At 38.8% G+C, this 72,089-nt stretch overlaps 2 protein-coding genes across 2 annotated transcripts; both read left to right on the top strand.

Annotated features, from left to right (window-relative positions):
- The first annotated feature begins 11,620 nt into the window (after window positions 1–11,620).
- On the top strand, window positions 11,621–33,061 carry UFL1 (UFM1 specific ligase 1). The gene is made up of 19 exons (XM_064707265.1): window positions 11,621–11,711; window positions 12,385–12,530; window positions 13,391–13,419; window positions 14,057–14,154; window positions 14,987–15,101; window positions 15,345–15,475; window positions 16,140–16,198; window positions 19,497–19,643; window positions 20,740–20,915; window positions 21,577–21,756; window positions 22,070–22,187; window positions 24,414–24,536; window positions 26,225–26,345; window positions 27,230–27,393; window positions 28,484–28,614; window positions 28,737–28,817; window positions 29,571–29,656; window positions 30,087–30,267; window positions 30,963–33,061. The coding sequence occupies exons 1-19, from the start codon at window positions 11,635–11,637 to the stop codon at window positions 31,173–31,175; spliced, it is 2,376 nt and encodes a 791-aa protein (XP_064563335.1). The 5' UTR covers window positions 11,621–11,634; the 3' UTR covers window positions 31,176–33,061.
- Window positions 33,062–36,271: 3,210 nt separating this feature from the next.
- Window positions 36,272–63,015, top strand: FHL5 (four and a half LIM domains 5). Its single transcript, XM_064710088.1, has 6 exons — window positions 36,272–36,452; window positions 49,009–49,190; window positions 54,770–54,944; window positions 57,198–57,367; window positions 59,466–59,652; window positions 60,832–63,015. Exons 2-6 carry the CDS (start codon window positions 49,032–49,034, stop codon window positions 60,981–60,983), a joined length of 843 nt encoding a protein of 280 aa, XP_064566158.1. The 5' UTR covers window positions 36,272–36,452; window positions 49,009–49,031; the 3' UTR covers window positions 60,984–63,015.
- The last annotated feature ends 9,074 nt before the right edge of the window (window positions 63,016–72,089 follow it).

Here is a 72,089-nt window from a genome sequence, read left to right as displayed (position 1 = left end):
TAAAAGATCTGTTCTCTGGGGATGTGAATCTTTCCATTGTATTCATGTATCATTTTGCTCAGCATCTGTGGTCTCCGATTTCCCTTTCTATTACTCTTATACAGTGTCAGTCCATTTGATTTGGCATTTATTCTACTCACCTCTGGAGTCATCCTAAGGCAGCTGGTTAGCCATGGAGAACGTAATAAAATTAAAAACAGCAAACAAAATCCCAGAAGGCAAGAGGTTCACTACCTCAGGGATATTTCATTTTATATAAATAAGCTATGCAATTTAGATTCACGGAATGTGAGAACCCAAGCTTTGACTCCAATTTGCAGATATTACTTCATGCAGAAAAGAAACATGCTTAAGCGGGTAATTATTTTGATGTCAGAATTAACTTATAAATGTATAAGTTATTTGTCAATTTTCCTCTATTTTCAATCAGTCTTCACTACTGTGAATTTATTTTTTATAAGACAGATCTCAGAGTTTCTGAAATGTTTGGGAATGAAAAGCTGTACTATAAGTGTTAAGCTCCGCCACTCAAATTCATTGGCATTTATTTTACACATTTCTTCTGTGCAAAATCCAAGAGTAAAATAGTTTAACTTATTTGTAAATCATTCTAGATGTTATCGGTTCAATGGCTATAAACACTACTTTGATTTCTGTGTACTCTGCTTTCCAGTCTTTTAAAAGTTATTGCCTCAGATATCTGCAAGCTGCATTTTTGTCATGAATTCTACACACCTCATAACCCATTGCAGAATAATCAGAGGTTTGTAAAAGCATATTTAATCCATTGGCACACATATTTTCTTTCATTAGGTATTTCACAGTTCATTCCATGAGGTTTTTTAACTATATGCAACTAGAATGACTGCCCCAGATTCCTGATTTCATTAGATGGATTTGTTCTTTGCTAGGAGAGGATGAAAGGTTGCTGATTTCTGAGACTGGAAATATATTTGTGTTCATTATACAGCACTTGGATTAAAATGTCAGATTCTGACTACACAGTTAAGATTCTGTGAGATCCACTTCACTTTTTTCTCCATTTTTTAAAACTCCGTTCCCACAAGATGATTTTTCCTTCATATTATGGTGGATTGACCCTGGCTGGATGCTGTGTGCCCACTGAGCCACTCTGTCACCCCACTCTGCAGCTGGATGGGAAAATTTAACAAAAAGCTCATAGGTCAAGAGAAGGACAGGGAGAGATCACTCAGAAGTTAACAGTATTGGCAGGAGTGACTTGACTTGAGGAGTAGAATAATAAGAAATAAAGACAAATCTTGAAACACCTTCCACCTATGCACCCCTTTTTCCTGGGCTTAACTAAATCCCAGATTCTCTTTCTCCTGCCCCCTAGCAGCTAAGCAGGACAGGAGATGGGGCTGTGGTCAGTTCACCACAGGTTCTTTGCTGCCCCTTCCTCCTCCACGGGGAATTTCTCATACTCCTTCCCTGCTCTACTGTGGGGTCTATCCCATGGGAAACATTCCTTTGTGAACTTCCATGAAAACTGGCATATTACTCAGACTTTGATTCCATTACTTTAAATTTCTATTTTTGATAGAATATCGACCTCCATAGCTTCAACCTTCATAGCTTCTGAGAACACATAAGGAGTGAACCAAAAAAGCTGCAAAACAAGAAGGCAAGTAAAGAACTCAAAAAATTGTTCCTTTAATAAAAATAAATTTCAAAATATAGACAGAAATGTAAAACTCATAATTTTGGATTTAAGTTCAGGTTCTGCTGAACATTAGGGACAATTGTTGCTCACCCATTTGACAGGGAAGTTAAGTGCCAGGTTTCTGTTTGTGGTTCCTGCCTGCCCCACTCCTGGTCACCACTCTCCTGAAATGCCAGTTAAAAAGCAAACAGGAGCCAGGTGCAGACATCTCCCACTCTTGGGGAAGATGCCTTTCTTCCTTCCTTCTTATTCTTTCTTGCAAAACTAAACATGCCCCCCACGAACTTCATGGGCACAGCTCACATGGCTGTGTGTGTAACACCATTACTGCCACATGCTCATTCTGCCCATGCCAACCTCACAGTAAACTCAAGTAAAACCATAACTAAATATTAGTTACCAATTAAATAGACATTTTTAAATTTTACCTGAGGCAACAGTCTCAGTGAATGGGGAATAATTAAATGCATCACATATTTTCACTGTCCAAAAATGCATTTAAGCTGTTCTAAGCAGTTTTGTTATGGATTCTCATGGCTGAGTAATGGACAAACTTGAACAATTTATTCAATTTGTTGTTTTGGAGGCAACACCAAAAGACCACTAGACATCTACTGCTAAAAAATGCTAAATCTGAGTGTTCCATGTCAGTGCAGATTTGATGAAAATCTCAAGAGTTTGTTAGCATATATACAGCATTCCACATTCCAATTAGAAAAGGGAAGATTAATATAATCAACTTCAGTCAACTCAAAGTTGACTACTTCAAAATGAGTAACCTTAAGCCCTGTATGTCTGAAGAGAATGAATGAGGCACCTCCAGTGGGTAATTCATCTCACCCTAAATCTGGTGTTCCAGACAAGATGAATCACTCCATGCAGACAATTCATTTCACTGACTCAAAACTCAGTGTTTAAACTTATACAACTTCCAAGATTATAAATCAGATAGGATAAAGGTTGCATAAAACACCTTTTGTCTGAACTCTCTTATCAGATATCTACACAGGTATTTTCACTGGGATTATATGTCCAGAAACACCTAGAAAAATAGGTTTCATAATGACAGGCAGATTCTGAGTGCAAATATTTCTGAACTTAAAAACACAGTCATTATATAGCATGCAGTTACTAATACCCATAGACATGACAAGCACTACAGTATATATATGAGCCTTCAGTAAAAAGATCCATGACTTCAGAATTCTGCTAATAGACTTTTCAAATATCCTGTCTAAAATGAAAAAAATGAAATTTCCAAGGAGAGGACCCGTAGCAAGGCTACAGTAGTTAGAAAAACTAAACAAAACAGAAACTTGGCATTTAAAGGCCCAAATAATCTGTGGTTTTACTATTTAAAATGTATTACTCATTTTAGCATCATCATGCTTGGAATTCTGCATACACAATATTAGACACAGTAATTGTGCAGTTCTCTTATTCAGCAAAGGCCAAAAGTACTGATACTGCAAGTATGTGTCATGAGAAAGGGAATAAGCATGTCACAAAACAAAAGAGCACAGAGGTGCTACAGAAACCGTGAAACAGTTGGCTGATGAATACCCCAGACTGAAGTTGTTCACTTCTCATGGTCAATTAACTGGTGCTAGCCTTTCTGATAGAAGGCTGATCACCACCCCTGTCCCCACAGTCTTTTTGGCTCTGCAGGAATTGGAAGTTCCACTTCTGATCACAGCATTTTGGGGCTATCCTAAGAACTATTCTTCTTCTGTGTATAAGCTGAAGATAATGGCTGGGATTCCACACGAGGTTGAGTAAGCTGGAGAGTAAGTACAGACATTCAATGCTTATAAAATGCTTTCAGCTATTTAAAACACCTACATAGGGTGGGTAAACATGACACAATCCTTGACACATATTTCTACAGGGGCTGTGAGAGAGCAGAAGAAATATCCCACAGAACCTAAATGACACTAGGGATCTACATACATGCAGCTGAATCTTTCCCAAAGGTAGGTGCCTACAATCATGCTGCTTAATTAGGGTCTCACTACAACTAACAAAGATCTAATCAGCATAATCCAAGGAGCCTAGAAAGCATCACCTTACTGAGTAGATATTGACAGCTTGATTTCTTTGCCCACCAGTAGACAGCAAGCATTATTTCTGATGTCATAAGCTATTCAAAACTCATGACTCCCAAATATGACACAGGTCTTGGGGAAGACCAGTGTGACCAGTCTCATAGCTGGTCACCTGAAGCTTCCTCTGGGCTCCACTGACAAAATTGACTAGATTCTCATTTTAGTTGACTAAGCATAAGAACCTAATACCATTTGAGATGTGTAAAAGTCTTCCATGAGACTTTCAGAACAGCTAAGGACTCCTTCAGGCCTTTTGTTATACTTATCAAATCCACACAGTTGACAAATGTTAACCTCAGACTCAAGCAAAATTTCTTATCTAATATTTAAAGTGAACTAACTAGGAGTTTGCTAGAAGAGATCAAAAACAAAAAAAAAGCATAAAATGCTCAGGGACTTTCAGTTGAGGGCATTAATCAATAAGACTATTTTGTTACTAGTAAGACTAGAATTTGTACTTGTGTTATGGAGCCAATGTCATGCCCACAGTTTCAAAAGCATATCAATGTAACTGCTGGCTCTTCCTTAGACAACAATCTAACAACTAAAATCTCTACAACCCATCCTAAAAACTGAGGCACATTGTTTTGTGACTTTGTACTGTTGCAGCTGTTTAGGTACTCTTCCCAAATGGAGCCTCCATTTTATTAAGTGAGATATATATATATATATATATATATTTAGCCAACAAAAGGGGAAATTTCTGCCCTAGGAACCGGCAGTCTAATAACAAGACCAGACACAGCAGATGGAGACCAGTGAAACCATGACACATCTTTATTTGTCAAGTGCTCTCTGCACACTGGCAAATCTGTTAACTTCTGCAAGAAAACAAAATTTCTATTAAAAGTTCATAGGTGGCAAACTGATATAAGAGCTTTTTTGCTATTTGAAATGAAATTTTAAAATCTGATCTCAGAAACAGAGGTAAGCAGATTGTTTTTTTAAATTGTAGATTGTATCTCAATTGTATAATATACTAATCTTGACATCACCTGCCAATCCACAGTGAAGCTGTAAAATGAATTCATGACTCTATGGTTTTTTTCCCCCACTTTTTCTTTTTGGCTTTTAATTCTCCTATTACTCAGCAGCAGTTTCTCTGTGCCCTTTAATTAGACTGACATTAAAAGATGGTGACTTTTATAGGGAAGAGTGAATTACTTATCCAAAACAGTGAGACAATGTGCCATGTGGAGAAAACAGAAGAGGAAAATCTCTACAAACTAATTTTCTGAGCTTTAACATTTACATTGGTCCCGAAAAAAGCAATGCAATAATAAATACTTTGTGCAGAATGCCAAAATCTAAGGCATATTTTTTACCCTAAATATCTTACTCCTTAGGTTCAGTAGTTATCATTGGAGCACTCAGGAAGATTATTCTACTCAATTTCTGCAGGTGCACAGGAAGACTTTTTTTCCTCAAACCTAATATCTGCAGATGTATATTTTGCATAAGGTTTTAATTTAATTTTCATTTGTTTTTTTTAAGCTGCATTGTTTCTTGTAGAAGGATGAATTTGCTTCTCAGTGTGCATTGGCATTTCATAAATACCCATCTAAAAGAGCTATTTGCAGTGTGCACAACACAAATGCACCCTCAAATAAAACAACATAGAACTGAATAAATTAATATGTTGAACTAAAATAGAGTTGTTCCGCTTGAGCATGCCTATAATTTCAGAGGTTTGGTGCTGCACTAAATTGAAACAAACAGGAAAAAAATCTGTCTTTAAAGGTTTTTTTCTGAAAACCTTCTAGTTTGAGTTAAGTTTTTCAAGTAATTGTATTGTTCAGTTCACAAAATAAAAAGACAAATCGTAGGATTGTTTATTTCACTTCCAAACATAAACAAATTTTGGTAAGAGCAGTCAGGAAATGGATTAGCAAATAGTATGCAAGAACACAATCAGAAGCATTTGGGCTACTGCATCCTGGCAGGTTACCACAGAGGACAGATCTACCCTGGACATCTTAGGCAACTGAGTCTCATCTCCCCCTTAGAAAATTCCAGCTAAAACCAGTTTAGTGGTTTGCCTCTTAACTCACATCCTGAAGTAGTTACAGAACCTTATTGTTCTGTTGAATCAAATTTGTCTCTATCTTAATTATAGCTTTTCCATATAGATCAGTTTTTTACCTTCTGATTAAAGGTTCAATCAGGCTTTTTTTTCAGGTATTTCAAGCTTTTAAAAACAAAGACAAATCATTTTTGTAAAACAGACCCTCCATTCCTTTGTCATAAACGGTACCGACACATCTCACAGGTTTTTTTCTTTTTAACTTGGACAGTTAGAACTGTACATGATTCTGATAAGCATTGTCTTTCACCACGGCATTAACACTCCCATCTTTACCAGAAATATCTGACCCCAAGCCTCCTTGCATCATAGTAATCCTTCTCACAATATTATACATTTTTAGGCCACGCTGATTCCATGGACTAATTCAACTAAAGGGCTACAGTGACACAAACACTAATGCTCATTAAGTCAGTCTGGAAATTAGATTAAATCATCCAAGATAGACTGAGTCCAAAACAGTTTTCCAGGTGGAAGAGAGCATGAGGGAAGAAGACAGTTACTACTCATACTTTGAAATGAGGAACATGTGGTCTCCTGTGAAGTGATATGAGTGAAGGCAAAGCAATGATCTGAAGTTTCTATTCTCATTCAGGGCTGAAAACATCCCAAGGAGGACAGGAGAGCAAGAGAAACTGCAGTCAAAAGCCTTCTCTCCTGTAAAGTGATGGAAACCACATGGTTCAAAGGGGCAATTTCAGAGGTCATGGCATGACAGAGAGGCAGGTAGGCTTGAAACCTGGCTCCTTCCTTTCCATTAAAATTCCCCCTCCTGTGTGAAATACAGAATTCTACGCTTTTATGAAGTTCTCTCCCATTTCATGGCAATGGATTTCCAGCACCTTCAGTACCTGAACCCACGCTGTGCTCTGAGCTGGCACCTCTGCTGATCTTTTGATACCTGTCAAGGACATGCAAAACCTCAGTTCTCTGCTTTAGGAAGAGATTAGTGACAGCTCAACGACAACATAATCCTTGTACAAACGAAGCATCACATAAAAGGCATTTGGAAATATACTACTGGGAAAAAAGCACTCCAGGGATAAAAGATTTTGGTTTTCTTTTTATTTTTGCATTTGTCCACATTGCATTTTTAAATTATATAAACAATAAATCTGTACTTCCCTCCTGTCTTTGAGGGCTTTTATTTTAATTCTCTGGTTTTAAGTGCTGCTTAAGTATTTGCTTGCCATTGGATTTTGAGACCTTCGGTCAACAAACTCCTTAAAATTTTCTCTGTTCCCTTTGATAGCAAAAATGCTTGTTTATGTATGCAGCAATATATATTTTGTATTGTTGCAATACTTCACAAGGCCTTCTAGCACACTATGAATAAAAATTTTATATACTACTTCAGTGGTTTGTTCCATTATAGTCCAGTATATCAGAGGAAGATATATTTAATGTTTGCAGTTTCTCACTATGACATGCTATGCTATTACTGACAAATTGATCCTCTATTTAGCATTAATCAAAATATTCAGCTGAATGACAAAATGTGAGTATTTACAGCAGCTTTTGTTTTTTTCAATTTTTTTCTACAAATATTTAATTTTTAACTGGGCATATGGCTGAAAACTGCAGGAATACATGTCTCTTCCCTTGAATCATAGTCAAAGATCAGGTCAAACAAATGGTTACTCTAAATTCTGCATATTATGTTTAACAATTCCTCAGAAAAGATCAAAGGCAGTTTTGTCAAACACAATGCGGGAATTTGCTCATTTGAACACTTCAGTAGATTTAGTCTTCTAATCCAAACAGAGAGAACTACCTTTCCAAACAAGGATATAAACTGAAGTCAGTACTTCAAAGCTTAAAAAAACTCATTAGTTTTATACATATATTAACAGAAAGAGCTACTTAAAATAGTACAAAAACCATGGTACTTATATGAATATGATTTTATGAGCATATCTCTGAACCACATTAATAAAGTGTATGAATGAGGCAGGTGCTGATGCATTTAGTACACTCACTTGTGAGATTTTCCACATACATGTGCTGTTTAATACCCTGCATGTCTAGAAATGTGTTGCTCAGGGTAAGTTTTATTATTGATATGAATATTCACTGCAAAGAAAGAACCAAATGAGTACCAAATTTCCTCTATCTACTGTTAGGCAGGTAATCACACTAATTAATTGAAAGTGTGTTGTTTCCTAACTGAACCAATTATGCAGAAAAGGCTGCCTGAGGCTGAGCTAAGCACCCTCCTATTAGCACAGCTACAGCACAAATGACAGGAAAAGAGAGAAGAGTGCACCAAAAAGCAAATGTTATGCTATTTATAACTGTGCATTAAGAAGGGACTGTGAAAATTAAAAAAGCCAAAGCTACACACAGCACAAACAGACAGGGTGAAAACCTTTCTTCTAATGAAAGTCCAATAGCCAGTTACCATTTAAAAAGAGCTTGTGCTCTTTCCTGCCAGCTCTCTCTGATAAAGAAAGGGGTCATTCAGCACCTGTTCCTTCATCAAATAAACCTTATGAGTCACCACATCAAAATTGTAACTAATATTTTGTATACAAGAAAAACAAAAAACAAATGAGATGAGAAATAACCTTTCTGATCATTAAAATCAAAGTAAATACATTAATGAGCAGAACATGACAGCTAAACCATCCAAATTCACAAACTCACCTGTTTGGTAGGAAAAGATGTCCAGCAAGTTATGAAGATAATATCATAACAGGTGCAGAAGGAAAGAACCATTTAAAAATAATTCTAATTTACACTCCATTTCATTCAGCTTACAAACCATTTTCAGACATCCTATTACACAATTATTTATTCATTTCCACCTGCATAATTTCTAATTTTTCATCAAAAGTGCTTACATTGCTATTTACTTTCTTTGTCTTAAATTCTCTGTATCAAAAACACAGACTGCACACAATCCAATTCCTCTGCAAATATCAGGTAAGGTTCCATTATGAGGTGTGACACTGCTCTTTCTGAGGAAAAGGAAAATATACTGTGCATATCAGAATTCCTCCAACTTATTTTTTATACCAAGCAAAAAGTTTTGTGATAAAACACACCTCTTAGAAACTTTGTTCTTCTCTATTTTGCATTACTCATTTTTTCTGTGCATTTTCTACATACTCCTAAAAATATCTGCTATATTACTATTATATTATTACATGAATACTAGAATAACAACCTTCATAATGTACTGTATGTCATACAGTCAGCATTGATTCATTTTGACAGGAGTAAGAACCTTATCATTTGCTTTTATTGTCCCCAGTTAAGACAGGGTAATTGATATTCCTAGAGTGAATCAATGCAATACTGTTCTTGGCTTTCATAAGAAATTATTTACTTTGTGCCAATGGAATATAGCTATCAATCCATATTATAATAACTATGTAAAAGTCTATTTAAGCTTTTGCCCTCATTTTAGCTACAAAATTCTTCACACTTATTTTATATACCCGCAACAATGAAACAAAAACATTTGTGCTACTATGATAGCTCTGGAATCAGCGAACTCAGAAGACTTGCAGAAAAATAAGTGGTATCAACTTCATTTTTCAGCATCATAGCCATGCATAAAATAGATGTTAATAACATTAGAGCTCAGTTAAATGCAAGAGGTTTGTGCTAGTAAAATGAATCAGTTACTCTATTTTTAAAACAAGATTTAACTTAACTTATAAGCTGTCTAAAGAAAATGGATTTCTACAGAAAAAACAAATCTGAACTGCTACTTGAATAGCAATTAGGTATGCATCTGTTGTGCATGAGTACATACATCTTGAAAGAAAAGGGTCCTTATAAAATTTCTTTGATTGTGGACTCAGAACCTGAAATTTGGAAATATCAAATGCTTGTAAGAGTTGTGTATTTATGATTCATCTGCTCCTTCTCTGCATGCTGGTGGAACATAACTCTAAGCTTAATTTTTAAAAGAAACAAACACAAAAAAAAGCCCCAAAAAAACCCACCAAAAAAAACCCCAAAACCCACAATAATCCGGCTCTGTTTACAGATGACTATTTCCAAAAATCTGGGAACTGTGGCCTGAACTCAAGCCATACACACACAAGTGAAGGTCCAGCCATTATACATCACTTTGGAATCTTAACTACAACACTCAGTTTGGCCAGTCCAGTGATTCAGATTTTAGCTGAAAAGGATTCTCTATTGCCTGGTAGAGTACACATAAAATTAAAGTACTTCAAATCCATTTAAGATTCGGTAGGAGGAACACAGTTCTAAGTCCCTAGTTCTTTTTCCTGTTGTCCCCTATGGTATTCTATTTCTATATAATTTTCATAAATATTGCCCCCAAAATTGCTATCACATTTTTTCCCTGTTCTTCCACTACACTATTCATTCACAGAAATATGCCTAAATCAAGGGCCTGGCTAAGCAATGTCCCTTGCTGTCTCCTTTGCCTGCGGAGGTGCACAGACACCTCCCTGCTGTAATTAGTGAGCTTGGTTTAGAGCTGTGTTTTAGGAAGAGCTGCTCTTTGGGGAGCCTGTCTCGCTGCCGGCACAGGCTCCAAGACCAGACCTCAAGAGCAAACCTCAGCTGTCCAAGCAAAATGAATCCTGCCCCTAACTTTTTATCTCAAAGGGAAAGACCAGAAGCCAAATACTTATCCCACTATAAATGCTGCTACAACTTACTATGCTGGTTACAAAGTCTTTGTTCACGCTATTTAAACCGCACCCAGCACGACACCAACCCTGCCAGAGACATTTTCCCGTGACTTTTGGAAGGCAGAGTCACAGAGTGGCTGTCAGGGTCAGTGAAAACAGCAGCTACGCAGGAAGCAGCAAGAAATCTGAAAGGACAAGGACGGAGCCTCAGCAGCACAAACCCCATTCCCGGTGCTGGGCAGCTGGCAGTGTCCTGCTGCTGTCCCCCCCGGGAGGTGCCGGGCACTGTGTGCTGCTGCTGTCCCCCTCGGGAGGTGCCAGGCACCGTGTCCTGCTGCTGTCCCTGCTGTCCCCGCCGGGAGGTGTCGGGCACTGCGTCCTGTTGCTGTCCCTCGTAGGAGGTGCCAGGCACCGTGTCCTGCAGCTGTCCCACCCGGGAGGTGCCGGGCAACGTGTCCTGCTGCTGTCCCGCCTGACAGATGCCGGGCACTGTGTCCTGCTGCTGTCCCGCCTGACAGATGCCGGGCACTGTGTCCTGCTGCTGTCCCACCCGGGAGGTGCCAGGCCCTGGTGGCTGAGGCTCCCTCGGCTCGCCCCGCGGCGGGAGCCCTCCCTGTGCCGTGCCCTCTGCCATCGCCACAGGCGAGTCAGTTCCAGATAAGCGCCCAAAAGGCCTTTAAGTCTGTGGGGCTCACTTCTGGTGTGACAGCTAAATAAATTCAGCTTGCCCCTCGCCGCGCAACAGCGATCCCGCTAAGCGGCGACACTACTGATCTCACACCCGGTGTAAATTTCATTTCAGGTTTCGCTGGCGGCAGCTCCTAGCGCGCTTCACGCTGAGCTGGGCTCACAGCCCAGGCCCCGCTGCGATAGCCCCAAACGGAGCGGCTGCTCTCGGGCCGCCGCGGGCAGCACAGCAGAGCTGCTGCCGTGCCCGCCCCGCCGGGATCCCGCTGCTGGAGCCAGCCCCGACTGCGGAAATCGCTTTTTGCTCCTTTTCCCGCGGTTGGCTTTTGTTCCGTCTGTTTTCAATGACCCAGCCCACGCAAGGGTGCCTCCGTGCCGCGGGGCGGCGCTGCGGGCGGAGGCCGGCCCCGCTCGCTGCCCGCCGCCGCCCGGCCGCGGCTGACGTGTCGCTGCGCCATGGCGGCGGCCTGGGAGGAGATCCGGCAGCTGGCGGCCGATTTCCAGCGGGCGCAGTTCGCCGAGGTAGCCCACAGGTGAGCAGGGCGGCGCCGGCACCGCCTGCCGCGCCCCTTCCCCGCGCCGGCGCCCCTTCCCCCGCGGCCCCCAGACCGTGCACCCCGCGGGGCCCGGCCCGGCCCCTCGCCCGTTCCCTGTGTCAGTGTTGGAGCCCGCGTCCCTTCGGGGACCCCAGAGCGCGGGCAGGCCCAGGGAACCGACTGAGTGTGTAGTCATTGCTGAGTTGGAGTTGCTCAAAATCATCACGGCTTCAGTGCTCGGTTTCACTCTTCTGTCTGCTTGACTAGTTGAGGCCATTGCCCAGAACTTGTTTTTGTTAAAGAAAAATTAATCTGAAATATGCAAAAATAAAATAAAAACGCAGAGAAGTGTCATAGACAGGAATTCTTTAATTACAGGCGTTCCCAGATTCACCAGCAAGTGCGTTCTCACAGCTGACAGGGCTGAAAGCTGTTCAGGAGTTTTGGTAAAAGTTTTGGAGAGATGGCCAGCTCAAGTGAAACCATATGGATGGTTTGGTGGGTGGTAAGCAGCATACAGATATTAATTTCTTAGTCTGAAAAAGTATGTTGACAAAGAGCTGCAAGCAGTCTTCATTGTACTTCCCATGTTTAGTGTGTTTGAAACTTTAAAGGTAATTTTAGCAAGCACTTGCTTAGAATAACTGCTGACTCCTTCTGCTTCTGATAGATTGTCAGAACGGAACTGTATAGAAATTGTGACAAAGCTGATCGCAGAGAAGCAGCTGGAAGTAGTGCACACCCTTGATGGCAAGGAGTATGTCACTCCAGCACAGATTAGCAAGGAGATCCGCGATGAGCTCCATGTTTCTGGTGGTAAGTGTGGCACTTTCCTTCTTCCCTTGAATGTGGAAGTTAATTTTGAAGGCTACAGAGAGATTTTGAAAGTTTTCAGTACTCTTAATCATTCCGAAAAAGTCAGTTTGCTTCATCTACACATTAATTCACCTACTACTCTTTTATTTTTACTTCAGATCCATGTCAGGCTCTTAGATAAGCATATCAAAATAAGCTATTTGGTTTATTTTCACCCATGTGGAATTTCTGACATAAAAGTTGTATAAAAATCCTGTTGAAGGAAATTTGATGTTCTAATACAGTTAGTACCTGGCCAGGATGTTTGACCCTGTCTTGGAATTTCAAATTCATTCTCCTTTCACGCCATTGGTAATAATAATATTTGTAAATTGTCATTGAGAAGTTCTTTTATTTTACCAATGTGAAGAGCCACTTGCACTGAAAGATATGACTTAGATATATAAGGAAGTTCAGATTACTTTTTGTTGATGGCTTTAATAAGCAGGCAATGTGTTGTACTTTGAGTTATTCCTAAGGGTGAATTTCACTGAGTCATATGTTCAGAAAAATTAACTTCTTATTATGTCCATTCGGGTTAGCCATTTTCTCACTGTTATCACAGGTTTGCCTCAGTTTGTGTTTTGCCATGGTGTATCATACCATTGAGACAGCTTGGACTGAATTAAAATTTGGTGGGTTTTTTGTTAGTAGTATCATGAAAGGTAGAAAGTTTTAACAATCTCTGGGCACTCATGGACTAGTTTAATTGGTCTACAGAAAAAGTAATTAAATCTTTTGTGCACAATGATCTGTACTTTATTCTAAATCTCTTCAAATATGTTTCATGTGCTAAAAGTGTGTTTTATCTTTTCTTGAAGGTCGAGTTAACATTGTTGACTTACAACAGGTAACTTTAGTAATAAAAACTTTATACTTCTTTATTTTCATCACCATGTATGCTGTGAATATGGAGTTCATTAATTGAAACCTCTCTGCTTAGTGATAATCTAGGACTTCTGAAATTACTACTGATAAATACACTTTTTGTTTGTGAACTCTTTCTTTGTAAACTAAGGAGGGCAGACTGAAAAGAAATATGTCACCCATTTAAATTTAAAGCTGCAGGAGGCTGCATTATTAACTTTGCATGCCTCTTTGAATCTGTCCTCTTCCTTCATTATTCTTTGTGTCTCCACTAATCTTTGTCCTGCAGTAGTCTTCCTCTGTGGCTAATTTTTCCTTCAGGCTTGAGCAAAATTACTTGGAAACAGAAAACCTTCCTAAAAGCCAGTTTCCTATTTTGTCTTACTGCTTTCTGGTATTTTTTTATCACATAGTTTTCTTCAACCTTGCAACAGTTGCAAAGAGAGGTTTTTTCTCTAAAGGATTGCTACTTTATTCCAAAACACAGATCAAGTGTATTTGTATGCAATAGTATAAAAAATAAGAGCATCTTTCCTCAAGATATAGGAATGTGTAACTAATGTCTCAATGTTTGAGAATGATTTTCAATTTAAAGTTCTGATAAGAGTTCTTTTTTTTAGGTGATAAATGTGGACCTTCTGCACATTGAAAACAGAGCTAATGACATTGTTAAATCTGAAAAAGGTATTCAGCTTGTACTGGGACAGCTTATAAATGAGTGAGTACCTTCAGGAGCAATATGTATAATTCATACCATGCTTATTTTTTAAACGCAGACTAAAACTTAGTGTCAAACCTTTGTTGCTTCTGAAGTAAAATACATTTTTCTTGGCTGATCTTAGAGCTGCTTGGTGGTGATCAGTGCTACTCTTGGCAGGTGAGACCTATCTCAGCAAAGCATCCAGTGAATCCATGGTGTAAAGGCCCTACTGAACATCTGTGTTCAGTGTCCTGCATTTAAGAGGCTTCATTTCTTACCCAATGTGTCTGTGTACCAGAGCCAGATCTCATTTGTTTCTAGTTTTGCTGTCTGCCTCAGCTATTGACAAACATTCTGTCTCTTGTTTTACCTCACAAGCCTAAGATGTTTGAGCTGGTTATTTCGTGGCTTCCAGCACCCTGACAACCACTGAACTAATACCCTTATGGGGCTGTCCTTTTTATTGATTGAGCTTCAGGAACTGTTTTTGTCAAATATGAAGTACCTGGCTCTCTTGAAATAGTTAAGACCTGTCTTGCTTACTTAAGCTGTTTTCCAATTTTCATTGACATTTTTTTCCTCTTTCTCTTGCTTGAAATTTTCATACAAGTAGATAAATGCCCCATGTTACAACTAGCTACCTGCTTAGCAGGCTTTTTAAAAAAACACACACATTTTCCCTTACACTGTTCTCCTTTATTCCTTTAAAATAACTTTTAGTTTATTTTTGCAAAGATGTAACAGAAAGAGGTATATTAAAAGAGGTCAGTTACTCAGTATGTGATCTTGAGGTTGACTTTGAATGTCACACTTAATGTGTTGTCTTTTCTTTTTCTCATTTTTGCTAAAGGAGTTATCTGGATCAATTAGCAGAAGAAATAAATGATAAACTACAGGAAACTGGCCAGGTGACAATATCGGAACTCTGCAAGGCATATGACCTTCCAGGAGACTTCCTGTTACAGGTGATGGAAGCCACCAACCTGGCAAATGCAGGATTGGTTGTGACAACCTTCTTTCTTTATCTTTGCAATATCCATGGCTTTAAGTCGCTGTTTTATACAAAATTAATACTAAGGTTAAATCTTCGTTTTCATGGTGCATCTGCAAACCGTACTTCTGTTTTCTGCAGAGTTTTCTGTCATGAGATACCCACATATCTGATGGAAGAAGGCATGCTTAGAAAAGCTCAATTTTTCTATTTTCAGGCATTATCCAGGCGTTTGGGTAGAATTATTCATGGCCAACTAGACCAGGAAAACCGTGGGGTGATTTTTACAGAAGCCTTTGTGTCCCGCCATCGAGCGCGCATTCGTGGGCTCTTCACGGCGATTACTCGGTAAATTGCAATGCTGCAACCACATATTAAAACATTTTTGCTATAGGTCTTTATGGTCCAGATTCACTTGTGATTGAAAAAGAAAAAGGACCTATGGGTAGATTCTCCTAAGTGTAGTAAAATTCCTGGCACCAATTCTCAGTTACATTAGACTCACTTGCTAGAAATAGGAGCTCACTTTTGGAAAACAAGGGAAGTATTGTTATATTGTATATAGTTATACTGTATATAACAATATACTGTTATATTGTTATATACACTGTACAACATATATTAGTGTTTTGGCTGAAGAAAGTGTTACTCTGTAGTTCTTTTATTACTTTGTAGAATATCTGTCCTCTTGTCACTCCACTGCTCCTTAGTCGGTTACATATTGATATGGTCACTACATATGATTATAGATAAGTTTTTCTTATTAAATCAAATTTTTGTGTCACTTTGTAGGAAGAGGAAAACTTAACAAAGCAGAAGTTTCCTTATAATTATCATAGCTTTTGTGTTGTTACTTCATGATAATTCAAAGTTAAAGCCTTGTAAGCTATTTTAAACATCAGTGCAGTACCCTGAGGCTGTGTTCATCTATAGTAACGTCTCTTGTTTCTGGATTCTCCACATCAGTTTCATATAATTAATTTATATTTTGTTTTTCTTTTTTTTTCCCAAGGCCTACACCTGTAAGTAGCTTGATCACTCGGTATGGATTTCAAGAACATTTACTTTACTGTGAGTTTCATTCAGAATATTTTGTGTGTTTGTTAGGAAATCCATTCCTCATTATTAAAAGTGTGCTATCAAAGAAGCTTTTTAGCACATAGACTTAATTCTGAAATACAGAACAATGTGTTTCTCTTTAGTGTAGAAAGTATTAAACCCTTTGTGCTATCCATCACTGAAGGGATGTTCTCTGTATCCAGAGCAATGAAAACATTTGTTGACAAGATGCCTCTGGGGACAGAATGATTCAAGAAGTACAGTACTTATTTTTATTCATCTCTTTCATTATTTGCCCTTAGCTACTAGCAGTTTTATCAGTGAAGCACACAAAAGGGGACAGATATTATGTAGCCAAATGGCATTAATTGCTCAGGATTTGATTTACTGACTTTTTTCTGTGATAATGGAGGCTAAGCTTTTGTTGTACTCTTAGTTGAATGACTTTATATGCTGAGAGATAAAACATATCCTTAAACTGTTTGCTTTTATTTTCCTTTTCTAAGTAGAAATGCATAAAAATTACCTATTCAGCTGCTTAAATCTTTAGGCTCTACTTGTTTGTCACTTTGTGTGCTCTCCCCTCTCTCTCAAAAATGCTGCTTCAAGCATCATTAGTCTTCTGTGCTGGCTGACCAAGTGCTGCTGGTCTTTTAAAATCCTTTATTGGTTTTCTGTCTCTTCTCCTGAACCTTAATGCTTCTCTAGATTGGATATTTTTGCCTTCAGGGTATTGTTCACTTTAGCTCAACTGTAATATCTCTCTGCTTATCCTGTTGTTCTCCACCACAGGCTTATTCATTAAAAATTAAAATCCTAGCACTTAAATAAAATCATATAAACAGTCTACTTCCACATGATCAATTTAAAATTTCCACCATTTTTTTTATGTGCCATCCAAGTTTTCATAGATTAAAGGGAAAAATCTGTCAAATTGCATGTCTCAATACCCAGCAAATTTCAGTGTTTGTTACAGTCTATTTCAGATAAGTCCTTCAAGTACATCATCATGTTTTGATGATGTACAGTGTTAATTGGAATTGAAGTTCTGATATTTTCCTGACACCAGTGAGCATCACAATACGTTCTTCTAGTATTTCCATGGGGTTTTTTTAGTGAGTTTTTTTTCATTCTTTTCTTTATTTTTTTTTACTTTCTCTCATTACCTCTGCAGTTTCTAAGTTTCAAAGAGCTTTTTATCTTTTTATTTGCTACCAGATTTTATTGTGTCCCTTTGCTGAGATACCATTTCTATTTCACAAATGTTGCAAACTTGAAAAATACCTTTTAATGATGTTACTTTTTAGCTTTTTATGTCTCACTGTTAACAATGTGTTTAAAAGTGGTCATCAGTTTTCTGTCTCTTCCAGAATAAAAATGTAAGTTCAGTGTAATATTTGTATTATTTACAAACAGCTAATTATTTAATCAATACTTGGGTTTAGACAGGATAAATATTATTCTTTGGTTCTTTCACATAGATGGGCTGCTATTCATCTTAAGCTCTCATAAAGTTACAATAAAAAGTAGTTTTAGAAATGTGAAACTCTTCAGGTTAAGACACTAATTACAAAGCATAATGAAGTAACAGATGTAATTCATTTCTGGGCATTATGTTATTGGGTGTAGGACTGACATGGAGGGACACTTACCATCTTTGTCAGACTTTGATGCAGACCTAATAGGTCACTACAAACTACTTGGTCACCTTTAAAAATAAATGAGAATTCATGGTAGTTCTACAGGGATCCTGTTCTTTTAAAACAAAATACTGTCTAGACATAACTGTAGCAATGAACTGTGAAGTCACTGAGAGCACCTCCTCTGCCCTGGAGGTTTAGAACTGGCACTTGATAAAATACGGAATTTAATTGATGTCTTCATTTGACTTCTTTTCTTCTGACATCTTCTTTCTGTAAAGAATAGATTTTTTTTCTTTTCCTGCATGAATAGATTTTTCAACCAACTTTGTGGAGTTCTAGGAAAGTGTAATTATTTTTCCTAAAATCTTTGAGTAAAAAGAAGTTGAAATTGTAAACAGAGAACCATTCTGTATTATCTAACAGTTGCTTAAGTGGAACAGACACCTTGACTCTATTTTCTAGGGCAACTAAAATATTAGGAAGTATAAAAAACTTATTTTATTTCCAGAATTGGCCTTAAAAGTTCCATTTTATTCAATGTAACTGAACCATAGTAGAACATAATTCCTGGTTTTTGTCTTAAATTACATAAAGCTATATCTTGTTTAAATCAGTTTCTCTTTCTGCTGCATTTTTCAGTGTAAGTATTGTTCAGCTTTGCTAGTGGCAGTTGTGCTCAATAGCTGCTAGCCTATAGAAGCTCATCTACACTATGGGCATATCTGACAAAAACTGTCATGATTTGCTGTGCACTGTTTCTTCTGGAACTGGGCTTTCAGGTAAACTTTCCTGCATAAGTGAGCTGGACCTCTGTGTGCTGTACTAAGCATGTTGAAGTGTTGATTGCTGCTTCTGTTTAATGAGGAAGAAGCCTTGCCATGTGATACCATTTATTCTTTTGTTCCAGAGCAAAACACGTCTTTCAATGAAACAGAAATGAACATAAACTGAGTATTTTAAAAAGCCATTTGGCAAAGCTCTGGAAATTAGCAGAGTTAGCAGTTGATGTCACTGATTTTTTAAAAATCTATCTCTCATATTACAGAAAGGCAGAAGCAGATCATAGGAGGCAAATCAGATATTCCTATGCAATTTAAATGGATTTTAAAAATCTTATTTAGCATTGAGAAGTGCTTAGTACTTTGGTACTGCCAGTTACCAATATGTTTTTTGCTAGCAGTATTCTCAAGAGGTTATTATTGGCAACTGTGTTATGCAGTTTAGGTAATGACTTTTTATATAATTTTCTGCATTCCAGTATTTTTTTTTTCATTTTGGTTAATGTGCAAGCAGTGAATTAAAAAAAAAATTACTAATAAAATGCTATTATATTTTACTCTTCGGGTCAGAAAAAGATTCTTCTATGTCTGCATTTTTTAAATTAAAAACTAGAAGTGCCCAGGTATATATTCAGTAAAAAACATTTTGATCCTGCCATTGTGGCTCACTTTTTAGAAACATTGTCTGATTTCCAGAGCTTTTGTGAAGAAATTCTCATAAGTGTTAAAAATAATTGATAGAGCTTGGCAATATTGCACTAGAACAAGCACAAACAAATTGGTGGAAAGAAAAGAAAAGAAAAACAAACCAGGGAAAATAATTACTATCTTTTGATTAATGGATATACTAACTTAGGAAACATCTCTTCATTTATTTTCCTCTCGTAGCTTTGCTAGAAGAACTTGTTAATGCTGGTCGTCTGAAAGGCACCGTGGTTGGTGGGAGACAGGACAAGGCTGTGTTTGTTCCAGACATCTATTCCAGAACACAGAACAAATGGGTGGATTCCTTTTTCAAGCAGAATGGTTACTTAGGTAATTAATCTATATTCTTACAGATAAAACAGCTTTCTAAAACTAGTGTATGTAATTGATCTTACCTTAATATAGCCAGTGCTTAGGGTGAAGCCTCACAGGGAGAAGTGGAAACCAATGCAGTGGCTGATACTCCTTTGCTCAAAGACCACCTTGCTCATAATGTGTGTTACTTTATCACAATGAACTGTATTTCAGCAGAGGGGACCGTACTGCTAAACAGTAACTATTTCTCACAATTACAAATGCAGGTTTTGTTACTGCTCTGAAGACATTGATTAGCCTGCTCATTGTAGACTTTTCAGATCATCATGGCTGGAGTTTCACGCCAGATGTCCAGATTACAACCAAACTTTGGCTACTAATAGTCCAAGCATGCAGTGCTCAGGAAGAATTTTTTTCCAAACTAACATTTTTAGAACTGGAGTGAGTAGCACTAGTGTCCTGATTAGAATCCAGACAATTATATCTAACTTGAAGCTGAGTGATGCTGGATGATGGTGTTTTGAAACACCACGGGCTGTGGGAAAATGTGGATTTGAATAAAGAGAGGAATGTCCCCTTATGGTCCCAAATGGTCAGGCCCTAAGTAGTAGGTATTCTTGCAGATTGAAAAGGTTCACCCTAACTTAAAATAAATGATAGTATCAAGTGTTTCTGTAACACTGCTTAACTGATGGAGTGTCTGTCGGTCTTTGAATGTTTTCTCCACATCTTAAGTATGAACTGCTAAATAGTTGAAAGCAAAACACTTGGACACTGTATGTATTGTAAATATTGTTCATTATATATTAGAATACTTTGGAAAGATATGACTGCAAATACAAACTTAATGGTATAAGAATATGAAAAAGCCAGTTTTCTAAACTCAGATCAAAGTCACATCCATGATATAATCTGCATACTTCTATTAAAAACATTTAGATGTAGCTTGTACTGAACTAAGTTTTAGGTCAGCATTAGCTTAAGGCTGCATTGACTTGTATAAAAAATATGTTTAACTCTTCATTTCCTGCTTTCAAATTAAAGTCATCTTATAAGATCTTGTATGTATATAAAGGAACTAAATTTTAACAGACATCTAACTGTTTTACAGAATTTGATGCATTGTATAGACTTGGCATCCCTGACCCAGCAGGCTACATTAAAAAAAGATACAAGTCTGCACAACTCTTATTTCTGAGAGCAGCTTGTGTTGGTCAAGAGATTGTGGATCAAGTTGAAGCCTCTGTGGAGGAAGCCATCAGCTCTGGAAACTGGATAGATGTAGCAGTAAGCAATCCTTTCAATTGCTTTTGGATTTTTTTTTTCTTATTTTTATGTCAAATGATACTTTATTGAAACTACATATATGTGTAATGAAATTCTGTGTTGTCAAAGAAGAAAATTCAGGCTAATTAAAATGACAGGTAAAAGGGCATTATTTGCCTTTGATTTGATCTGAACAAAAACACGGGAAGGACCTACTGGCATTCAATTTATAGATATGTAAGACTAACTTTCATTTCAAACTAGTGTATTTCTCTACTAGAGAACAATATATTTCTGTTGGGCTTTTTTTTTTTTTTTTGAGAAAATGTCTAAACTAAATGCTTACAACACTTTTGGTGAGCAGAGAGACCTTAGCCACTTTGTCCTAAGTCCTAATTTTAGGCCTGACAGCACTGCCTTTGTTGCTCTGAAGTGCTGCTGATGTTCTGTGTTTGGTGTTGCTTTGTAGCTGTTGTACCATGCATTTGCCCAGAGGTAACACATATTTCTACAGCAATGTGGATTTGCATGTTAGAAGATTTAAAATAGTGTGTAGTCTTAAATCAGTAGCTTAATTTGAAAAGTGCAATGCTTTCTGAATAGTTAGTAGGTGTCAAAAGGCCTCTGTCTATTCTGTTTATCCACTTACAAGGCTGCTGTATTTTAATTTTCTTTACCCTAGACTCTTCTGCCCAGCTCATTGTCAGTAGAAGATGTTGGGATTTTGCTACAGCAAGTCATGAGATCTTTAAACAAAAGCTCTTCAGGTTTGGTCTTCAATGACACCATTGCAGTCAGTGAGAAATTTCTAAGCAGCTGTGCTGAGCTCTTTTCTGATCTGATGCAACAGAAAGCAGAAAAGGTACAGTAGGTTTTTTGTTGGTCAAGATGCAGTGCACGTTGAGTGTTGGAGTAAAGTTCATGGAACTTTCCAGTCTCTGTTAAAATTTCTGTACAGCTCATCTGAAATACAACTAGAGAAGAAGCAAGACAAATGAACAGCAGGTTTCTATATTTGATGGATCTAATTTATATTCTGATGTACTCAAGAAGTCCAGTCTTGTCCACTTTGATAATTTGATGTTTGATTCGTGTACTTGAAAATGGCCAGCTGGCTTAAATATTTCTTCCATTGCTGTATCTTTTTGCTATGATGTGCATGTTCTTCATTTTAGGAAATTAAAAACAACCCTGTTAATTTAATCACTGAAGAGGATTTAAAACAGGCTTCTTTAGAGAGCTCATATGCTAATAAAAAAGACAAAAAGGATGAAAGAAGAAAGAAAGCAGCAGGTAAGGTATCAATATTCAGCTTAAGCAAAAAAACCCCCAAACTAATTTGTTTTATCTTTGAAATACTCAAATATAAAGTTAGTATATTTTTTACTCCATTAAATGCTTCCAGTCTGTTGCTTAAGATATTTAAGAAATAATCCAGCTGCTTACCATTATACTGTGGATATGCATACATCTCAGCTATGCCCATGAGAACTAATTTCAGACTTAGAAATGCAGAGGAAGTGCTATAAAGGACTCTTGAGTTAGTTCAACACAAGTGAACTGTTTCTAGAAGCAAGGAAGCCTGTGTTCATTTATTTTTTTATACAGTATGATCACACAAGACTGAATAAAGGCAGTATTAGCTCAGGGACCTCTCTACTATGTTTTATTACACAGTATAGATTAAATTTTAGTCTCCATTTTTCAGGGGTCCAGGAAAATTACTATGTTTCTTATTATTAGTCTTTGGATGTTAATTCCAAAATAACTTTTTCTAAAATTAGAATGAGTTTTTGGGATTTTTTTTTGAGGAATACTTGTCATCTTTTCTGAGAAAACCATGCCATGGAATTTTCTGGTTTTGCACATCTAACAGTTACTTGGAGATTTAGATAGCTTACTTTGAGGTATGTTCTGGATTAAATTAATCCCAAACCTTACTTCATTTGTGTGGTGACTGTTTGGAATAGATTTCAGTTGAAGGAAGAATAAATATATGTGGGTTTAACCCTTTGAAATCATCCTGCTTTTTAAACCAGTATTCAGTCTGAAGACTGTGAATCCCAAAAACTTTGTGTGATTCTTTTGCTGTTGCAACAGAGCTGAGCAATCTGTGTTGAACTCACTTGCAGAGTGTTACTATGCTACTGAAAGTAAGAGAATTAGAGCACTGGTGCATCTGGCATGATTGAATATACTCATCTGCAAAATAGAACATTCTACTCTTAAAAAAAAAAAGCATGGGTAGATCTGAGTTGACATTGAAATTAAACTTATGCTTGCCATAAGAGATGGCAGATTTTTCTAGGCCTTAGCTAAGGTAGAGAAGCTTGGATCTTTGAGCTGTCATAATAGAATGACTTCAGTTTCCAGCCCTCTGAGGAGTGAGACTCTACTGAGCCTGTACTACGTGTCTAGACAAATTCATAGCCACAGGTAACATGCTGCACCCTCAGCAAGCACTGCCCTGAAATGTTTTATTATGGACTGTTATGTGCGTTACCTAAAAGCCCCCCAACATAACAGTTTTATGTAATGTAATTACTGTAATGCAGTCACAATTCAAATAAGTTTGTGAAAAGCACTATTTTTTTGGCTGTTCTGCAGAGTGATGCTTAAAAATCCATCTGTGACATGTAACAGATGCAGTTAGCTTTTTATGTAAGAGCACCATGTCTTTGTGTTTCCTTTTCTTAAAAAATAGTAGTTACATAATGTAGTTACTTGAAACCTTGGACCATATTTAAATGGAAAAACACCCACTTTCTCAATGCATATATGTCTAGCACCATGGAGTTTAAATTTCTTCTAAGTGAAAGAATAACAGAAGAGGATGTGAAAAAGGGAAGAAAGAGCAGAACAGCTTGTCTTGTGGAGAGTAGAGATTCTGTCTGAAGTTGCATACATTGATTTCAGAACTTGTGAACAAAGTAATTTGTTATGTGTGTCAGAGCTGGAACATCCCATTACTCTGTAGTCATCTAGGAGAAGTTGAAAAGGATCAAGTGCTCTAGTTAATTGAATGTATACTTCCAGTAATATTTTGGGTAAATGCTTATAGTGTAAGATTCTTTCTCTGAAAATTAACAGTTACATTACCTAACATAATTTTTATAAACTCAAGTTATTTAGCATCACTGAATAAAAATGCTAAATGCTTACTAAGATGCTGTTTTCAGCTGACAGAGATCTCCTATTACATTATGGACCCTGGTATCTCATCTGTTTTTAGCTGAAGCACGATACTGCTTTTTTTTCTTCTTTTTATTATATGTGCATTTGATGTTTGTGTTTATTAATGACAGTAGCTTACACAAAGCTTTGCTTCAGTTGCTTTTTTTTCTTAAGAATGAAACTTATGGCCTTAAGATTCTGAAATATATGTTCTAGGTTGTGTTTAGAATCAGGTTGTGGTTTTCAATCCAGCATTAACAAGTAACATAGATAAATTACTGTGGCATTGTAAACTTTTTAAGTGCTGCAACTTTCCTGTGTACTAAGCAAGTAATTCCCCACCAGAGGGCAGTGGAAGCGTGAGAGGAGGAGGTGGTGGGAATGCCAGAGAGATAAAGATCAAGAAAACCAAGAAGAAAGGGAGAAAGGATGCTGACAGCGATGAAGAGTCACAAGGGCCTGCCACAGGTTTGTCATTTTATTTTAGACACTATCTATTAATAGCTATTCAACATGGTTTTACTACTTTGTTTTTTTCCTACATGTCTGTTCTTCCCCCACCATTTAGATAGGGTCAGCTAAAATGTCAAGAAGATGAGAACACTGTGTACTTAAAATTGTATCTATGGGTCTGGCATTTAAATGAAATGGACATTACATGTTCACTGAACAGTATAACTTAGTCTTTAAAAAGGAAATTTTAAGTCAAGGAAATAATACCATTGTATATTCATTCTTTTATTTTATGTAGGAAATGCCGTAGATTTTGGGGTGAATGTTACACTTGATTTTGTAACACCTGCTGCATAGTGTTTGATAAATGAATGGCCTAAATTAACAAATCATAGCAATCAAACAGTTTTTTTCTTCATAGGAATAAAATACACAGCCAAAACTAATGTTTTGATAGTTTTAATATCACTTCTTATTGTTGGTGCCTGTTTGTCCACTATTAAAAGGAGCATGAATGGCTTGCTAAGTAAAAGCCGACTTTGTTAGATTTAGAGCAAACAGTGGTTGCAAATGAGGCAGCCATGTTCTTTCTTTTGTTTGCTGGAGAACCAGAAATGTGTGTGCTTCCATTTTTTATGTAGGATCGAGGCTTTAAATACTGACTGAAAGATACTTTGAAGCGTGATATTTGACGTGTGAAATACACTGTGGTAATTTTGTTTGATACTGTTCTCACAGTGTACTGTAATCCACATATAAATATAATTATTTTTCAGGACTACTCAGTTACTGAGTAAAACAATGTTCAGTCACTTTTGGGTTTTGGTGTAGGCTTTCTGTTCTGCCCTTATTGCTATATTATAATAAATAGCTTGAACCACAATCTCAAGGTAAACTCAGATGAAACCATTCAAGTATAAATAAGATCCTTTCTAAAACCTGATTTAACTTCCCTTTTCACTTGTTTATAAACCTTGTATGTTCATTACTGCTGTGGCACAGCAAGGAATATCATTGATCTCCATACTTATGTGCACAATAAGCCTGTGTTAAGGTACATCTGGAACATGTCCTTTTCTGGTTCTCTGTCATCATTCTGATCTTATTCCTACATGTAAAAATTCTACAGCACCCGGGAAAAGTTCATGTTTTGTACGAAACTGAAATACAGATGCACTAAATTGTATGCATATAAGTTGCTTTTATTACAGGAACACCTTGTCTGATTTAATTTATCATGTTTCAGATTTTATACTGTAACCTCAAGTTTAGGACACTGTGTTACATGATTGTGTACCTTACTAAATGGAGTTTAAAAAAATAAAAACAATAGCGTTGTGAAATCCTTCAAGTAGGAACACTCAGTTCAGTTTTGGCACTTTATTTGGTCTTGGTGACATGGTTTCTAAAATAATGGGCCAAGCAGAAAAAAAAGTGTCACCAAAAATACATATCCTCATACACTACTTCAGTTGTCTATTACAGAAACTTCTAAGTGATCAAAAGAGAGATTTTGTCAGTTTTTCACATGTGTAAAATTCCCCTGTCATGTATAATCATCCCAGTTTTTCCATTGTTGATAAGCATTTCTTCTATGGTGGTTGGAATTTGAGGCTTTTCAGTGTCTCATGGCACAGAGTAATTGTAGCAATATTAAATGGAATGTTTTCCCATTGAATGAGTGTTATTTATGGCCACTACAGGTAGGAGTAAGAAGCTGGAGTTCTCTTTCATGTCACAAGAGGAAATTGAGGATGTTTTAAAGACCCGCATGCAGGATTGCCCTGAAGAGCTCATTACAGAAATTGCTGAACATCTAAGAAGGTAATTTCAATAATTCGGCTGGAGTTAGAAAAATTGTGATTCACTTCAGATGAATCTACACTTCAGTCTTTTTTCTTGCTTAGAAAAGAGGGTCTTGTTGATAGAGAATATTGTGGTTCATGTCTTTCTGTACAGCTCCATGTTACATGTTTTATGTATTAGAAAGCTGGACTGACACAGGAATGTGCTTCTGCTTAGCAGTACATGGTCCTGCAAGCTCATTTTCAGCTTCATGGGTGTATTTACACCCCCTCACACTGGGGTTTCAGCTGTCTGATGTTCTGGACAGCCTTTGATATATGTTCACATTTCCTGGCATCTGTGTCTCCACTGTTACCCATGAGAGCAGGATAGTAAGTTATGTTAGCAAACTGAGCTATGCAAAGATTAATAACTTCTTTTAAAAGATATTCCATACCAAAGAGAATGTGAATATGTATGTTCAGAGCAAAAGGAACATGAGATAAGACTGTAATAGCCAAGCTTGAATAAATCTGGAGTGCCATAGTAATTGCATCTTTAGAAATTTGTCCAGAGGCCCCTGAAAGCTTGTGAATAGCATTGCTACTAGAAATCCCTTTATCTTTCACCTTTTTCCCATTGAGGATTGTGAAAACCTTGGCATATATTTACATACCGTACATACTATAACATTAGAACATCTGCCATTAAGTATAGTTTAATTAATATCTTAATTTCTTCATGGTTTTTTTTTCTAATTTTCATAATTGGCTTTTTGTTTATCTCACGGTTCTGTAGCATTCATGTCCCCGTCATTTACTACATAATGAGGTCGTTTTCTCTGTTGCTGATATATTTGGGAAAGCCTTGTACAGTTTCACACTTTGCTCAATGTTTGCTCCTTTCTTCTTTCCTGTTCTAAGACCTTTGACAAAAACTTACCAGGAGGTTGTGCGTTCCGTTTTTACATCTTCCACATCTTCCTCTGGAGCCAACAGAAGACAGGCTATGAAGGACTTACAGGAGGAATTCTCAAACCTGTACAACAACATTCGGTTATTTGAAAAGGGAGCAAAGCATTTCACAGGTACAAAACACATACTTTGAAAAATGAATATGCTCCTTCAAGGATGCTAAATTTATTCCAGAATCTACATTAAAGGTCAGACAGGAGCTAGAGTTTAAAAAGAAAAATCTAGAAAGAAAAAGCTAGAGATGTGTTTAGTATGCATAACACTGCCTTTATGCTGAAGTGCGTAGCTTTGCACAGTAATTGAAATTCATTCTCTTTATTTCATATCCATATTCTGTTACCTTATGTCAAGGTAACTGTGTTCTTGTCTTTCCTTCCCAAGTGTCTGCATTCTTTCCAATTTTTCACTGTCCGGATGAAAAAAAAAGGAAAATATTAGTATGCTCATTTTATTCTGTCAGCTGTGCCACTAATGAAAAAATTGAGTACCACCTGATTCTAAGAAGCTGCTGTTTAAACCTCATAGGTTTGATACTGAAAGTAGCTGCTGCTTGAGGATAGTCTGTCAGATTTGTTTTGTAGGGGGTTGCTCTGAAAGGAGTGACAGAAAAGTTAGCATTAGGAAAATACTGTAGACATTTCCAATATTCTCTGCTGTATTCAGCTTTCGCCTAGAAAATTGCCTGTGGAGATCTTCTAGCAGAAGGAAACATCAGCAAAACTACCTGATATTCCTGTATTTTGTAATACATAGAATTATTTCCCATTCGCCTTTGTTCTTGGGCATGAAGCCTCTGTAGCCTCTTTTTTTTTTCCCAAATTCAGTATTTCAGTCTTGAAGTCACATGGGTGTTCTTCTATTTAACTGCTTGTCCTGCAGAATTTTCCTTTGTATGCTCTTGACTTGATCAATAGCAGTGGTTCAGGAGGATTGTACAGGGTTGTTTACTGCTTATACAGGTACATCTTTGAAATACTAGCAATGCATTAAGATGTTCTTACAGACCTGAAAGCTCACATTTTTCACTGAACAACATTCCATAAGAGTGTCACAGCAAATGAGGGATGTTATCTTCATGTATCCAGATAACTTTCTCATACTGCTCATGGTTGATAGAGTCCACAGGTAGGAAGGTGCTGTGATAACATCATAGGAACCAGATGACTATAATAAGTTACTTTAATCACTTATTTGTTTTAACAGATGATACTCAGACTAACCTTGCCAAACACCTATTGAAGACTCTGTGTACAGACATTACAAATCTGGTTTTCAACTTCTTGGCATCTGAGTCAATGATGACTACAGAAAATTACTCTACAATCACAAGTGAGGTACAAAAATAAAAGCTCCTTTGTAACAGTCTCAAGTAGATCAGTGGTATTTTTTCAATAATATGCCAACATCCAAAAAGATGATTAATATTACAGCTTATTTCCATTCTTGTCCCATACAGGGCAGAATCAAGATTTTAGGTAAACTGCCAGAAGATACCAAAGGTCCTTTAACTAAACTGCATACTTCTCTGAATGGCAAGGTAAAAATCAAGTTCAGATTTTCTGTTTTGCTGATAGAATGCTAATAAATAGCTGACACATGTAGTTTAGTACGTAACCACTGCTGCTGTGAAGGTTGAAGGCAAAATAATCTTTTGTATTTGCGTAAGGCAGTGAGAGAAAGTGTGCTTTTGTATCTGTGAATGTTCAGAGATGAAAAGGTGATCTTAGATTTTGATGCTGATAGTCTCCTTTGGCTCCTTGCTGCCATATGAAATCCAGTGTGCCTTTCATAGGCAGGTGAGAAGAGTAAAAACTGAGTGAGAATCTCCAGTATAAAGTGGTTGATGTTTTTGTATTTTGTTCCCAGAGTTCTTGATGTTCTTCCTTGTATTTCTTAACTAGTAAAATTATGGATAATTTAAAGAAACCCCAAACGTTCAGATTATGACAATGTAGGCACAAGGAGAGTTATTTATTAATTCTTTTATGCAAAAGGCCATACTGAGGTGTTTCTTAATAAAAAATATTTCTGTAAATAATTGTAGAACATGTATTCGTTTTTAATTTTATTTCCAAGACTGATGAATTACAGTTTGGGTTAGTATATGAACTGTGAACTGTTGTAAGATGAACAAAGGTAATTTCTACTAAATACCTGTTACTTTCTCGTTTCTTCTGTAGTTTATTTCAAGTGTATTCACAATGATCTTTTGTGTGATTAATTGTGAACAGTAGTTAAACTTTTTTATAATCTGCAAATACAGATTAAATATTTCTATTATTTTTAATAGAGTATAGAAGATTTTCTTTCGTGCCTTGATTCTGCAGTGGATATTTGTGGTGTTATGGTGAAAAAAGGAGACAAAAAGAAGGAAAGGTACATTAATTTTATTTATTCTATGAAATGTGGCTATATTGCTGAACAAACGTGGGATGGTTAGTATGGGAGCAGTCATACTCAGTGGGTAAGAGGCAGTCCTTCTTTCCAAACTGCTCTACTGAAAAATAGCAAGTCAAGCAGTTCTAAATCCATGGGAGAAAGAGGAGAATTTACATTTAGCTAATTTTGTTGGCTCACTAGCTTTCTATAGTATAAATTCCCTAGGGGTCTTTCAAAATCTGAGCTATGCCAGTGATAGTAATTTGGGGATTTTTTTCAATTAACAGTTTGGAATTCTGCATAAACAAATGGTCAGAGGAGAAAATTAAAACTAATTTATGTTTAAAAAGTTTTAGCATATGTGATCAACTACTACATGATAAAATCATAGAATCATATTTTTGTTTCATATATTCTTGTTCCTTAGGCAAGTCCTGTTTCAGCATAGACAAGCTCTGATTGAACAGCTCAAAGTCACAGAAGATCCAGCTCTTGTTCTGCACCTGACATCAGTATTGTTATTTCAGTTTTCAACTCACTGCATGCTTCATGCACCAGGAAGATCAGTACCACAGATCATTAATTTCCTAAGTGGCAAGATCCCAGAGGTATTCTTTTCTAGCTTTTTAAGGGGAAATTACCTTTTTTCTATGACAGAACATGAAAGTTGTGCCTTACACTATTTTTGCTGTATAAACCTGACACCGTTTGATTTCATGCCTAAACATTACTTTATGTGCAGAATATACAATTGCTCTGATCTGTACTCCATTGCAGATCAATCTCTTCAGGGATCTGCCATCAAATTTTTTTTATAAAATTAAAAATGTGTTATTAGTCCTTTGAATTAACCATAGAGACAGCTCTGTCTTGAGGGATATTACAATTCTTACAAGGGCACGTCTTTACGTCTTTCCTCTGAGCTAGAGCACGGTTGCATTTTAAACTTTTCTAATCCAGTTTTAAAGAAAGATATACCTCTTAAAGAGCAAATACATAGAAGTTCTGTATTTTATACTGCTGAAACTGGTGATGTTTACTAACTGCATTGCTTTCATGCTTCACTGGTTATTGTCTTGTTTTCGCAGCACTTGGATGCACTTTCAGTTTTCTACCTCTTTGAATGTCTCTCAAAATTTAGATTGTCAGTGCTTTGTTAGAAATATATTTCTGTATCACTAACTCTCTTTGCCCAAGAATGGGAGAATGCCTTAAAAAAAAAATTATATCTCTAATTATAGGTCTGTCTACCTTTTCTGTAACATTGACATCCCCTGGGTTTCTTCTCACTTTTTGCCCTCAGGATCAGTATTCACTGATAGTCAAATACCAGGGATTAGTGGTGAAACAATTGACCAGCCAGACTAAGAAAACTGAACATGGAGACAGTGACACAAAAGATAACATGGAAGAGGAGGAAGGAGCAGAAAGCATTCGAAAAGAGCTTCAGGAAATCACTACCTCTATCAAAGATCTTGTTCTCAGACCCAGGAAATTTTCTGGAACAGAGGAATGAAACTGCTACTCAGCACATCCACCTCCATGACAGAGTCAGACTTTATTTTCTTCTATGCTGAAAAGAAAGGACAACAGAAAATGCTTGACAGACTTCGAATTTGGCCTCTAGTAGTTTGCAAATTACAGCCAGGGAACACAGTTGCTGGGTGATGGTGGCAAATGGAATTTTGTTACTTCCACAGTGTACTTGTAACACACATTAATGTAGATGTGGGAGATGTGGATGTTTTGGGTACAAAACCAGTGGGTTTTTATTGGCATCCTCATGTGAGACCTCAAGAAATTACTCTTCAAATAACAGTGTATTTTGTTCCATACACACACAGGCTGATAGTTTTGCTTCTCTGATTTGGATTTGTAGTGAGATAAGGATCGCATATAAGCCTGTCTGTCTTAATTTCAAATACTGGTTTTAGAATGTATTCTGATACCTAACAGCACACCAGCAAAGGCCATCTCTACTCTGGTGTCATTAATGGATGATTTCAGCTTCTGTTCACTGGACTGCAACAGTAAGAACACTTTGAGTACGAGTGGATATAGATAAACTTAAGGGAAGTGACCCGCTACTAATACGAGTTTCATGAACATTCAAGTTCATGAACATCAGCACACTGATACTACTGATGTATTCTGCTAATGTCTGAATAGCTGATCATTTAAACCTTGTAATCCAGAAAAGGTGACTCTCTTCTGCATTGGCATTTCGGGAGCAGATAAATTCTGTTAAACTTGCCATATTGTACCTGCCATGTGTTTATTCAGCAGACTTGTTGAGTGCTTGGTCCAGTTCCCATAACAGATAAAATTCCCATTTGCATTCTGTCAGCTCCTGAGAGAACTTGTGGTGTTCTGTTTATCCTGAGTTTCTTGAAAATAATTTAGTTCATGATCTTTCTACATAAACTTCATAGACAGAAGTACTGCTACCCTCAAGCTTTTTTGAGCCTTATATTTACATTAACAGTACTTTATGTCTTCAGGAAAGTACAAAAATGTGAAAAACTGAGTTCTATCATTATTAATGCCATAATTCTTGTATGGCAAATATACTTCTAAATTTATTTTGGAAAGAAGATAATTTTCAAATTTGAAGTACCTATTTGAAGTAACTTTTGTTACTTCAGTAATACCCATTGATTTCATGTATGTAATTTCAGGGGGTTTGCATAACATCAAGGTTGAGTAATAAGAGATGGAAAACGTTCTTTTCACTAAAAATGTCATTCACTTATCCTTGCCAAAATTAATGCTCAAAGAGGGCAAATTCTGTGCAAATTCTGCTCCATTCAAATTTTTCTGTTTTCCAACAATTCACACATTCTTGTGAGTTTAATCATAAACACATCCAATTGCAACAATCGAAGAGGCCAGGTGTGGAGCCCCAGTAACAGAGACAAATGTTAAGGTAATTTTGGTGATGTAAACAATAGAATTTTGCACGTATTTAAAAGGCTGTAGTGTTTAACAATGTTCATGGCAATGCTGATCTTTTATCAGCCATGAGGCAAGAAGCAAAGGCAATTGTTTCTCTTTCCTTGGTGGGAGGTTATAACAGCTGGCAGTAAAAGACAGTGGGGAATAAAAGACAATAAATATTCAGGTTGTTGAACTTTAAGAAATGGTTTGTGTACCAGGAATAGGTTTGATTTCATGCTATTTAGCCAGAATAATTAATAAGTTCCTATAATGAATGTAAACAATTTTATATGACATTGAGCTCTTTTGTAAATAATATGCTATATGAAATTCTGTATGCAAATGAGAAATTATTTTAATAACATTAAATGATGAAGTATTTGAAGAGCATTCTGTTGACATCACCAACCAGTGTTTGATCATTTTGCAACTTGCAGCTTTCAAACAGCAATAGATAATATGCACTGTTAGACTTAACACACCATTCTGAGTGTCCCTGTGTTTTTGTTTGGTATAATAATCAACTTACTGCAGAATTTACTTTATCATGTGTTCAACTTGCTATATTCCAGCTTATGCTATAGAAGGATTTAAAAAATAGATTCTCTAAAGTAAATACAATGGAAACACTACAGTTCAGAGATGTCTTCTGGCTGCCAGCAGAACTCAAGGAGACATGGTTGGAAAACTGTCCCAGGTATTTTTTCTTGATTTGGAAATTCAGTCTTTAGTTTATGATACAGAATTATATCTTCTGAAAGAGAAAGAAAAGTAATTTTGCTAATTCACAGGGTTTTTTTTCCTCTCCCTAGGAGGAATATATGTGGGAGGAAGAGTAATCTTGTCTTACAAATCAGAGGTGCAGTTCACAAAACAAAAATGCCCTTTGGAATATCTAGGAAAATGAAAGGCACTACAAAGTATACAAATTAACACTTTTACTCTGGTTTCAGGTGTTAGTGTTAGCCTCTGACCTTCACTTATGCTGTCTAAACACCACCATTGCATTTTTAAACTCACAAACTGACTTGTATAGATGCATGTATGTGTCTATACACAACTACTTAAAAACATTCTTATAGCCTTGTTTGCTGCTACTCTCAGCTTGCAGTGGATGCATTAGCCATAGGTAGAGTAATGCCTGTCTCAGCAGCAGCCTTGCCTTTCCTTCTTTTTAAGTGGCAAAAGATGACTCTTGTAGTTGGTAACTTCCAGATCTGCTGGAACTGAGCAAATTGTTGCTCTGTTAGAACTTTCAACGCTTCATTGAAACTCTTTCGCAGCTTCTCAAAAAATTCGGCACAGCTTTCTAAATAATATCAGTGGGTTTTGTTGTCAGCATGAATCCATCTGAGAGCTTGTTCAGATAAAACTACAGTGGTTCTGTTCTCTCTAGGTAAGAGTAAGGCTACTCAAGCAGTGGTTCCTCCTTCAATGTTTTTCCTAGTAAGTAACAATAGGCAAAAAAAAAAAAATTGTACAGATAGGAGTAGATTGGGGTTTCTTGTTTAATAGGAAGTTTAGTAGTCTTGCACGTGGCAGAAGAGTGACTGTGGTGGGTCAGACTGAAGGTGAATGAAGCCCAGTATTGTGTCTCCAGCAGAGGCCAGAAATGAGTGCTCAGAGAGCAATATAAGAACAAGACATGTAGTATTTCTCCTTTGGGTGCTTTCTGGGCCTCCAAATCCATGTTGCCCAAACTTTTTGAACAACAATCGTACTTTATTATAAATACTCTCTGCTAGCCCAAAAAACAGAACATGTTCAGTAAATGCCAAAGATATTTTGTCAGGAAAACAAGGTCTTTAGGAATTGTTAAGGAACATGATCTCTGAGGTTTTGTTCTTTAAACAATGAATATTCTAAATTGGAACAAGTAACGTGAGTAGTTTAAGGAGAACCATCATTTGCTTGATGAATTTCTCAAACCTACGTGAAAGGGAAGCTAGGTCAAGACAGATCTTGTTTGGAGACAGATAAAATAAGTTGCTTTGTATTTCAGAAAGTTCAAGAAGTGCTGCAGAAGCTGCAAGGGACATCATCTAATTGATAGTCTGAAGAGATAACAGGATTTTGCTGACCTCCTCATTTGTACATAATTTGTACCTGTTAGGGAAAACCCTGATTCTGTTTTAAAAGTTTCTCTGGGCCTGTCTTCCATTAATACTGTTCTTATCTCTGTCTGCAGCTTAGACAAATTTGAGGGTAGTCTTTGAAGCATAAGAAAAGTGATATGCAATAGGATGTGTCTGAACTTCTCGTCCTTGATGGCAGAACATATTGTGTTAGTATTTCTAAGTGTTATTAGCTCTCTCAACAGATCTGCTTGAGAAATACTTCTGTCTGTATCTGATTTATGAACTTGAAAAGGTACTTGGTTAAGAACTGTACTATTGGGTTTTTTTCTTTCTGGAAGGAAGACAAGAGAAAACTATTTACGATTCTCATTCTAGACTCAAATTCACACCTAACTGGTCCCCTCTCTCCTCAATCTGCTAAAATCACAGGCTTGAAATTAAAGGTCCTTGGTATAAATAAAACTTGTAGAACAAATTAAAACAGGAGGAAAGAGATCAGTCTTGTTTAAGTAACGACTGCATGTCTGGAGAGGTTTAACAAGACTACAAGCAGAGATCATCAGGTCTTGGCAACCGTAGTCAGAGGATCAGTCTTAACTGTGAGACACTATCTAGACACAGATAACCTCCAGAACATGTCCAGATTTGGCAATTTTACCAAAGTACTCAGATAACGTAATACATATTTAAACCATTCAAACATTTCCTTCTTTCTTCTATCTGTGATGCTGAACAGCTCCCACCGACTTGACATTGTAGACCGAGTGATTCAGATCTATTGGCTCTTGGTTGTGGAAAAATCTGCCTGAGGTCAGTTGTGGTTCATACCACAAGCAGCCATCCTTTCTTCACTCTGCCCAGCCTCAGCCTGCTTTTTTAAATGGACACAATATCCTGACTTTCAGCTGCACTTGGTTAAGGGTCTGCATAGAATCATATGCAAAGTACAAGGACCTCTGAATGCTCTGCATGCTGGAGCCTGTCTGTGAGAGCTGGCCCCTCTTGAGCCCAAGCAGAAAGTAAAGGAGGTGGCTGTGACTCAAAAGCCAGAAATACTGGGAAGTACTGAGAGAGAGCCTAGAGGAGTCCATTGCTGCCACACTGATGGTAATCCTTCCCACTTGGTGGAAAGCAGGAAATTGTAATAGCCCAGAAAATGCTTCAGGCATATCAGAGTTTTGAGTTCTACTGTGTCTCTGAACGTCTTTCCTGAAACTGGAGGAGGTTTTTTCCCTGCCCCTCACCCCCCCTCCCCTGGGATGGTTTCCTGTACACAACAATCAGACTTCAGTAATTGCAACTTTTCTTTTTCTTTTCTGATTTACAAGCCCACATGAGGCCTTTTGAATTCATTATGCATGAACTAGTGTGTATCTGGGGATGAATAATGTTCCATCTTACTTTCTTTTTGCCCTTGCACTGAACAGTTTTGTTTTTTAACAGAAATGCCTTTTTCCTTTTGAGAAGTCTCAGAAATATGTTCCTTTAAGAACCTCCTACATGGTATGCATTTGCCATTTGTAAACACAGCATGTCAAAGAATGATTTGATTCAGTGGTGAGGCAGCCACATATTTGCATGTCATGAGGTCTAAGGGAAACAAACTGACCCTCAGCCTTCCCCCATCCAGGCAAATTCTGATGGGACCCTCAAATAGCTCTGGCAAAGTGTTCTGTTTCTTTTGGACTTGATGGATGCTTGTTTCTGTGAAGACGTGTAATTATTTCTTCCTTTATTTTACTGCGCAAGTTACCGAGAGAAGCAGCTGAAAACTAAATGTGAGTATTGAGGCTTTTTTCCATTATTCCTTCATCTGATAAGCTTTAAACTTGTTAGTATAGAAGGTACTTAATTTAATGTTTTGAGCAAGTATGCAGGAAGTTTTTCCTCAGAAAACTGCTGAATAAATTAGATGCAGACTTCCACATATATATTGTGCTTTTAATTTTGTGTACCTAAAGAGATAGAGTTTTGTAAAAAAAAAATTAATTTTTTATTAATTCTTTTCATTGCAGTAATTTACTCACCCACTAATTTGTGGAAAGATTGTCTGGGGCTTCCTTTGTAAAGAGCTGAGGATGAGGTTTTTTTAACCCAAAGAACCATCCAACAAAAAATAAATGTGCTTTTTCCCATTACATTTTTATCTCCTAGCAAGATTTCATTTGCTTTTGCGAGAAAAAATTATGGATAGTGTCTTTTCTGTTAAGTCACTTGTTTCTAGCCTGAGTACTTTTAACACCTAATGTGGATTGTTCTTGATTTTGGAAGTAAAACAGTTTCCGAGCTGGCTTTTATAAGAAGTCAAAAAATTGCTGTAAACAATTATCATCTCCAAATTCTCCTTCCATAAGACACTTTGTGTTATCTTTATTTTAAGGATCATTTTTTTTAATTTACATTTAGAAATTAAGTTTCAGATGCCTTTTTTTTCTTTATGTTAACATTTTTCTTGTCTTTGTGCAACAAGTTGTTATTTGTACATTAACAGAACAAAATATAGTGGATTTGACACATAAACATTGTTACAGATTGCTGATAGTCAACCCATGTCATTTTACTGCAGGAAAGTCACTGAATCAAGGGTGTTTAACTGGTAGAATATTGAGATGACACTAACTTGTAGCCTTAGAGAAAAATGAATTCAAAAGCTGCTTGAAAGAGATTCTGATGTATGCTGTCTCCAAATTATTTGCAGGCAGTCATAATTAATAAAGTGTGTATTTTTTGGTTGACATGGTAAGACACGTGTTCATATTTGCAGGCAGTCATAATTAATAAAGTGTGTATTTTTTGGTTGACATGGTAAGACACGTGTTCCATCAGCTCCGTACCGATAATTCCAGTTTTTTTCATTTCTTTTCCCTACCAGAGTTTTATTTCTTGAAAGAGCAGTTAAAAACTTTTAGTATTACCTAATCATGGACAGAAAAAAAAAATATTTTAATCAGCATGCTTTCAAACATCAAGCCCAAAATCTGAGGGTGAAATTCCAAACCTGTTGGAAGGAGCAGCCCTCCTGCCAACTCAAGCTCTAGGTGTTGTCAAGGCTTTTAGATCGCCTGGAGAGTAAATCCAAGTGGAGTTTTACTCCACACTTCCCTGCCAATTTAGGGTCAATGATGCTCATAAATTAATCATTTCCAGTTCAACTGTTCTGTTAAAATCTCTAGAGCCCTATGTTTGGAAGCTGGTGTAGTGAAATGCTGCTGATGCTCCACTTGGGCTGCTGTAGCTGAATTCATTCTTTTGGGAACGGGGCATGCAGCTCTTATGAGAAAGTAGGCTGTGAGCTCCTTGTTTCATGCATTTGTGTTTTCCTGTAAAATGTAAGAGGGATCAAGTAAGGACATTTTTGTGGAAATATGCAAAGATGACTCCAAGAAAACAAATTAATAATACCCTGTGACAGAAATTCTGTAGCAGAGATAAAAGGCAAGGACAAGACTCACAAAGGGAAGCTACATTGCCTTAGTTCCTTCACAATGATGGCTAAGTTTAATTTCTGCTAGAAGTCACCCTGGAGAGGAATTTATATCTGTCCTTTAGCTAAAAAAGGTGCCTTACTCATTAGCTTCACCAGGTTAAACTAGTTTTTGTGAATATCCCCATTCTCTGTTGCTATGTAGTACGTGTCAGCTATGGTCTCTACTTGCTCCCCTTTCTTAAACTTAAGAGGTTTTTTTGATTCTCCTTCATCCATCCTAGTGTGCTACTTTTCTTCCCAGCTATGGTTGCCTTTGAATTTGTTCAAGGTCCATGTAAGAGGAGTGGTTAATTCTTGCACATCTCAGCATAGTGTGGGTAATGGATCTGAACATGCCGTCCTAGCTGGTCCCTGGCCTCACACTTGAGAGGCTTTATCAGCCAGAAAAATGTTAATCTCCCTGTAATGTTTCTTTGTGCATAAGTAGCAGAATTAATAGCAAGAATGGCCAAGTGCCAGAGGATGGTGTAGTTGTTGACAGAACATTTTGCATAAGAATATTCATCATAACCTCAGAGTCATAAAGGACAACCGCAAAGTGCGCAACTGGAACATTTTTTTGCTTTGGCTAAATTTGGAAGTGTTTTCTACCTTTAGCACTGGGAACTGACCAGTTGGCAACCTTTGCACACTGCTTTTAACTATCCCAGGCCAGTGCCATGGATACAGCCTGATGAGCAGACCCATCTCATGGCAGAGGTGCAGTGAATGGCTTCTTTTGTTCCCACTCACAAAGGTTTGCTCTCTGGCCTTGAGGAATTCAATTACTTTGCTTTGACAAGTATTAATCTTTTCTGAAGAAAAGTAGCTCACAAATGTGTTTTAGGATTACTTTATTACTGTTGTTAGAAGAGCATTCTGAAACCTTTGAAAGGAAAGCTGTAAAATACCTCAGAGGTTCAGGTTTAATTCTATTTATCAGAAGCCCATAACAGTACTGGGCTTGAACTTGCTTATCAAGTTCAGTCTTTCTCAAGTGAGTTCTTCAGGTTTGAAATTCAGCCACATCATGATTCATTTATGTACTAAGACGTGCAAAACTGTGGCATAATTAGAGTTCAAAAATCTAACTTGCATGGGAAAAATGTTTAGAGTAAAAACTATTTCATGCTGGTCTTCCAATTGGCAATCTTTATTTAGTTTAGTGCTTGAAAGTTGAAGAGCATTGAGAAATGTTTCAAATTAAAAGCTCAAACAGTCTGAGTTTGTTGGATTTTTTAAAAATATAGTAGCAGAATTCTTAATTTGTTTGATCACTAGCTTAGACTTTTCAGTGAAAACTTTTAATAAATTTTACATAGATTAGCAGAAAGGCTTTGGACTGCATTTGTTGCTTGGTGCTGTTTCTGCCACTGTGTTCCACTTTCCCCCTCCTCAGATGAGCCCTTTTCACCACAGCTGGTCAGAATTATGGTTTCTGAGCACCATCCTCTACCAAAATCAATTAAATCCGTTCAAGGTTTGCCAAGATGGTTGTTGCTACACTCTTCACATTGTCACCAGAATAAGTTCGCATCAAACAGACTCTGCTGGTATCAGTGGGCTCACTGTTCCACAATATCCTTGAGTTAAATTACATGTTCTTAAAATGTTCCCTAAATTTACGAAGGAATTTCTTCATTCTTACCAAAGTTCCTTCAGCATTCTAAGATTTAGTGGTGAGTTTTATTTGTCTGAAGCAAATGTTGACTGTTGGGTGTTCAGATAAACTTTAGCCTTAATTTTTCTTCAATCAGATAAGGTCAATCCTACACTAGAACCAATTTTTAGATAGTGTGTATTTATAATCATAGAAAGAAATTCACTCTGAAGTCATGGTGCCAGAAACAAAATAACAACAACAACAAAGACTTTTTCACATATATCAGGACATTACAAAAATCCCAGCAGGGCAGTTACTGAAAGGTCAGTAACCTCACATCATAATAAAGAAAAACAGAATATCATGATCTACTAATTTTAACTCATAGCCACTTCTAGACTATTTTAAGTAGAAAATGTTAAATGTGTGATGCAGAGACTTTAAGGCTTGAGGGAAATGTTAGGATACCCAGTCACAATCACATAATTGTTCTGCAGATTTTATCTCCCAAGAAGGCAGAACAGGTAATGTAAGAGTCACAAAGGCTTCAAGCAGGGGGCAAATGTCACTGGTGGGAACCCAGGGCTGAATCTCTGTAAGGACTGGTTGTTGTTGCTGCCACAGGATGTGAGGATTAAGATAAATCTGAGTCAATGCCGTGTTATCCCCTGTCTTGGTTGACAGCACATTATCTACTCAACTGCTTGAGACTCCAGAGGTCTTTAAGTAACATTTTTTGCCTGCTTAATGGATGATGCACAAAGCCACATATTTAAAGAGCAAAAATAGGAAAACCACCAACATTTTTTCCTATATTTGTCCTAGTGACACTGTTATTTTTCCTCCCTGGTAGAGGACAAACAAAAAGCCACTTGATGTGCTTTTTTCTACCAGCCCCACTCCTAAAAGGGTTCTCCTAAAAATGTTCAAAATTCTTTTTGTGAGACCAATTCTGAAAGTGTTTTTACATTGTGAATATACATATATCCTTTGTCTGTGCTAGAATGAAACGTGCTGAATAACTATCAGCAGTGAATGTAGGATATGGTGTAAAAGAAGGTGTATCTCTGAATATTTATTATTTTTTTCCCTAGCCCAAAAGGGAGCAGCCTGTCCCTGATGCACTTATGTAGATAAACTAAGACTTTCCTGTCCACAGTGTGTTTAAGGCACTCAGGGTGGAAATAAAAGCAAAAAGCCACCCTGCTATAATTCCACATCACTGGTGGTTTGCACACACAGCTGAATTGCACTATTTTGTAACAGCAACCATAGTGCAGATGCTGAGACTTCATAACAGAATTGTGCACAGCACTGCCCAATAGATAACTGCACACCAACCCTAAACTGCAGAATTAAACTCTAATCCAGAAAATATTAAATCACCTAATTTGACATCTGTGAATTGAGATAAATTATTCAGTTACATAAATTTGCACATAGATGTCAGTGTTCCAAGTGATCTGTTGTAAGAGAAGACACAGCAGGTGGTCATGTAACACTTAGAGGGAGCAGAAGGAAGGGAAATAAGTCTGTTAAAGAGTACCCAGAGCACATTTTCATGTTGGTTGTTTGTTGTGAGCTCTCCTAGAAACCTTTCTCACCATCTGTCTCAGTTATATCATATAACCAGTTCATTACTGTAAAAATGATAGAATACAAAGAGTGACACTTCTTTCAGATTTTCTTTACAAGCTTATATGCTTCATGGTCTGTCTACCCAGCAGATGCAATATCTGCATATGTACTTTAATATGCTTCTGCTGTTATTATTATATCTCTGTATTCCAAAAACAGTGCAACTGCAGAGCTTCATTACTGCTAAATATCACAACCATGTGTTAATTGTCATCAAAAATCCAGAGTCCATAGGTAGAGATCAGGCTGTTTCTAGCTCTCTTCAATGTTTCTGCTTAGCCCTTCTCCCTTTGCTGCCCAGAGAAGCTGTGGGTGTTCCACCCCTGACAGTGTGGATGGGGCCGGGCAGGATGGGGCTCTGAGCAGCCTGGTCTCCTGGGAGGGGTCCCTGCCCATGGCAGGGAGTTGGAAATAGGTGATCTTCAAGGTCCCTTCCAACCCAAACCATTCCATTATTTCTTGATCCTGCCTCTTGGAATTGCCCACCTTGAAGCCTGTTTTCCCTGGGGAAGGATTGGAGAGTGACACAGCAGTGGTCACCCCAAACACCTCCCATATCATGGGAAGACATTTGCAGTGCTACATTGGCAGTGGCCAGCATTTCTTAGACTGTACAGCGGTGGCTTTACAAACAGTGATTCCTGTTGGTTTAATAAGCAGCCTAGGGCTTCTCTGCAGAGCCACATCACCCCTATTTTCAGAGATTAGCTTGATAAGAAGGTGGCAGCGAAGCCTGAGGGAGCACTGCAAGCAGCAAAACTGGCCTGTGGAATATTTGGCCTGCAAACCAAAATACCTGGGAACAATGATAATTGAAGTAGGGATCTTGCATCCCAACACTACTGACAGTAGCCTTTCCTTTTCCTAAGCTGTAATGCCATCTAACTCATCACCATCTCTTAACAAGGCTGAGACTAGAACATTTTAGATTTGCTTCATTTTGATAAGGTGTCATCCTTTTATTAAAAGAGTGCTGTGTCTTGGTTTATATTTTTCCTCAGGAAATTGGGTCAGGTTGGCATAGCACAGCTGGAGATAAGAGGAGAAACCACTGCAGCAGATGCTTGATTATCATTTGGGGGATTTATGTTTGGGTTTGGGGAAGTAAGCATTTCTTTTTTTAAATTGGGTAATGAAAATCCTTTCCAATTTTAGCTTCTTGCTAACAATGCTGCTGATGGTGATCTTTATATTTTTGTTCATTTTATTTCTTAAAGCAGTTCTAAGTAGGTCACAGGCTTTTAAATAGCCCTTCTAGAAAAAGCTGTGCTGTGTAGACAGTTGTAGTTATTTAAAAAAAAAAATTATTGTAATTCATGTGATGTACCCCTTCTCACACAACAGAGTAATCTTCATCCACCTTGGTATTCCTGAAATAAAACTTAAGGGTAGGAAAACCTGGTCTCTACAGCTAGGATATCTGCAAAGATGAGAAATTACTTTTTTTTTTCATTAAGATCTTAAAGATTACGATCAGAATCAGCATTCCCTATTGAAGTTCTGTTACTTCTTGTTAGTGGCAGGACTGTTTTGATCAGTGACCTCCAGGCACCTCAGTCACCCTTGTACAACAGGTATCCCTTCTTGTAAGTACTGTTTTCCCTGGGAAGATTTCAGTCCCAAAGGCAGGCTTGTGTCACTTCAGGGAGGTGTGTCCCTGCCAGGTGCTGTCAGATTATGGCTGAGGTGCTGCTGTTTCCTTGGGGCCCTTCTGCCCAGCTGTGCAGGCATTTTGTGCAGATGCTGTTCTAGCAGAGGTGGCTCCAAAGTGCTCCTCAGATGCTGCTCCCCACCAGTATCCATAGGGGACCTAGGGGAAACTGGAGAGGGACTCTTCATCAGGAACTGTAGGGATAGGACAAGGGATGATGTCAAACTGAAAGATGGGAAATTTATCATAGACATTAGGAAGAAATTCTTCACTGTGAGGGTGGTGAGGCACTGGAACAGGTTGCACAGAGAAATTATGGATGCCCCACCCTGGAAGTTTTCACAGCCAGATTGGATGGGGCATTGAGCAGCCTGGTCCAGTGGGAGGTGCCCCTGCCCACGGCATTGGAGTAGGAGCCAGGTAATCCTTAAGGTTCCTTCCAACCCTTAAAATTCTGTAAGTCTATGATTTGCATAATAGGTGGTAGTTTCAGATCAGGACTTCAGTACATGCCTTCATTTGAAATTTCCACTTTCGGTTTATTTAAACACTTTTTGAAGTATCATTCATGATTCCCTAATCATGGATTGTAGGTGAGTGTCAAGGCAAGAAAGGGTACTTGGAAAAAACAAGCATTTACAAGAGACCAATTTTGTGGTTATGAGAATGCCCCCACTCCTGTTCCAGTGCCCATAAAAGAATACTGAGGTTTTTGGAGACTTTTACCCTCCCTCTTTTGCCATTCAGCAGTCATAAATTTTCTGTGGTGCATCACAGAATCACCTGGCAACTCCCCCTGCTGAACCTCATGAGTGTCCTGTCACCCCACTCCTCCAGTTTTGGGGATGTCCCTCTGGATAACAGCGCATCCATGTGGTGTATCAGCTTCTCCTCTCCTCCCACTGTGGTGTCATCTGCCAGTTTGCTGTGGGAGCCACTCTATCCCATCTAACTCACCAGTTAATTTGAGTATTCTTTATCAGATGAGCCTTTGTTAGAGATGCAGTCCTCAAACCTGTGTTCTGGTTCAATATGGGAAGTACAACGAAGAATAATGACAGGATTTTACACTGAAAGTTACAACAGCTGAATTATTTCATCACTTCATTTTATTCATACATTTGACAATAGTCAGAAAGGAACGAGCTCCATAATGACACAGGAGAAAACTCTGGCTCTACCAGACTGTGTGAAAACCTGTAAAAATGTGGGTAAGAATTATTTAAAAAAAAATAAAAAAAAAAAAGGAAGAATTTAGATGACTACAACATTTGAGTTTGTACGGTGTAAACAAAGCAGACAGCAATACCAATTAAGGAAAAAATTACAAAATTCCTGAGATGCCTGATTCCCTAGTTAAACCATAGCTCTTGCCCTTTTCGCTTGTAGTCAGGGGTGTGTAAACACAGTACAATTCAGTACAAATTACCAGACCAACCTCTAAAATATCTGCTTTGCCTTGACACCCCACCAAAACAGTGTCACTTGTGGCATCTGTCCTGGCTGCTTAAAGGAGAATTTCAACAGTGAGAGCTCTGCCCTCACTCAGATGCTTCCAGGACCTGGTGCTCTATTACTGTCCTGTGCCACAGAGATAAGATAGTTCAGAGTTAATATCTGTGTCTTCTTTCCTGTAGGTTCCTGGCTTGACTTAGTCTGTAATACATGCCCCCAGTTCCTATTGCTTCTCTAACCATTTTTAGAAAAGCAAATATTACAGAACCTTTAATATATGTAAATGCATGAGACAAAAATAGAAATAGGGAAAATGAAGTCAGAAAATTCATGCAAATCAGGCAAACAGCATTAGAAGATTAAAACATACATTTACCTGGAAATGAACAATGCCTAGGGCAGCTTCCAGGGGTGTCCTCATCATAAGATATCAAATTGTTTTTCTTATCCTTCACTGCTGTTGAAAGGATTTTTTTTCCCATCTGTTTTTTTCCTTTATGCCTCTCTAAGAAGAAGCCTTTTTCCAATAACTGTATGTTCTTAAAGAAAAAGATTATGAAGTTCAATGGCAGGTATATTTAGATTAGAATTTCCACAAAGTGAAAGATAGAACATTTTTATCTATATGTACGTATCTACATCCATATGTATATACTAATTGATTTCTAAGTAGTATAAATGTGGGTTTTTTATTTTTGTTTGTGTGAGGGAGATTAACATATATTTATAGAAAACATCAAGATTAATTTTTGAAACATATATTAACCTTCTGGCTCTGCTTTTTAGCTCCAGTGAGGAAAAAAGCATTCTTTTCCTGATGGTTCCATGTCTATCAGGATTCACAACTTCACAACCATGTTCTTACAGCTTTCTTCACTGGAAATCTTCTAGTGTTCTGCATTTTATGGGAAATAATTTGACTCTCCAGGAAGTCCCTGTCCTAATTTGTTGTAGCTAAATTCTATCTCAATCTGCTTTAACAGCAGGATGACTACCTAGCTCTCTTTTTTGTATTTTCATCTCTTTTATCATTCAGTCCATGAAACTGCTGCATTCTCAAATCTGACCCCAGGGACTCCAGTTACAATATCCTCACGTCCTTGGCAACATCTCTCTGCACCTCCTTGGAATATTCTTAACATTAAAAATTATACCTCATACCCCTGCTGACTAGGTACATAAAAATCAACAGTATTTAGCTTCCAATGTAAGATGTTCCAATTTAAATAATAAAATCATCTTTTCCCAAGGAATGGCAGCATTGCAGTCTTTCCCTGTGCCTAGGAGTCGAGTTAGCAGCTGGAATGCCAGAGTCAGCTTTTCATTCCATGAGAGTGAATAACATCAGATCTCCAGAGATTTCTTAGCTGACCTTCAAAACACAAAGTCTAGCTTCCAGCAAACTTAAAGTAAACATATTTCTCTAGAGATTAGGATCAAAGCACAAGAAAAACATTCTACTTCACTGCGTGGCCCTCGTACCATTACTTATTTATTGGAGCAAGGATAAGCGGTGCTGGGAGAGACAAGATTCACCCTTTTGTTGCATTTTCTAATGGTAAAAGTAGTTCTCAAAGGTTATCCATACTTTTGCCGAAAAGTTTGCAAAAAATCTTCATTCTTTTGCTCACCATTGCTGCTTCATTCCCAAACATAGTCTTTTATGATGATTCATGGTCAAACTCTGAAGACTGTCTGAAGAAAAGTTTGGGACAACTTGAGCATGTTACTAGAGAAGCAGCCCAAGGACACTCTCAGGCTTTGACTCTGTTCTTGGGGGTACTTTATTAAGTCCTCAAGCAACAACTGTCATCTGTAGAACAGGACTAATAGCACTTTGCTCCAATATCCATATAGGGGTTTAGGAGGACAATAGCATTGCAAATTCAGTAGTTCTGAAGTATTACAGTAGTGGGTCTTATTTGTGCACCAGCCTGGGCTTCCTGGGACAGACTGACTTCCTGGGGGAAAAAAGTAATAATAAAGAGAATCACTTTTTAAAGAAAATTACTTGGAATGTAGTTTTTGATAACTTAAAACCTGATTGACATCCATTAGAATGAAAAACAGAGATGTTTCTACAGATATGGGACAGATGTTTCTACAGATATTTGTTGGAGAGCTTTGTGCAACAAAAATGCTCTATAAGTAACAAAATTTTTCATGAATACCCTGTTTGGATTTTGCTGTTGCCACTTTTAGGCTGAGATGAAGCTCTGTCAGGAACCAGGAGTACTGATCCAGCAGGGAGGGCATCAGAACGATGGTTCACTCAGGGTTATCCTCCAAGACAGTTCATTACTTTAATTCCCACTAAACAAATAAATGAAAATCCTCTAAACCCAGTTTCAAGCCTGACCTTGACCATGGAGCACAGTTAACCAGAAGCACTTCTTGATTGTGTCCTTAGACACCAGTTTATACTTCTTCCCCCACAATGAGAAAAATGCACAAAACTTAACCTTGGCTTTGGTCATGACTGTGATTGTGCATTAAATGCACTGAGCTCTGCCTGGTTTTATGTCATGTTCTGTAATGCTGAAGCTGATGGATGTAATTTTCTCACATAAATGGTTTTTTTTGTTACACATTCAAATCTCTGTTTGATCTTAAGGAAATGGAAGTCCTGATTCAAGCCCTGTTATATTATTTTTCCAAGGATATCACATAAAACACATCAGAAATATTTTAAGAAAGCATGTTTCCCACTGATCTGAGTTCCAGATTATTTTATTTCCTTACTACACCCTGTCTTGGCTGACAGAGTGTAGTAATATTAAGGGTAGTAGGAAATAAAATATATCAATTCAACTCTAAAGATTTTCAATTTACAGGAGCAACGAATTTTCCAATCAAGTCATTACTTTTGGTCAGAAATTAGTATGACAGCCTTGCTCCCTACCCCCTGTCCAGTGTTTTACTACTACACGTCCCAGAAAAGATTAACTAAAAAATGCCTGACCTTATGCACTGGTGCCAGTGGAAAACTGCAGTAATTGGTTTTTTCTCACAGCTCAAAAAATCATTTTGGTTTAGAGCTTACTGAAGCAAAAACCCAGAAAAAGATTTTATGCCTTTTTAAAGCTGAACCATGGGTATAAGACAGTCAGTGAGTGCATAAAAACAAAGTATGAGGGTGTAACTCTAAGTGGACTAGATGGAGGCTTTGTCATGGCTAAGAACTCCCTCAAATATTGTCCTCTGTATGTTCTTCCTTACTCTCAAGCTATGCATCTGGTTAAGAGGAACTAATTTGCCCTGTTTCTCAAAGTGCAAAAATTTCAGCTGCCCAAAGTCACTGATATCTGAGAGATATTTTAGGATATTTTAGGAGACCTTCCCCAGTCATTTTAAACTCCTCTAAAATTCATGATTGCTGGTGCTGGCTGCAGCTACACCCTTTGAGTTTAATGAAGAGTGCAACCCAATGAGCCCAGCAGATGTTTTTGGGGTTGCTTCACTGTGAACTTTTTGGTTTCTTCTTCCATCATTTCCAAGAATCAAGATGCAATTTTAGCAAAGTGATGATGATCCAACCAGAAATAAGAAGACTGAAATAGGTCTTCATCTCCACAATCCTTAAAACATTCTTCACAATTGCAGATCTATAAGCAGCCGAAGTTTGGATGCTTGTCCAAGCCTCTTTAGCCTGAAAAACTGAAGGATGGGAAATTCATACAACTGACTCTCAATAGATTTGTGGTATTTCCTGCACTTGTCTGACACAGAAATATAAATTATTTCACGTTATTTTGGTACTGCCAATGTGGAATCCGATATAGAAATAAAGAAATACGTAAGAAAAAACAATCTTTTCCAATAACAACAAGGAAAGCTTTCTTTGAGTTCTGATTTACTTGACTTATTATTTAGTCTATTTTTCTTTATATTTCACTCTATTGCTCTCCAGGGGAATTTGTGCAACCTTACAATGCCACCAAATATTAGCAGCACAGTTGGGATAATGCAAAAAACAGTCATCTATCCTGGAGTCCCTTGTTTTCCTTCCACTGAGTCAGGTAGATGTGGGGGTATTTAGAAAAGAAAGGAACAAGCAGAAGGACAGGAGTATCAAGAGAAAGTCAGGAACACCCTACAAAGTGCCTGCCTCTTCTCTTTGGCCTTTTAACTCCTCAGTTGATTTCATTTCTGAATTATTGCTTCTATCTCCATTACCCAATTTCTGGATGAACCATATCTCGGAATCCAGTACATAATGCTCATAATGCCAGTAGTTTTACGTAGAGAATGTGAAGTTGGCTTCATTCTCAGGTGTCTGACCTGAAACAGTGTTAGAATAAGCTGAAGCAGCCCTCTTGCTCCCCATCATGTAGGTGATACAATTCACAGTATATGTTGTTAAAGGCTACCATTTTATTGTTGAACAAGCCAGCATTAAGAAATCCAGGGCACTGCAAATGACCAGGAAATGCCTGTCCAACTTCCACAGGTAATGCGGCATTACTTAGCCTTTGAGCAAGCATCATGCACTGAATTGCCCAATTTTCCCATCTTTTGCAGAGCACGTGGAGGGCCCCAGCAGGATGACCAGCAGCCACACAGACTGCCATTTCTGCCTGCAGTCTCTGCGTGGCAGGAAATATGCACTGAGGGATGAGAACGCTTACTGTGTCCCTTGCTACGACAGCCTGTACGCCAACCCCTGCCAAGAGTGCAAGCTGCCCATTGAGTGCAGCTCCAAGGTACAGATTGGGCTTGCTCTTTTTCTTCCTTATTAAATTATACACAAATTCAATTTCTTTAGTGGTAGATGCGCTACCCACCCCTTCGCACATCCCTGTATCACTGAAGAGACCTAAGCATAGCTGTTGTACATCCCCACACAGCAGAGTGAAACGGCGCTATTATCCCTGAATAGGAAAGCTCTGGGGTCAAAGATGAGGAAATCTGCACATGCATGTACCCCAAGCATACAGCAAGGCTGTGTGGACCCCAGCTGGGCTCCATCCTTCACCTCCAGCCACCCACTGGCTGCAGAGGCTGCACAGTGCTGGGGGGTGATAGGGTGGGTGGTGTAATTCAGTGTATCAGGTTGATTGACACCTTGGAATTTCTAAGACGTGTTCATTGAAAAAATATTTTGAGCATTGAATAAATTGCTTTTACTGTAGGTGTTGACAAGCAGATGCCAAGCTGAGAAGATAACATGTTTATAGTTTGCATATTCTCTCTCTCTCTTTTGGAAATGAGGGGTTTTTTATTTCTGCTTTATTCCATGCTTACCTTGCTCATCTCACAGATGGTGTATCAGTGGTAGTGTTTCTGACCTTGTCTTTCCTTTCACCTCTCCAATTTTTACAATATTAATTAATAATTCAATTCCCTCTGTGGTCTTTGACAGGGTTTCTAGTACCCCATACTCTGGGTCTATCTCGGCTGTTTGAGGGGCCTGGAGAGCCCGGAGGTGGCCTTGGGGCACCCGCGTATTGAAAGACGAGAAGAGGCTTCAGTTCTTCTTTCTGGTTTTATGTTTATTAATTGTTTATCTAAAAGATGTTCTTTCAGCCAGACAGAGATCTGCTCAGCAGTCAGCCATGGGCACACTCTGTCTCCCTCCAGGGCAGGCACCTATCTTTATACCCTTTGCTACGTATACAATATTTATCATTTTTCCCCAATACCATCTATTGTTATAACTCGGTGTACTCTTAGTAATAACCAATAGAAAGGTGCCACCGTGGCCAAAGAAGATGGAGGAGAGGAGGAAGAAGGAGGAGGACAGGACACACCCCAATTCCTCCATCTTACTCCTCTAAACCCCCCTGTACATAAATCCTAAACCTTGTGTCTCACCCTCTAATTAACTAATCTTTCCACCCTTCACCCCGGTGAAGCCCTCATCCTTGTCGTCTCCTGTGCAGGGTTAAAGTCCTGCTACCAGACACTTCTGGCAACATTCCAGGACTCCCGAGACCCCCAAGCTGGTCTCGGAGGCTCAGCATCTCAGGACTGAGATCTTGAGATCCGACATCTCCCCCTTCTGTTTGCCCTAAGAAAACCTCTTTTACAATCCGATTCATGGCATCTGGGACGACATGGATGAGGACTAGAAGAATTATTACAACATAAAATCCTAAACTATTAAAACATAAAATCCTACCCTTAAAATTCTTCTCCAAATGGGAGAAATGTCAAAGAAATCTGCCCTTAAAATTCTTCTCCAAATGGGAGAAATGTCAAAATCCTACCCTTAAAATTCCTCTCCAAATGGGAGAAATGTCAAAGAAATCTACCAGCTGATCAATATATGATCCTTTGTCAGTTTTCCCTATAATAGGTAAATTTACTCCATTGCTTATTGCAATTCAAGATCCCAAGGAGAAAACCTCCCAGTCTTTCGTTCTTATACGGAAATATTCAAGACCCCAAAGAGAAAAAAAAAAACCCCAGAGTCTTTCGTTCCTCTTGTTTCTCTTCTGAGTTGTCCTTTGCAGTCTGAGTCCCGACTTTTGTCTGAGTATTCGTTTCTTCTTATATCTTGTTGAGGAAAATCGCTGGATAGTTGCAGACTTGTTACAAAATGATGCTGTAGCTCTGCTGAACCGATCTGGCATGTCGTGCACTCAGGGGTTACCTAGTTTTTGATTCAACTGACAATAGGGTTAGAAAACACACAAGCCTCCCCAGGAGGGGAGAGGCTTAGGACCCCGAGGGTTTTTACCAAAGGCACCAAGTCTGGAGAGGGCCCCTCCTCGCCTGAGACGTCACCGGGGGTCTGGCCCGCCCCCGCCCGCGCTCGGCGCATGCGTGCTTTCCGAGCTGCTCTGTGTCTCTCCCGAGGTAATTTTTTCCTCTCCCTTTTTTTTTTTTTTCCGCCTCTGAATTTTCCCCCTCGGTCTGCCCCTGACTGTCTCCTCCTCCTCCGACGCTGTGTGTGTGTGTGGCCTTTCGTCAGTGTGTGCGGCCGTCCCGCCGGCACCCGCGCCCGCCGCGACTCGCTCCGGGTTTTTTGCGTCACAACCGCGCGCCTCCTGCGTCTCACGCAGCTTTTCTGGGATTGCGCAATTCCCCTAATGCCGCTGCCCATGTCGGACGCCCCTGCTGCGCTGGCATGTGACTTCTGCCCCGGGTTCTTGCGAGTTTTGCCTGCCGCGCGCGTTTCTGCTACCTTGCCGGCCCCCGGGGCCGCTGCACCCCCCGGCCCTGAGCTTAGCAAAGCCGTATCTGAACACGCGTCTTTTGTTTTTTCTTCAGCCGCGCTCCCCGCCTGCTCCGCCGCCGCGAGAAAGCGCCTCCCCTGATCCCTTTTTCTTCCCCCCCCTGCTCTCCCCCCTCGGTCCTGAGTCCTCCATGCTCTCTGGGCTTTCTGGACGCTTTTTGGGAGTTTCCCAGGGTTTCTGGGTTTTGGGACCGGGTGTTTTAATAATATTTCTTGCTCTTTTTTTTCCAAGAGCATTTTCCACTCGGCCTTTTAAGGCCAGAGCTAATTTTTTCTTTCCTGGAGCCTTGCTCCCCCCTCTCTTTCAGAGAGTCCCCCCCCCGGACGTCTGGTGCGTCTCGGGGGTCTACCTTCCTGGCCTTTTAAGGCCAGAGCTAATTTTTTCCGGAGACTTGCATTGCTCCCCCCTCTTTTGAGGGCCCCCCCCCGGACGTCTGGTGCGTCTCGGGGGTCTACTTTCCTGGCCTTTTAAGGCCAGAGCTAATAATTTTTTGTATGTTTGTGTCACACCTTATAAAGTGGACAAAATTTCCCGTTGTTCCTGGGAAGGTGTGCCTCCCATGTTCTTATTTTTCAGGCTTTCTTACCAAATCTGTCGTTCAGAGCAGTCTGGACGTCTCGATCTGTCCAGCAGATCACGAGAGGTGGACCCAGGGCGCCTTCTGGTTCCAGTCCGGGCTGTTCTGCTACGAATTCTCTTCGGCAGAAACTGAGAGGTGGAATTCTCAGTGACTGCTGTTTTTTTTTGCAGTCTCTGCTGGCTTTTTTTTTCTCTTCTTCTCTCTTTTTTCTTCTTCAGGGCTTTGAAGGTGGTGGTGGTCCCCCCGAAAGGTTGTGGTGGTCAGAGCTCACCCAGTGGAAGCCAAATGTCCGGTTTATCTTCCCCCGAAAGGTTGTGGTGGTTCTGGTCCGCCCAGGGAACGCCAAGTCTGGGTTTATCTCGGCTGTTTGAGGGGCCTGGAGAGCCCGGAGGTGGCCTTGGGGCACCCGGGTATCGAAAGACGAGAAGAGGCTTCAGTTCTTCTTTCTGGTTTTATGTTTATTAATTGTTTATCTAAAAGATGTTCTTTCAGCCGAACAGAGATCTGCACAGCAGTCAGCCATGGGCACACTCTGTCTCCCTCCGGGGCAGGCACCTATCTTTATACCCTTTGCTACGTATACAATATTTATCATTTTTCCCCAATACCATCTATTGTTATAACTCGGTGTACTCTTAGTAATAACCAATAGAAAGGTGCCACCGTGGCCAAAGAAGATGGAGGAGAGGAGGAAGAAGGAGGAGGACAGGACACACCCCAATTCCTCCATCTTACTCCTCTAAACCCCCTGTACATAAATCTTAAACCTTGTGTCTCACCCTCTAATTAACTAATCTTTCCACCCTTCACCCCGGTGAAGCCCTCATCCTTGTCGTCTCCTGTGTAGGGTTAAAGTCCTGCTACCAGACACTTCTGGCAACATTCCAGGACTCCCGAGACCCCCAAGCTGGTCTCGGAGGCTCAGCATCTCAGGACTGAAATCTTGAGATCCGACACCATACTTCAATTTAGAGGACGTATACTTGACATTGAATTTTAAGGTCAAATGAAACATATCAAAAAGCTTTTGTTTTGCCAAGTCCAGTGTGTACTGGCCACCTTCTCCCCATGCTCTCTCCGCCTATGTTCCTTTGAAATAAAAGGACACAAAGATATTAAAATAAACCTCTTGGAAGGCTTTCCCAGCCCAATCACATCAAGGTACATAGTCTGCATACAGGGATCATCCAAGGGAAATGCTGATTTAGATGAAGACACTCCTCAAAATCTCATCAGCATTTCACCCACAGTGTGGGTGAACATGTATCACCAGTCAGATTCACCAGGAGAGCACACGCATTGAGTTCACTTAATTTCACCTTTAAAATCAAAAATTAAATTGGTGATAGGATTACTATTGTTGAAGATCATAAACAAAAATCCATGTCTTTGGACTGAGTGGAAGGAAAAAATAGGAGAAAAAAGCAGCCAAAGGAGTGCACCTGGCTAGAGACATCTAGAAAAGTGGCACACAGATCTACAGCTGATTGTCTCACCTCTGCCAAGGGGATAGAGTTTGGTTTTTTCCTCTCCTCCTCACCCAGTCCTTGCCTGGGGCTGCTCTGGGCTGACAGCCTGGTTCCTGCAAGGTTCACAGTGCTAACCAAAGCAAATGAAAATGCTAAGTGCTCAGCACCTCCTGAAACCAAGCATGGCATTTCTTTTATTTTTAGCTCTTTAAAAGGCAGGGGCATGATCAAGGAGAACAATGAGATTGGATTTGTGCCCTTTTGTGTTTTTTACTTATAAAAGAGCCCTGGAAGAGTTTATTTTTTAAGCTGGGAAGGGGTTTTGGAGGTGCATTTTTCCCTTGCTTTTCTAACTGTGGGAAAATTAAATCTGCTGTTTAGTCTTTTTTGAATTCTTAGTCAGGATCTCATACATATATATCTTTGAGCTCTTTCATATACATATACATTATTAGCTCTTTCATCCCTTAAGCCCACTGACTGTTAAACTTTTTTCTGTCAAATTTTCAGGAGGATTTATATCAGATGTAAACAAAAGCAATTTTTTTTTTATATTACTAATAGTCATTTTGATCTCAATGAGATTTTAATTGCTTGTTTTCTGACAGCTGTTAGAATTATGTCGTCAGCTGGAAGAAGAAATAGTAACATTGAAAATACATAACGTTCACTTCAAATTCTATAGAATATGGGCTTCCTCTCCAGTGGTCTGTGCACATTAAAAATGTTGATCACTTGTTTCCCCTTGAAAGACAACTGTAATATATAACATGATTCTTCCAATGAAAACATAGCTCTGTGTTACATCAGGAGGAACATTCTGCCAAAGCAGCTCCCGATGGCCTCTGCAAGGGATCTACACAACAGTCACAATGTCACAACAGTCACAATGTCACAACAGTGACATTGAGCACCTGCACTTTTCCTGACCACACTTCTGTTGGATCCACCACTGCAACGCTCTTCCTTTTTTGTTTTAGTTCTGGAAGGAATGGAAGGATAAAAACACTGCAAATAAATGTTTTCACTAACATGAAGTTACTTTCTCCAAGGATCTGGCCTACAAAGGCCGCCACTGGCATGAGGGGTGCTTCAGATGTGCCAAGTGCAGCCGCTCACTCGTGGAGAAACCATTTGCTGCCAAGGACGAGGTCTTGCTGTGTACTGAGTGCTACTCTGATGAGTATTCATCCAAGTGTTTTCACTGCCAGAAGACCATTATGCCTGGTAAGATAACAGGGGCCCTTTACTGAGAAATGGAACTACATTTTTAATGATACCCTCCTCCTGGAATAACCAAGCTACAAGGTCCTTGACTTTCAGAACAGCTTGGAGGTGACTACTCTTCCTTTATGCGTAGCATTCTCCCATCAGTGGAGAGAAGGCAGGCAGACACTTCTGATCTACCACTGACAGGTCTTATGAATCCTTATAAAAATATTAAGAGTTCAATGCAGGGCAAAATGTGTTCATGTGACTTCTTTGATTTTGTTGCAGTTCTTAGGAAGCATATTCCGCTGTCAGCATAGGAAGACAAACTGAGGTATTGTGAGCAGAAGTGGCACATTAGACAAGTCATCTGCATGTTTTCCACATTGAACAGACCCTGTGCTTGTGTTCTTTATACTAGTGCTTTCACTCAGAAATATGTTTTGTTTAAATTGTCAAAACATGACAATTTGCTTTCAAATCATTAGCAGCATTTTTACTAAAAGGAATACAAGTCCATTTTACAATATTGTCCATGTTTACAATAGGCCTACTTCCTGCCATTAGCACTCTTGAAAATTCTGCACTTCACACTAAGCTGCTTCTCAGCTTTTGATTGTATCTGTTCAGGACCCACTCTAGACTTTTCATTTGTACCACATCAGTAAAGCTCTTACAGCAGAGTATGACCCAAAAGCTGCCTCTTCACAGGCATCTGGGAGAAGCCACAGCACCATTTGTTGCAAAAGGAAGCTGCTTGCTTGGGCAAGTGGGTCCCTAGCTTTTGGAACAGAGAACATCAGTAAATTTGGCAGTGACGTTGGAATTTTATTTTTCAGTATATCTTAATGCCGAACAGTAAGATCCAGGCTGTGCAAAATTATAGTCTTACTATTGGTACTAGATTACTCAGGTTGTATTCAACTTAAAACACTAATTTGGATTTTTACAGTTTGTTTCCTTTTCATTACAAGTAAAAATCTGCATTAATGGAAACAAATATTGTAAAAATACAGTTGTGTTCATTTAATGGATTATAAACTGCCTAAATTGTACATAGTTTACAAAAATATTGTCAAATAGGCACACCTCACTAGATTTAGTAAAAAAATTGCCAGAATACACTCAGGTTTGCATCATTATCTTCTGGTATAAATCCATGCTGCTTGTTTTGTCACAGAGTGTAAATCCTTGCAGCAAGTGCCCAAAGGTGTGACAAACACTGCAACAGAGGCATGGGAATGCCAGCCAGTCTCTATATCATTAACTTCCTTCTCATCATCTTGCTAACTCTGTGTGGAAAAGACCTAGTGGTGAAAGACAGTGAAATTGGCCTTCTGATCCCTGGGATGAAGCTGCAAACCTTTTGTGTCTAAATACAACCAGCAGTTTCTGCACTGGCCCCACATTTCAGGAAACAGGCACAGTGGGATTAATCAGATATAGCAGCAATCCTCTTCCTCATGTGGAAAGGATGGAAAAGCACCTTGCACCTCTCTGTGCAGTCTTATCTACCTACAGATAGGAAGCTGAGGATGGAGATCCACTGGAAAAATTGCTCCCACATATATGCACATATCTTACACTTGTGTTTCTATATCAAGATAGGACACCTGTACACAGAGATAAAAGCTCTGAGACTCCTCTGACAAACATTTAACTGAGCAACTTTCTGTTCTTGTGCTGTATCAAAGGCATGTAGTAAAATATGATAAAAAGAATTGCTGGTCTAGGACAGAAATGGTGAGCTATAGGAGAAGGCAGTGTAATGTGCTGTATCACAGAAAAAATATTTACTTTTAGAAAGTTGCCAATTTAAACTGATTAAGATAAATAATGCGTTTATAAGTGAAGGAGCCTTAGTTTAAGAAAGATAGAAGACAGGACAATAATAAATGTACTAAACATCCAACAAATAATTTTTAATTTATAAAATTGCTGTATACATGAATATTATCACTGAGTTGGCTGGTTTGAGAGAAACTGATCAATTCAAACATAATCACAAAAAAGCCCCAAAAGATTCATATAAGAGCAGACTCTAAAAATCACAGCTTAGGCAATTCAGCACATCTTTTGCCAGATGAATATATGGCACTGAATGTGTTCTTGAAATTTCAAGTGCTTTCTTACAAGCTCTATTAAATTGAAGATGTTTTCTTGGGTTATCTGATGCTGAGCTAGAAGGTTCAAAAACAAGAGCATTCCCAATGTTTAAAACCTATATTACAAGGCTATATCTGAGAGGATTGTTCATTTTGGTTTTTTCAGGTTCACGTAAAATGGAATTTAAGGGAAGCTCCTGGCATGAATCCTGTTTTGTTTGCCAGTATTGTCAGCAACCATTGGGAACAAAACCATTAATCACCAAAGACAATGAGAATTACTGTGTGCCCTGTTTTGAGAAGCAATTTGCTCACCATTGCTATGCTTGCAAAAAGGTAATTAAACACACAATGCAAATAATGCCCTAGTGAGCCAATATTGCTCATGGGAGAAAGGGCTGGATCATGTGAAATGTGTGGTGAACTAAGAGTAAGATCAGGATCTTCCCAATGACACTGGACACTGAAAGGCGACTGTGACACTGTCTGCTGTCCACTCTTGTTAATCTAAGACTGATTATATCTGAAATAATCTTATTTGCCAAAACAAATGCTTTGGGCTTCTTTAGTTATTGATTGTGATTTTTAGCAAAGGTTAAATGGAATGTTATATAAAACCCTTCTTTCCTGATTTTGCCTTTGTAAACATGACTCTCTTTCCATCGTTTTTCAGATGTATTCATATGCAGAATTAGCCACCTGAACTGAGCAAATCATCCACAATCTCAGCTATTTTTTCTTAAAATGTATCAGGCAATTAGCAGATCAAGTAACATTCAGTTGTGTTAACACCAGTCAGGAGTCCCACTGATGCAACATGTGATGATACCCTTGTGGGTACCAGAAATCTTGATTTGATTTCTTTTTTCCCCCAAGCACAGATAAATCAATTCTTCCCTCCCTTGATTTCTCGTGTTTTAAGATTGTCTCTTGTTGATGAAAATACTCAAAGCATCACACTATTCTAGTGTGACATTTTCCTCTAGGGAAATGTTTTAAGCTGTTTTTTAGGGCAGAATTTTACTTATTCTTTAGTACCTGCATCACTCTAGAAGCTTTTTTTTTCCCCACTTCATCAAATAACTTATAATTTCCTGTAGTTATGTAATTATTACCTGTAAATCTCTACCTCTAACAAAAGCTTTTAATTTCAGGAAAATATGCTGCCTACTTTTTTCTTCAGTAGCTAAACTTCAGAAAGTACTTTTATATATTCCCAAGTCTTTACATCTAGCCTTTAACTTGCATTAAATGAACACATAGCAATTATAGTAATTATGCTCAATGTTTATTACAGGCATTGATATTAGCACCACCTACATGAAATAATCAGGATTTGCTTCTTTAAAATTCCAGGAATGTAAATAGTCCCCCTACATATTAGCTAAAGCCATTTTATTTCTGAAAATTGCATCAATTCCCATGCATGAGAATTGAGCCCAAATATATTAAATTGCCAAACTGAATCTTGAATTTTTGTCAGCAATTTTTAGATTTTAATGGTAAAACAAATGTAACCACAAAATAGCCCAAAACTGGAATGTTAAAGGGACTGGAAAATATTTAAATCTCTTCATTGCTTGACATGAGCCCATATTAGTCTTGATTTTCCTGAAGCTGTATTCTCCAGGGAAATTTGATGATACCACTATTTTTTACTTAAGTTTCTTCAACTTTTTCTCCTCCTGTTCCAACATTATTCATTCATTCATTCACTCATTCATTAATTCTCTGTCATGCGTATGACTTGATAGTAGAAACACTATCTTACAGCTCATCTTTACAGAAATTTCTCTGTACAGTCTCTCACAAATTCTGTGAAACCAGCTCCTTGCCACACATATGGGAGCCACAGAACAACTGGAAATTTCCCACTTCAGAAATAACCAGTGCAGAGCTGTGAGTGTATTGCTGGCAAAGAGAAGTTGATGACACTGATAAACCTGATTTTTTTTCCTTCTGCTGACTGCGTAGCTCTCCTTTCTGTTTTACTTCTGTTTCTTTACTTCCTATTTAAAATACTGTTGCACTTGAGAGACAGCAAAATACTGGCTGGAGATTAACTGTTATCTCAGCATCAGTTCTCTCAGCCACTGCCTATCACTGAGAATTCCTCTTCTGAGAGCATGCCTGATTCTAAACATTTATCTACAGTGTAATAGAAAAAATTCATTTAAAGATAACACACTTATTACAAATTATGAGGTTGTATTGTGGTAGAAAATTGAAAATAACAAACCAGTAGCGTATGGAATTCAACTGCAGATTAGTTAAATGGATAATCTAGATGTAAAAAAGTTGATGTGACCACACTTTCTTCTCTTGTGCATGTTGGAAGACAGAAAACAAGTGGAAGTACTTATGAAGGATTGGACAATCCTTCATGATTCACACCTTTGTTTCTTTGCTCTGCCCCTGTTTGTCAATGTATTAGGTTATAACTTCTGGAGGAGTGGCCTACCACAACCAGCCTTGGCATAAAGAATGCTTTGTGTGTGCTGTGTGTAACACTCAGCTGTCTGGACAAAGATTCATTTCCAAAGATGAGTACCCATACTGTGTAGACTGTTTCAGCAAATTTCATGCCAAGAAGTGTGCTGCTTGCAAGAAACCTATTGCAGGTGAGTCTCGTCTTCTAGAGGGGGCCAGACACAAATGAATCATCAGCCTCCTCTCAAAGACTTTCACTTTAGGAAAAAAAACATTAAAATTATTCCCATCATAATGAGGACTGAAGGAGTTACCTATCAGAGAGACTCTCTCTGTGCCACATGTCCTGTGTCTTGCTAGGACAGACTGATCACACGTGTTCCCTAAGAGATGAGGAGTGGTTTTATGGGCCCAAAGGCATTGCTTGATGTAGTGTTTTCTGCAGAAAATTCCTCCTTAAGAACATTTTAAAAGGTGCATTTTTTGCTCTTCCCAGGACAGTACACACAAGCCCCTCTGTGATTTCTTCAGTTTTGTTTTTAAATGCAAATGTGATCAAACTGAACACAGATTAACTGCCTGTTGGTAAGGCACACCTGTCAAATTAGAAAGCTTGCCAAATGCAGCAGAGCTCTGTTTCATGAATCCTTGTATACTTATATATGATTTATATTTAGACATGTATGTCACTGGTCTATGATAGCTGGAGTTTTTTGAGAGCATTTGCTGGTGCTCTGCACTTTAATCCTATTATATGCCAGCTGTTGAAAAGTACTTCCTGATTCTTACAGGTGCGTGCTACATATGTCATTGGACAAAGAAATCAATGAATACCCAATCCCATGTGCATGATCTGAAAAATACCCAAACTACGAAACAACACCAAAAAAAATAGCATCAAAACTATTCAAATTCCCCCAGTCTTCAAGATTTTATTTCAGATAATTCTGCTTGGAATCCCATTCTCTGGTAATTTCCAAATGAATCCATCTTGAAGAAACTTACTGGTGAAATTTCATTCAGAGTTGTATAGAAACTATACAAATATTGCAAATAACTTCCATGAGAGTTTGTTGGGAAGATCAGCAAACCTGAATGGACATTCTGATAAACCCACTGTGTTCAGATCTCATAATGGGATATGCAAGCAAGTGACTTGTGGCTTAGCTTCAAATACTTCCCACTGTTTAAATTTTAAAGATATTTTTCAATTCAGCCAATAAGCATATTTCACACTATGGATTTTTGTTCATTTTTCCGTTCACTGTATGAATGACAACCTGATCACACATCAGAAAGTCGTCTGTTGCATTACTGAACCAGAAATACTGGATTCAGATCTTCTTTTTTTTTTTCATACTTTCTTTCAGCTCTTGGAGGTGCCAAATACATCTCATTTGAGGAGCGCCAGTGGCACGGGGAATGCTTTAGCTGCGCGAAATGTTCTGTCTCCTTGGTGGGCCAGGAATTCCTCACTCGGCAGGATGACATCCTTTGCCACAAATGTGGCTCTGCCTCATAGTTCTGTGGAGAGCTGTACAGCTGCAGTATTCTCACTCTGTAGCAAGTTAGTTCATTGGTCTGCTGTAAGGAAACCAGATAAAAGGTACTACAGTTATTTCATCATTCAAGTAACTTTCCAACAGCAGTTAACATCATCATAATTCTCAATTTCTTATAAACAAAAATTAAACAACTGCCCCATACTGGTTAATAAAACAATGCAGAAAAAAATTGTATATATTTTAAGCCTAACTCCAGTATGTTTTCCTTGTAACACACTGCACTCTGCTGTTAGAAGCTTAAAAATTTATATTTTATCACCTCTGAATCAAAAAGGATTGTGAAACGTCTGTTTGGCATATGAATAATGATGAGGCATTAGCACTGACTCACAGATGCAAATCTTCCTACAGAAAGCTGGGAACAAGCATTTTTCTCTTGGATCATAACATTGAAGAGAACACCTTGTAAATATTATATTCTTCCATACTTTGGGAAAAAAAGATGCTGACAAAGCAGGCAGAAATTGTGAGTCAGAGATGCTTTCACATTGAGGAGTGCAGTCAGAAAGGCCCATTCCAAGGGCCAATTCAATGGAAAAAAGGTCACTTCCCTTACTGGGATTGCTACCCAAAGAAGTCACCCAAAACATTAAAGTGCAGGCCCTTTCCCAAAACTGGGTAACTGTACTTAGTTCTTTAGTCATAGCTGCTCTAGAACACAAATAAACCCATATTTTCAGCTACTGCGAGAGGTAAGGAATGCCCAAGATTGAATAGTGCTGATGTACGTTTTCCCATAACGAATATGCCTTAAGACTTTGTTTCCTCTATTTTTGCTATACCTTCAATACAGGCCTAAAATATACTTTTTTATTAGTTGACTGAAGAGCCAACTCATAGTGGTCCATTTAACCTCGTACTTTTCTTCATTCAAAACTGCTTTGCCAGCAACTGAAGACCTGTTAAGGACCTTACCTGCTTGACCTTTGATTCACAGTTCATTCCTCTGCTTGTAAATTCCTGCATGTGGACAGTAGGCTATCAACTCTCCAGAACCAATTCCAGATTAATTTCACCATTAGCCACATGTGTTTTTTAACAGTATGTCAAGAATTACTAATTGTCATTGTAAGCCAGGCAGCTCATGCTTGCAGTACAGGGCCTCAGTTTCCAAGTAGCCAGCCTTTATATCTGCTTGCTGAGCTCCAGCACTCAAATGTCTACTATTAAAGATTATCCAGAACTGAGTTACAAACATCTATCTGCCCCTTCTTCCACAGTGAGTGTTGCAGTGCCAATGTGGATGGAGCAGTGATGTTGGAATGGCAGGTTCTGCCCTGTCCAGCAGAGTCTGACTCCTCATCTTGGGTGTCCTTAAGTCATTCTTCTTCAGACTCTGACCTGGAGCGCATAGAGTTATTTGGCTGACTTGAGTGACCTTTATTCATATTGAAGACAGCCATTATTTTAGGTAGAAAAGTGGAAAAAAAGGAAGAATATGTGTGCATGGCTAAGCCAGAGCCAAAGTGCAGTGGCATAAAATCAATATGGATAATGACTGACCAATGATTACACAGCAGTGTGTTGTCAGTCGATAAAATATTGATCTTTTGCTCTATGTGGTGTTAATTTTTGGTTTTCATTTTCTTCTTTCATGGCAGCTTTTATTGCAGTCTAGAGTTTGATTAGTTTATGTTTTTTCATTTTATCCCAGCTGCTTCCTTTTCTATTTACACATCTCCCGTGGCTGACACAGGTTCTTGGTAAGGCTTAGATTCCCATAAGTAGAATATGCTTCATTGCCTTATATACATATATATATATATACACACAAAACATAGTGGTTCACAGTTATGTATGATGTTCTAAAAATTTGCATCGAGATATCAGAGATAAGTAAATGTTAATGGTCTTAAATTTTTAAATTAAAATGATGAATCACAATATTCAGGCTTGTCTGTGGGGTACCTTTTGTTTGTTTGTGTGAAATTACATTCAGCACATCTCAAGAATGTAGTTTGGGCCCTTTATTCAGTCTCCTCTGAAGAATCATGCATCTTAATTACAAATAGATGCAGGAATTACCAGGCAGCCTCCTAAGACATGAGAGAGTCACAGGTCAGACACACTGATCATGATAATCCTAGTCTTCCAGCCTTAACATTTAGGAAAATTAAATTCTTCTCTGACTCATCAACTAATTATATTTTTAGAAATGCCAACTGAATTATTTATTTCTTCTGCAGTAAATACACTACAGCCAAACCTGACACTGATCATTTTCACTTCAGAAAAATAGTAAGAAATGAATGTGATTGCTATAAATAGTCAGATAGAAGTTATATCAGATACAAATTGTAATTTTCCTAGTGTCTGTCACCAGCCACCAATGCCTGAATATAAGTACAGTGATACTCTGGGGGTGGGCTGACCCTGGCTGCCCCTCTATCACTCCCCTCCCTCTGCAATTGGACAGGGGAGAAGAAACACCACTCAAGGTTTGTGGGTGTAGACAAGGAGAAGAGATAAATCTCTCAGCAATTATTGTGACAGCAGAACAGTCTTGACTTGGGGAAAAGAAATTTATTACCAATCAAATCAGAGTGAATGATGAGAAATAAAACAACATTTTAAAACCATCTTTTCCCCAACTCTCCTTTCTTTTTGAGCTTAACTTCACTCCTGAATTCTCTACCTGCTTCCCCTCCAGTGATGTAGGGAGAAAGGAAATGGGGGCTGTGGTCAGCTCATCACACGTTGTGTCTGTTGTTCCTTCCTCCTCAGCAGGAGAGCTCCTCACACTCTTTCCCTGCTGCAGCATTGGAGGGAATGCCATGGGAGACAGACCTCCATGAGCTCCAATTGGAGTGTCCCCCACAGGCTGGAGTTCCTCAAACCCTGCCCCTGTGTGGGATCCCTCACATGGAGTGCATCCCTTCAGGAAGAGGCTGCTCCAGTGAGTCTCCCATGTCCTGCCCGCAAACCTGCTCCAGTGTGAGCTCCTCTCTCCACAGGTCTGCAAGCCCTGCCAGGAGCCTGCTCCAGTGCAGGTCCCCACAGGGCCACAGACTCCTTTGGCACCATGTCTTCAGCATGGGATTGATTCTCTGGGGGCAGAAGGCAAATACCAGCTCCACCAGGGACCTCCATGTGTTGCAGGGGAATCTGCTCTGGCACCTGGAGCACCTCCTCCCCCTCTGTCTTCACTGACCTTGGTATCTGCAGAGCTTTTTCTCTCTCGTGTTCTCACTCTCCTCTTTGGCTGCTGTTTCCACAGCCATTCTCCTTCCTCCCCTCCCTATCCTTCTCCCATCTGTTATCCCAGAGGCTCTGCCACCATCCCTGATGGGCTCAGCAGTGGGTCCAACCTGCAGCCAGCTGGCACTGGCTCTGTCAGACACAGGGGAAGCCTCTGGCAGCTTCTCACACAAGGCTCTCCTGGAGCTCCTTGCTACCAAAACCTGGCCACACAAGCCCAAGGGAACTCGGCACAGTTTGGGTCTTTTATACTTCTTGTGGATGAAACAGACTTGAGAAGGTGCAGAGAAGGGCAGCAGGAGGAACAGAGTGTCTCTGAGGAGGACTGCAGATCACGAAGGGGATAGGTGGCTACTCTAAGTGAAGAGACTACATTTGGTTCCAGAACAATGACAACTAAACTCCTCAGCACTGGAAAGTAGAAATTAGAAGGTGATGTCTGCTGCTTTCCAGAACAAAGAGGGAAACAGCCATGTGGGCAGTTTTAAAGTGATGCCTGATCAGTGCATGTTCTGCACAATCAGTGCAGAACATGATTGCCTGGTATAGAAAAACAATGAAAAAAAAATCAACCTGATTATCAGCTTCAGTCTGTGTTGCTAACATTGGATTTACTGCAGGATGACCAGGACACAGACTCCAGCACAATTCAATTTTCTTTAATAAACTTTGGAGTATGAAAAATTTGAGAGATTTATTTTAAAGTAAATTTTTAAATGTCATACATCTTTCTTTAACATTGTACTGTTTAATTTTAAAATATATCTAGTTCTTCCCTGTGTTTGTAGCAGCCCAGCTCTAAGATAATCAGATTGCTTTTGTTACAATCAAGCTAAATTACCCTCAGGTGATGTCTATAATGCCCTGGTTACATCTCTGCTGTACTCATAGTTATCCCAGGGGACCAGAAGAGAGGCTGCCCTTTGGGATTAACTAAGAGGGAATAGGTGCCCTATTACCTCCCTCAATATTTCAGGCTAAATTTTAAGTTCCTCAACAATTGCCTGATTGTCAGAGAACTCCCCAAGACAAATGTGCTTAAAATACAGACAAGCCCTGAAGCATTGTTATCTAGTGACCCTTTTCTATCCATATTTCTGAATGTCACATTTTTTACTCTGAGGCAAGGTCATATTATGAGAGCAAGGCATCAGCATTTTCCTGGAAAATTACTTTTAAAATCCAGGGATGTTTTTGGTAAATGTTGTGGCAGTCAACACAGAGCTGTAGTAATGTTGGAACCCAGGATCACTTCTGCGTTTTCTAAACCAAGGCATGCACTCCAGAGTCATGGCTTATGTCTGTGATGAAACCCAGATGTTTTTATTCTCTAACCTTGTGCCCTAACTCTCCAGAGAGAAAATCTGTGGGCCTAGACTGGGGAAAAGCTAAGACACAGCCGGGCCATGTCAGTGAAGTGGATGTCACACCACACCACCCAGTTTTTCTGCAATATCTCAGCACATGCAAGGTCAGCTGGCTCTTGTACTCTGTCAGTGGACGGGCACCAGGTTTTCTTCATGCTGACTATGGCTCAGTGGTACCAGAGGAGCTTTATCAAGGGGATGGTGAAGTTTTGCAAGGAATTCTAAACTTGTGATTTCAAACACTTCCTGGGCCAGGCCTGTCACAAGAAAGGCTGATGGGGGGTGTCTGTGGGTGTGTACATGTTCAACCCCAATGAATTCACCAGCAATTTCAGCACCTGCTCCAAGGTTTTGTGAATCTCATTTGGTTCATAGAATGAGTGTAAAGCACTGTGTTATATTTTAGAAAGTAAAAATAGTGATTTTTATACAATGACAAATAACAGTAGGTGTAGGAAAGTAATGTCAAATGACTGCCTAAGTGGAAACTGAGAGATCATTCCTGTAAACAAAGAAGTTGTCTGGAATCCAAATGTATGGCCAGAACAAACTTGTTTATCAATCAAACAGGAAAGCTGCAACAAGTCCTCTACATTCTCATTAATAATATCTCAAAGAAAACATGTGCATGTGCAACCATGCTCGTTCACCCTGGAACTGCCAAAGCTTGAATGGACTGAGTCATAGGAAACTTGGCAATTTAAACCAAAGCGCAAAATACCTAGCATGGCTATAGACTGCTATAACCACAAAGTTTCAGTTCATCATATTCTGAAGTACCATTGTCTTGAACAGAAGTACCAGGTACAAGTAGTTCAATACAAGAGATGAAAGTACCAGGTATAAGTTGTTCAATACAAGAGATAAGTGCTTTGGAGGACAGACATGTTTGCACTCAGGGACACTGGTATGTTATCCAAATGGCAATACACAGCTGCTGTGGAGGATCTAGAGATACCAGCTTTGGCCTGGATCATTAGGCTTCTCTTGGCCTGTTTGCAAGAATATTTCTCCAATAGCATCCACCTAAACACTTCTGTAGGCTTTCCTCTGTATTTTTCACCCAAATCCTTACTGGAGCTTCTTGAAGATGAGGCCAGACACAAACACAGTTACACAGACCTGCACAATACCCATAAGAACCTAGATTTTCTCAGTGTAAACCAATTCCATGTCAGAAGAACCATTGCACAACACTATATCCAAGTTAATAAAACTTATCTCTGTCTTGAATATAATTCAATATCTGATTTTATTAACTTGAGCCTCTGCTGTACCTCTTTTACTGTCCTCTCTAGTAAGTGATTCAAGACTGTAGGCACTCACCTAATTCACTGCAGATTTTTCATAGCACCAACTGAATTTTAAGTCATTGAACACAAGAAGCTGTACTATTACCACATCCCTGAAAAACAGGAGCCATGAATCCCTTTCATGCATGATGTATGTGAGACTTTGAGAACAAATCACATTAAAACAAACAAAAAACAACCCCACTCACCTCTTTTCTGTAGCCTGGGCACAGATACAAAGGCACAAAACCACTCAGATAGATCACTTATAGAGCAAGCAAAGGAGCACGGCCTCAGATGTTTCAAGAACTGTCAGGCAGAAGATTACCCAGCAAAATCAGGAAACAACTGAACAAGTTTTTGGGGGTTGAGATGCTTCAATCCAGTTCTCAGTGCTCTCTCAAGTCACTTCTTAGCTCACACCCAGCACCTCATGTCCTAACTGTCCTCAAGGGCATTCTCATCATTTCCATTTGTGACCAGGAGAGGAAACCGCTGCAAAAGGATTTCAGCCTGGCACAATGACTCAGCCTCAGGAATCTCATGGGTGACTTATTCAATAGAGATAGGCCCAGCTGGAGGTAACAAAAGGCCCAGCTGGAGGTAACAAAAGTCCCACCAGCCTTAGATAATTGTTCACTATTAAATGTCAATGCTCATCTTAAGAGTGCTTTCATAGCAAAGACATACTTCAGGTAGGTATATCCCAATTGTTCCTGGATGAGTCTTCATTTAACATCTTAGTTTTCACCTTCGATTTTGGAATACCTCTTGCTAGACTTAGTATCAAATAAGTAAATAAAATGTCTTCCATCCAAGCCCAACTTGCCTGGATTAAAAAAAATAAAACTACAGTGTAAAGTAATGCAAACAGTTTATCCAGTTCTGCTGAGTTGCATTTTTTTGTTGTTTCCCAAAGGAAAAAAAAAATGACTGCTTATTTCTTGAGAACAAGATTTTTATTTATAAAAAAAGCAAATCAAGCTCTTAGCCAAACATTTTCATTGGAAGGACAGCAATCTGAGTAGAAATTTATGGCTATGAATGCAGATGACCGTAAAAGGCTACTACCATGAAGAATTTCTCACAATAGCCATCTTATTCCCTGTTAGCTTGATTCTTTTTTAAATGCTACAGAATTCTTATTGTAATCTTAACTCTCAACTCACTGGAAAATAAACCCCCCTGACTGACTGGGAGGGCAATGTCTGTGATTGGTTACCAAGGTCTTTGATTCAGGGTATGTCTCCGTTTGCCCATAAAACACTGTCAATGTGAAACATTTTGTGCTGAGCCCTGTGCCAGACTTTCTCAGGCCAGGTCCTGCTTTCTTCTTCATGTTTTTGCTTTTCATCCTCAGAAGATTTCAGTCAAAATCATCTTACCTTTCACAGAACAAAACACAAGAAAAATGCAATGTTTTCCTGATACTAAAGAAGCCTGAACCTTTTCTCTGAAGAGTTCAGATTCTTCACTTGATTGTGGCTCAGGAGCCTAATTGAAAACATAAAAAAAAATTTCTTTCATGGAGGTGTCTCCTGCCAAAAAATCCAGTCGTCCCAGTTGTATCTCTTCTGCATTAAGGAACTGCATTTGCCCATTTTCCAGGGCAAATATGGGGTCCAGTTACTATGTGCTTGGTGACAGTCACTTTGTAAGCATTTGAGGATGGGTACATGTCTCAGTTCCTACCGTGAAGGAATCTAGCTAGACAACAGTGAGCAGTGACCATTAAAGCACTGCCACATCAGGCTGCTGGTGACCAACCTGGTGAGGTCAGCCTCTGAGCTGAGCTCCCAGCTCTGTCATTAAAATAGTGTTCAGCATGGAGCCACATAGGAAGGAAGCAGTGCTGGGAGTCCCAGCGAGCATGGCCACCAGGAATGTGAAAAATTCTTCTTTGTCCAGTTTGAATTGAAGATTTGAGCTTCCTTAAGAAACTGTCCTGAGCAGTGGTTATTTGTGCTTTCTGGAATCAAGACAAGCACCGCACTTCTTGCTGAAGAAAATTTCCTATTCCATAGATTAACTAAACATTGTACCATACACAGTGTGAGAAGACCTCTACCATACATAATCATGTTGATCAGCTGGAAAATCTGGGGTATTCAATTCCAGCTGCAGCAGATGACAATTCTCTATGTGACTGTATCTACCAGCCCCAAGAATCAGACATGGATTAGCTGGGATGCAATTTTCCAGAGGAAAGGCTGCTTCTGCAGACATTCATACACTAGGGTGGGGGCATTTTTAGCTTCTCTCCTCTCAAGGCTGCACTATGGACATCACAGTATGGATTTAGCTGAGATAACCTCTCCAAAAAGAACATAGAAGATGTTTCAGCATAGTCGCACACAGCCATGGTTATCCAGTACTATTTGTTGTAATACTCTGAGCAATTTATTTTCTCAGAACAGTAAACAAGCGAAGTAAGAAATGTAGCTCATTCATAGATACTATCAATAACACCATGGTTTCCAATACCAGTCCTGATGGGAGCTGTCTCTCTCCTGAGCAGCAGGAGAGAGGGGGGTTTGCAGAGATACTGCTGGACTTCCAGAGGCTGGGACAATGACAGGACAAGGGGTGGTGGGTCCCTTAAAGGGGAAGAAGATTGTCATGATCTACCTGTGACAAAAGGACCTGAGAGCTCCTTTTAGATCAAGTTCCCATGTGCACTCTGGAGGTGGAGAATCATTCATTTTATCAGACAATTCAGAAACCTTTCAAACATACTTACTTTCTGCTTCTCATTCTACACAACCAGATGGGAATTTTAAAATTATATAGAATGAAAACTCTCAAGAAAAACACTCAATTGGTCTGTTCCAGGAGGAATTGATGGGTTGAAAAGGATTATTTTTACTCTGTTGAATGATTGGATAAAATAGACTGTCTTTACTAAAGTCCCTGATGGATACTAAAGGGGATAGAACTAGTAACAGTTAGGTGAAAACTTCCCAAATACAAGGATGTGGTGTAAGCAACAAAAGAAGGATGAATTAATGAAAAAATAAATGCAGCAATAGCTATCAGAATGAGACAGAAAATAAATAAATATGTCTGTTGCAGGTAGCTACAGGTTTATTTATGAGAATAATGCCTTTAAGTACTGAACCAAAAGCATAGGTGCAATTCCTCTGAATATCAAATATTAAACATGCAGAACACATTCTAAGAGCGACAAGCATAGCAACAGGAAAGTGAAAGGAAGCAAATGAAATATAGGAAAATAATAATAATGCATCAATCAGTATTGACAGCAGAACTTTCTTATTTTAAAATTATGTAGCAATTTAGTCATGGAAAGATGATGTCAAATCTAAAGACTTTCCAAATGAATCAGTAATCTTTAGCAAAAACCCAAACAAACCATAAAAATTAAAAAAAAAAAAAAAGAAAAAAGAAAAGTCTATTGTATTGTTAGAACAGTCTCCAGCTGGGTGAAAAGTTACTAAAGTGCCATGACAATTTAAATGCATTTCTCCTTATAAATAATTTATATCTTTTCAACATACTTAGTATTTCTGCCACTTAGGCCACAAATAGCTGAGTCTGTGTAAAAGCCTGTTATTATAATCCATGCTAGGTGAGATTATTTTTACTTGATGAAAACATTTTGTGTTGCCACACAGATTTCCTTATCTTGTTAACTGGAGAAACAGTAAATGTGTGCACATATTTATTTCTCACTTGCCCCATAGTCTTCATCAACAAAAAAAGGGAATTTTCTTTGTTGAAGGGAATCTATGAAAAGCAAATCCTTCAAGGCTTTTTTTTAGTTCTGTCTAGCTTAATTAGGGCAATATTTTAACAACAATTGGGCTACCCTATCTTATGGCCACTCTCACAGTTAGAAACTCAGTCCTATGTGACATGGAAAACAGCAGAAAAGTTGGTTTTGCACAATGCAATTTGGAAAAGCTGGTTTCTTCATTCAGATATGGAAGATCTCAGTCAGACAGCAAAAAGCCTGCCTTACCTCACTGCACATGAGAAAGGCTCATCAGGACACAAGCAGCTTGAACAGCTTCTCTGCTGTTACACAGCACCCAGAGAAGCATGAAAGTTGGTAGGACAGCTACTTTTAATCCAGCTTTGCAATCCATCCTCTGCTGTGCTCAAACGAGTCTGTGATAAATTATTTACCACTGCAGTGACAGATGTAGTCTGTCACACAGTGTGTGCCAGCCACATGAGATGGCTCAGAGATAAGACACCCACCCTGACCTGCTCAGATGGAGCTCACACAGCAGCCCCCCACTGTCCTGCACATCAGACTGGTGCTCAACAAGCCCTCCAGAGTGCATTCTCCAGTGAACTCAAAACCCTGAGCTGTCAGGTCATGAAAGAGAGGTGGCAGTTCTGACAGGTCTAATGAAAAACCAGCGCAAGTGCCTTTTACGCTCAGCCCTCTGGAATGACCGGAAACTCAACTTTCAGCATGAAGAAGCAGAAATGCAGCTCATTTGCCATTATCCTTTACAAATGCAAAACTTTCTAACGAAAGCTGTTGAAAGGATGGTCTATCAGAATTGGTTAAACATCACCTGCAGTGCAGTACTTTTCTTCCCACCACAGGAATCTGTCATTCATGTGCCAATCAGGTCAGCCATGGTACTTCTCACAAAGGGCTTTCTTCATAGAGCCCATCATTTAAACCCAGACAACTGCAAGAAACTCTCACTAAGCTCATTAAGTTCATTATAAAACACACTCCACTTCCTTGGAAACAAGAAGTTCAAGTTCATACCTTTGCCATTTCTACATTTAGTTGAAAGTCATCCTTTGTGAAAAGTATTAGCTTAGTGTTGCTACAGGTTCTATGGCAAGAGTAGAGAAGGAGAGAGGCTTTCTGTCAGAGAAAGTCCATCACCCCCAGAGCACCTGTAATTAGTCAGTTCAATGCCACGACAGGTTTACTGCATGAAATTGTGTGAAGAAAAACTCCAGTATTTCTCACTTCCCTACCGACTGTCAATCCAGCCAGTGGCTCATCACAGATATCGATAATACTTGGTGAGTAACATTCAGCATCTCTAGTGACAAAATCAAAGGTAAATCTATCCTGAGTCAGGAGCTCTGGCTCTGCCTGGAGCTAAGATCTTGCTAATACTGACTAGCAGTACATCTCCACTTCAAGGAGGAGCTCTCACTGACAGTCTGTCAGCACACCTAAGATCTAGTTGCGTGTTCTGCTTGTAAA

This window comes from Zonotrichia leucophrys, chromosome 3 (genome assembly GCF_028769735.1).
Source record: "Zonotrichia leucophrys gambelii isolate GWCS_2022_RI chromosome 3, RI_Zleu_2.0, whole genome shotgun sequence".
NCBI lineage: Eukaryota > Metazoa > Chordata > Aves > Passeriformes > Passerellidae > Zonotrichia > Zonotrichia leucophrys.
The sequence above is the reverse complement of the archived record's forward strand: the minus strand, read 5'-3'. Positions and strand labels throughout refer to the sequence as shown.

Bases quoted from the DNA above. Each gene is read 5' to 3' on its own strand.
- UFL1 (XM_064707265.1), top strand. From the start codon at position 11,635: ATGGCGGCGGCCTGGGAGGAGATCCGGCAGCTGGCGGCCGATTTCCAG. The intron at 15,476-16,139 runs GTAAATTGCAAT...TTTTTTCCCAAG, and splicing joins CTCTTCACGGCGATTACTCG to GCCTACACCTGTAAGTAGCT. The intron at 29,657-30,086 runs GTACATTAATTT...CTTGTTCCTTAG, and splicing joins GGAGACAAAAAGAAGGAAAG to GCAAGTCCTGTTTCAGCATA.
- FHL5 (XM_064710088.1), top strand. From the start codon at position 49,032: ATGACCAGCAGCCACACAGACTGCCATTTCTGCCTGCAGTCTCTGCGT. The intron at 54,945-57,197 runs GTAAGATAACAG...TGGTTTTTTCAG, and splicing joins CCAGAAGACCATTATGCCTG to GTTCACGTAAAATGGAATTT. The intron at 57,368-59,465 runs GTAATTAAACAC...TCAATGTATTAG, and splicing joins ATTGCTATGCTTGCAAAAAG to GTTATAACTTCTGGAGGAGT.